Source organism: Medicago sativa, chromosome 3 (genome assembly GCF_051527215.1).
Source record: "Medicago sativa cultivar Bolivia chromosome 3, Bolivia_mono, whole genome shotgun sequence".
In the NCBI taxonomy this organism is placed as follows: Eukaryota; Viridiplantae; Streptophyta; class Magnoliopsida; order Fabales; family Fabaceae; genus Medicago; species Medicago sativa.
The window spans coordinates 43,509,991-43,582,079 of NC_140751.1; the positions used below are offsets into that span (position 1 = coordinate 43,509,991).

The following is a 72,089-nucleotide window of genomic DNA, read 5'->3' on the forward strand; positions in this document are numbered from 1 at the left end:
TATATATATATATATATATATGATTTGGTGATTCCTTTGATGATGATGATTGCTTGCTTATAACTTTGAAATGAAGAATTAGGTGAGTAATCCTTTCATTAATTGATGTTGATAAATGATGAGCTTATGTCGATGTCCTGATTAAAGATTGAATATGCTTGCTATGCTATGTTAGTATTGTGATAGCTTGATGTGTATTGAATGGGGAATAATAATCATGTGATGGTAGTATTCTAAGAATGTTGAGTATGTGTATTTGTTATGCATGAAATCCTTGAATGCTTATGTTTGTTTATTCTTGATTATGACTGATGTGAAGCTAACCCCCAGTGGTCTGTGGTGGACCGCCTACCTGTTTGTATGAATGGGTAGACGACGTGTAGGTTTAGTTTTGTTGCTTGCTTGGTGAGTTGCTCGAGGATAGCGGGAGCTTCCTCTATTTATCTGTTTCGGTGTCTTAGATTAGATTCTGATCTAGGATGTCTGTTCTTATCTTTCTTTTGATTGTTATTGACGTGGTTGAGATTTTTACCCCATATCGGGATCTGGAGATTTTATGTATTGATGTATTTGGAGTTTATGACATGTATACTTTGGAGATGTATGCTATATATCCGCTGCGTAGTTGTTTGAATTTTTATGCATGTTATATTCTGGTGAACTTTTGGAGACGTGACGTCTATTTCTTGAATAAATGCTTTATGCGCGTGTTTTATCGCTTTAATGGAAATAGGGCGTTACATCAACCTTAGGCGGTTTGATCTCTACGGAATAATCGACAAAACTAGGTTTTGTCTCAACTGGATCATCATCCGCATTCTCAACCATAACTATAAATAAACAACATATAATTGCAAAAACATTTAATTAACATCTATCTAATATAAAGTTAAAAAAAAAGTCTAGAAGTCCTTGCTCAACTGGCAAATGCCGAAATTGCAAGGCCGGACGTAATGACCCAGGTTTGAACCCGGGACCTCACAGTTGTGTGTGAGTTTAATTTCAGGGGTTTACCACTTCATCTAAGACAAAAAAAAAGTTAAAAAAAAATTTAGGCAGTAGCTCCTCCAAAATTTTCAAAGTGTGAAAATTTCAAGGCTACAACGGTAGTTAACTACTGTTGTGCCAACTGTAGTTAACTACAACTTGATTCTAATCCTAACGGTAGTTAACTACCGCTACACAACATATTAGTAGAAAAACAAATTTGCAGAATAAACAATCGATGTAAACGATTTAAAAAAGGCATTACCTATTTCTTGACGTCAAATGTATATAGAAACCTTCTAGCAATCCTTCTCCAATGATTCGAAACCAAGATTTGGGGGGGGGGGGGGGGGGGGGGGGGGGGGATTGGGAGTTTTTTGAGGTATGGTGATAGACAGTGGCGGATCTTGACTTATTTTCTTGGGGGTGCCAAAATGTTATAGAACACTCCACTTTTAATAAACGTTTATATATTAAAATGTTTCAAGTAGAAGCTGACAATAATAAGTGTTCTGGTGGTTTGATTTTCTGATAAGGAGCGTGGATGGTGTGGTTTCGAGTCTCCGTGGAAACTTTTTTGGATAAAATATTAAAAAAAAACATAAACATAAAAAAATGATAAAAATAATTCAGAAATGGTCGAATACACGACCTTTAGAATATAGAGGCACCCCCTATCCACTACATCAACCGGAAATTCCTTGTAACATTGTGGATAATACTATATATATAGAATACATGGGGGATGTCATGGGTCCCCAAGTAGATCTGCCACTGGTGATAGAAGGTGATAGATGAATAAGAGATAAGGGTGTGGGTCTGTTTGAACTACATCTAGAAAATTATCGTAACGATAACTACCGCCGATTTTCTACTCTTTAGCACAAGATTCTATTCAAACTGTTTTTCTATTCAAAGATCTGTCGCCCAATGAGCCGGTGAGATATACGTGCTGGAATTTTCCATGGCAATTTTTCTTGACTCGATGAATTTCAAAATTTAATAATGAAAAATTCCGTAGATTAATTTAATCATCAATTGGCTATATGACAATTAAAATATGAAACATGTGTTTTTTCCTATTACAAAAATATGAAACATGTGAAGTTCGTTTTTTTTAGTTTGAAATACCTCTATATTTTTTATTTTATTTTTGGCCGGAGAAATACCTCAACTATATTGAAAGAAACTAAGACCCAAAGTGAGCCAAATCAGATACCAGAATAAAACCCAAGGTGCTAATCTATCCACACCTCCTCTGGGCTGTGCAAAGCATATGTTGAAAAAAAACGAGCCCTATAATTTCCATTTCTATGAGTGTGAATATGGCTAATGTGATTACTCTAGATGCCTCTTTGATTGTTCTAAAACAAGTCGAGTCATGTTCCAATCCTAAAAACTATGATCGTCATAATCCCTGTGATAGATTTGTGCGACCAGGAATTACGAATTACGATCTAATAAATTCAAGGGACTTTTGAACAATGCGAGAGGGCAATCATTTTTGGCTATAGACCTAAATTTAGGACTCATATCCAAACACGCTTGTATTTCTATTTGAGTAATGATATTTTGACATCCATTTGATGACAACTTTGTTGACAACCTTGTTTTTCTCACTTCTTATTGGTCAAAAACAATGGAGAGAGAAAAAAGAAGAAAGAGAATAACAATATCATGTGAGTAAGAGAGAGAAAGTTGTCCAAAAGAGAAAGTTGTCCAAAAGTTGTTAAAAAATGGATGTCAAAATATCATTTCTCTTTCTATTTTACCTTGTTTACTTCAATTTTCGACTTCGAAAATATTTTAAAAAAAATTAGTTTTAAATTAGTTTTTGTTACAATCAGTCCTTTAATGCAATTAAACGCCAATAAGTATATAAGTCGTAGTTACCAACAACGTTTCATTTTCAGCACAAAACATCAGCTTCTCTACAAATAGAAAAAATTACAAAACATGAGCAAACAAAAAATTGAGGGGAAATACAACAATCTGGTACACCGTACACAAACACATAAAATCAATCGAAAATGCATATCATATTATTGGTTAAAAGTTTATTAAATATAAAAATCTTAAAACCAGAATTGTTAATTTTCATTCTCGAAGTATAAACCAAGGATGCATTCATAAACAGAAAAGAAACGAAATTGCACTTATTTTATTACGTGTATATTGAAAACCATGAAAGACCAAAGTTACATAATATTATTCCGTTATGGAACAATCTCCTTAGGCTCAATAAATGATACTAGTGGTGTAGGTGGTGGGGGTGAATGAACATCTTCAACTTCATCACAATATCCTTCCAATACATGAGTCTCTTCATTGGTAAATCCAAGAGAGGAAACAACGTTAGGCCAACAATCATTTGTAATAACCTTAATTGCTTGGCAACAACCATTTCCTAAAAAAGTCTCCCCATTTAGAAAAAATGTTATAATTTCACCACTACATGCTTGGAGCTTAAAAAGTGACTCCCAACAATTGGAAGGCTCGCCACTCACTTTTAATCTTTCCTCAAGGCTCATCAAGTTGGAAGGGTTAGAGAGTTTCCTAGACTCCACTATAGATGTTGATAACACCAATGCAGTGATCACTAGAGCAACAAGAACTAAAACTTTGTGATTGGAAGCCATTGGTATCAGAAGAAAAAGTTTGTATCTCTCTGTCTATGTTATGTTTGGATTGTGTTGGTTGGAAACTTACATAGGGGTCTATTTATAGTAGCTAGTTAGGGAGAGTAACGGTAGGTTGAGGGGGATATCAAGGGAAAAAGTAAATGTGACCGGTTATATTAGAAAAGTATAGGAAAGGTTGAAGAGGTACATCTTGTTCGTGTATATCATGGAGATAAACACTAATAATTGGGTTGAATTTAAATGAAATTGATTTTTATAGATTCTCTTTGTCTCCTTTAGAGAACGATGAACATTTGTTTTATAACAATCAATTCTCTTTTTTATTTACGGTCAATTCTCTATTTTTTTTTTTCTTTTTGCAAAATTAACAATCAAGTTATAAATATCCATTTCTTAAGGAAAAACTATTCATTTGTGTTCACCAAAAATAGCAAAAAAATTATATGTTCTGGACCGCTCAAAAGGTCAATCCTATGGAAACACGTGGACTAAGCGTTCATCGCCGTCCAAGGCCTTAAGGCTCGATGCCTGAATGAACACACCAACATCAGTGCACTGCACCATACTCGAGTGTCCCCAACTCAGGGTCCGTTTGGTTTGAGAATTAGGAGGGGAGGGGAGGGATTTTAACGGAGGGGAGGAATGATATTTTAATTAAAAATGCGTTTGGTTCGCAAGGGAAGGAGAGGGATTTTAATATTATTTTACTGTTTTACCCTTAAACTTAATTAAATAAGGATAATAAAGTAACAAAACAATAACAAAGTAATTTATAGCAACCAGATGTAGACGATGAAATAGTAATAGGGTTGTTACAAGAAAAAGTTGTTAATAATATGGAATAAAAGTTGTTTCGAGGATAATATAACCTAATAATAATAATAACAACAACAGCAACAACAACGATAATATTAATAATAGTAAAAGTTGTTTCAAGAATAATATAACCTAATAATAATAAATGTTATAAAGATAATTTTGAGAAGACGTGAGAACGAAGAGCGAGAGCACGAGAGAGAGAGAGAGAGAGAGAGAGAGAGAGAGAGAGAGAGAGAGAGAGAGAGAGAGAGAGAGAGAGAGAGAGAGAGAGCATGAAAGAGAGACAACACTGTTCATCGGCGGAGAGACAATCTTTGGGGGGGAGGGGGGGGGGGGGGGGGGGGATCCATGCAGGGTGCCTGAAATTGGAGAGAAAGGGGACAATTGGACTGAGGTGAGAGTGCGAAAGAGGAAAGCTCAAGGACAGGGTGATCGATGACAAGATGAACATCTGGGTTTCTCGCGGCAAAGAGGTTCAGAGGACAGATAGATCCAGCAATCTAGGGTTAGGGATTTCTCACGAAAGAGGTCTGGGGTTTTTACTCGGTTAGGGGATCATTCACGACATGGCTCAACCGGTGTCAGAGGGACCAACCAGGTGCAGTTGCGACATGGCTTTGAGAACCGAGCTGCACCTCAAACTGAAACGACGAACAGAAGTGCACAATAGCATGTCGCACACGCTCCAGCACCAGTGGCGAAGACTCAGCTTGTGGTTGCTTTACCAGTCAGAGAGGTGAATGCATGTTTAGAATTGCGAATGTTTGTAACCGTTTAGTTCATAGATGCTCCAGACATGATTCAATATTTTTATTTAAAAGAAAGCTTTGAGGTTTGTGGAATATTAGATAATATGTTTTTATCAAAAAAATGCAATATGAATGGACAAATTTATGGTTTTGTTAGATATGTTAATGTTAAAGACGAGAGAAAATTGTTGAAAGCTCTGAATAATGTGGTTTTAGGACAGTTTTGAGTGTGGGTGAAGGTTGCTCGCTTTAACCATAATGATAATGGTGTTGAGGGTTTGTGTGCGAAGGAGGGGGGAATGGAGAGGGTGGGACGGTGAGGGGGGTGGGGAAGAAGGACGCGGGAAAATTGATGGGTAAGGGAGAAAAAATTAAGCGAGATAATAAAAAAAGGTGAGGGAGAAAAGATGATATTGATGGGGAAGACAGTGGATGGAGGAGAAGGGTGCAACGTGGTGATGGAGCATGCGAGGCTTGCGATGGGGACAGAGAAAGGAGGTGGTGATGAAGGTGTTACGATTATCTCAAATTTAGTGGTGAGGGAGCTGAAGGAGGGGTTGGTGAATCCTGTTAGCGACAACAAGGTTAAGTCGTTTGTAGCAATGTCTCATAGAAAAAGTGAAAAAATTGTTATTGAAAGTGTGGAGTGTTGCCAAAGATCGTGAAGAGATTTAATTCGATTTGGGTGATTATTGATCGGTTAACGAAGTCGACACATTTTGTTCCTATCAAGACCAGTATGTCTGTGATGAGGTTGGTGGAGATCTTCATTGAGAAGATTGTTAGATTGTATGGTATTCCATCCAGTACTGTGTCAGACTGGGATCCGAGGTTTACTTCTAAGTTTTTGGAGAGTTTGCAAGCAGCTTTGGGAACTAAGTTGATATCGATTTCTGCTTATCATCCTAAGACGTATGGGTAGACAGAGAGGATTATTCAGAGTTGGGAAGATTTGCTAAGAGCATGTGTTTTAGAACATGGTGTCAGTTGGGTCGAATGTTTACCGTTGATTGAGTTTACTTACAACAACAATTTTCATTCTAGTATCGATATGACACCGTTTGAGGCTTCGTATGGACAGAAATGTAGGACGCCGTTGTGTTGTTATGAGTCGGGAGAAAGTGCTTTGTTAGGACCAGAAGTTGTGCAAGAGACGACATAGAAGGTTAAGATGATTCAGGAGAAGATGAGGGTGTCTCAGAGTAAGCAGAAGAGTTATTACGATAAGAGGAGGAATGACATTGAATTTAAGGTTGGTGATCATGTGTTTTTTAGAGTGAACCCTGTAACCGATGTTGGACGTGCTTTGAAGTGTCGAAAGTTAACACCGCGTTTTGTTGGACCATTTGAAATTGTTGAGAAGGTTGGAGTTGTAGCATATCGGATTGTGTTACTGCCGTCGTTGTCGAATCTTCATGATGTGTTCCATGTGTTCCAGTTGAGGAAGTATGTTTTTGATGCCTCACATAATTCAAGTGGATGAATTGGAGGTAAGGGGTAATTTCACTATTGAAGCTTGGCCAGTTAGGATCAAAGATTTGGAAGTGAAGCGCTTGAGAGGGAAAAAGATCATTTTGGTGAAGGTGATTTTGGTTAGACCAAATGGTGAGGGTGCTACCTTCCAGAGCAGGATGAGGGTTTCGTATCCGGAGGGGGAGAGTTGTAATAGCCCGTTTTTCACTAGAGTTATTTTAATTATTTATTGTATGTGTTTTTATATGCTCGTATGTGATTATTTGTATCTGCGTGTATTTTATTTGCGATTAGTGGGTTTTGGCCTAAGAAGGGTATTTTAATCATTTTAGACTCAGGGGTATTTTGGTCATTTGGTGAGCAAGGGTAAAATAGTCATTTTTTTAAGAGGGTTATTTATGGTATTTTGAGTGGGAGTAAACATTTTTACTAAGTTACTAGTGAGTTAGGATAATTATTTAAAGACGGTAGTTATTCGTTATTTGACGGTTTAAGTGATTAGTAACCTTAGTGAATTTGTTGGTAAGAATATTGAGCCCATTAAGACAATTAGAAACCTAGCCCAATTATGTGGTGACTATATAACACATGTGAGAAAATTAGGTCTTTACATTCATTCACTCATTTCACAAAATATTTTGAGAGAGAGATAGAGAGAGAAGTGAATCAAGAGGATAGAAGAGAAGGCTAGAGAGAGAGCTTGGGGTTTGAAGAGCTAGGAGCTAAAGTGAAGCTTAAGATAGAGGAATCAAGAGCTAGAGGTAAGTGGGATGGTTTCCTTTTCAGAATTAAGCTATAATCTCTTATTTTCAATTATGGATTTAAGTGATTTTATGTTAATTCTGACTTGTGAATTTTGATGATGAATTTCATGCTCTTAATTCATGTGAATTTATGGGTATGATAAACTTCATGAAATTGATGTGTTATGTGCCTAAAACTCATGGTTGTTGTTGTTGATAAGTTGTTTTGATGATTTTTACTTAAATTGGTAAAAATGGAGTTGTTGTTGTTGATTGTTGATGAAATTATGAGATTATGTTTTGAATAATGTTATGTTGTGTTGTTGATGATAATTCATGCCTTGGGTTTTGCTATATGTGTGTTGTGATTAAGTTGTTGTTGTTTTAAAGAGTTTTGAAGAAAAAGGGTCATAAATGGTGAATTGTGATTCTTGATGAATTGAGGTGAATTGTTGGTGTTGTTGTTAAGATATGTTGATTGAACTTCTGAAATTCTAGCGTACTTGTTTTAAATGTTCTGTCAGATGTTTTAACGTTTGCATTGTTTCGTTTAATGTTCCAACATCGAGATAAAAACAGAAGTAAAAACAAGAAAAATAAACGACAAGAAAGTAAAGAACACAGTGAGTTTGTTGACCCAGTTCAGCACAACACGTTTACATCTGGGGGATACCAAGCCAGGAAGGAAATCCACTAGTGTAGTCCTTATTCAATAGCTCTCAGCAAACTCCTCGTTTACACTATATGACCTAGGACCTACCCGTCTAGACTTCAACCTAGGAACTCCTAGATCTGAGATTCCATCTCACTATCCTAATGGTCAGTCACTGCCCCAGTGACCTATCAGACCTCAACCAAAACAAAAGTAGAAGTTACCTTCCAACAAAATCAACTAGAACCTTGTTTCACAACTTCGGTCTAGTGCACAAGAGTATCAACCTCACACACTCAGTCCTAAACAAGTATCACAGACGACACAAGAAAGGTACACAATAAGAGATTCTAGACTTGCATCACAAACAATACAAGAACAGAATACATGAAGACTCAAACCCTAAAAATCTAAACTTTTTTAGTATGATGGCTTGAATGAATAATTAGGTCTTGAAGTCTTCCTTTTATACTGAAGTAGCTTGGGCTAAATAAATCATTGGGCTTCAGTAACTTGCAGATCGGTTCAGCTAACCTGCAAAACAAGAATCAACAACAAATCTGGAAAGTCGTAAAATGTCAGAACATTTATAGGAGCGTTCCAAATAATAACAAATATTTCCTAAAATAAAATATCTACTTTAGAAATATTCCACAGCTGATTCCTAGATGATATGCGCGTTGCTTGATCAATAAGTAAAGGAAATATTGTTTCCTTAAACAATAAAGGGCGCGCATACATTTAGGCAAGAACCCAGGCACACTGAACCGTGCCAGGATGTTGGAACATTGTATCCAACATCTTATAGAGTTGCCTAACCACATGCTGGAACATTGGTTCCAACTTACAGAACAAGGATTTTTGTTTTAGCAATAATGCAGCCAACACAAATACCCAACAATCTCCCCCTTTGACAAATTTTTGGCTAAAACAAATTAAGGTCAATACTTATAAAAAAGAGGGATACAAAAGACCATTTCTCCAAAAGCATGAAACCACACCTATGAAGAAACAGTTAGCACACAGAATCCAAAGAGATACCATAGATACACTTCCTCAAGTCATCACGAACACATATTCAAGAAGAAGAAGTAGCAGGTAGTATCACTCTAGAGATAGCAAGAGTGTGCATACATTGAATACCTCACGAATCTTCAATCACAGCTTCAGCTGGCAAAGGTATTACACTGGATCAGAGACATGCAACAGCGGATCAGGTAAGTAGCATAGTCTCAAGAGCATAGGAAAAATAAATTCCTGAGCTACAACTAAGGAACAAGAGTTCTTGTACAAAGGATGTTTCAACATCCTTCACCACCAGAGTAGAGGAAAAATAAATTCCTATGCTACATTCAGGGAAAATAGATTCCGACATAGAGATAGAGAGAAGCAAGTTCTCTCAAGAGCAGAGGAGAACTAAGTTCCAATGCTACAGATATAGGATGTTCCAACATCCTTTAGAACGTCAGACAGGAGTACCTGCCACATATAGAGGCAAGGGAAAAAATAAATTTCCCATACCTACAGAGTACTGTCACCAACCAACCATAGAAGCTGATAGAAATCTGGCAAGTGTACCAAAAACTATCGAAGTAGTAATAAATATCGATCCACAAGGACTGTGTTAATTTCAATTCTAGCGAGCGCGTTATACGTTAGGATGTGTAAAGTTTGTATTAATTTCCCTAAGCAGAAAAGTTTGGTTTTATCAGACTTAATTAAAGTAGAGACAAAGTGCGAGAGAAAATTATATTGAGATGAATGATTAAGTCGGTGAATCCGCTATTGTGTTATATGAATAGTCTACCTCTCTTTACTCTCCATTACTACTCAATCTTAACGATAAATTAACTAAGTGGTTTTGATCAATCTCTTGACTCAAAACCCTTTCCTAAGTTATAACCATATTAATCTCTTAACTAGATTGAATAACCGTGGAAGCGATGTCGGAACGTTAATTCATGTATCATAATTCTCAATTTATCTCTAGGTTCCTAGTGTTGAGTTAAACAAAATTACTAGATCAGGATTAAAAGCTAGGGCTAGTAGTCATTCAATTCCTAAGATCAATTCATATGATTGCAAGAAGCTAGGGCTAGTAGTCATACAAAACAATAACATGAAAAGCAATAAACACAAATAATATTGAATAAAGACTGAATAACATTGATTATAGAGAGAGTTCAACTACAAATTCATATATTACAATAGTTTCATCATGGCTCAATCAAACTAAGAGTTTAGCTACTCATAACTAAACAATCATAAGCATAAACAAGAGAAAACATACATAAATCTAACCAACAGAGAGTTGGTATGAGATTCAGGGCTTGTTCTTCGGTCTCCTGCAGTCTTCTATGCTCAAAATCGCAATAATAATCGGTACCCTAATCCTTGCTTGCAGTTGGTTATAAATAGAAAGAATTTTAGGGTTTCTGAAAAGCCCATCATCGTGCCACGTTATGGGCTAGTCGTGGCACAATGGTCTCATTAATCCTACATGGCAGCAGACAAAATCTACCATCGTGGCACGTTGCATATTGCTTCGTGCCACGAAATTTCTAGAAGTGAATCTTTGTCCCACGCTTCATTAATCGTACCACGAAGGTCATAAATGTGGCATGATGCTTAGTACTTAGGCAATTTTCCTTGTTTTCTCAAAGTTTCTTCTCTTGAGCTCTTGTTCATGTTTTGGTTTGATTTCACCATGAATTTCATGCAGTTGACTCTCTAAATGCTACAATAAAGGCATAAATGCGACTAAAAACTAATGTTGATGCACCGTCATCACAACCCCAAACTTAAACCATTCCTTGTCCTCAAGGAATCCAATTTGCAATTGAAAAAAATCGCAGTAAGATAACAAATTACCAACCACTGATATGCTTAAAAAGTTCACTCCTTTCAGGTGTAATGATGTACCAGATGCCTAACTCTTACCTCCAAATCCACAACTCCACGCATATGTTTGAATAGGGTCACACAATCATCATGTAGGTCTGCTGTATTACCATAAGCTTGAAAAATTTCTAAACTGTCAATCAAAGTCAGAGTCAAGTACACACTTTTAAGGTCTTTTAGGGTTATAACGGGGCTTAGGTGAAAGGTGGATATATTTTGGGAAGTAGTGTTATAGAACAATGAAGTTAAGCTCATACTACTTGGGTATCTTTGGTAACATCACAGAAAACCAATCTCATTCCTTTCAAATTTAACACAGAAGAGTACTAGAGAACTTATTCTTTCGAGACATATGAACAATGTTGGTCTCATACACAAGATTCTTTTCTTTTCATTTTTTTTCTGCACATTTTCAAGTGCTTTTGCTTTGTTTTTCAAGAGATAAAATATAAAATTTAACAATTTCTCTTCTCTTGATTCTCTAGTACCCCCACCCCAAACTTAGTAAGTTGATAATTCCAGAAGGAACGCCAAACTTGAACATTTCACACAACCTAGATAGCTTAACTTCAAACAATTAATTGGGACATTCAATCCTAAGGCTTTCTAGGTTTGTAACATGGCTCGTCATCGAACAAAAGAACTATACCTAATGGCTCAATTTGGCTTTACAAAGGATAAATAATGAATAAATCAGGGTAGGCTCAAAAAGGCTCAAGGTACCAAGCACTTTGCCTTAGTATGTACAAAACAAGACCAATCAACAAATAGAGAAATATCGCAAGTTCTAGAAACAGCAGTTGCATGAAACACTCATATATGTAAAATTGGAAAAATAAAATTTTTGCTATGGACCTTACAAGTTGAGATATCTGGTAGTTGTAGCTACCTACTTCCTTTGCCGCACACTTCCCTTTGAATCAATTAGGCATCATCCTCCTTTGAACTCTTTGGCATATCATTGGTATAGCACTGTTATGAGACTGATAAATTTCCACAAACAAACAGATTCATTAATAATAAACCAAGGAAAGTATTACAAACGGGGGATTGAAACAAACCGACATAGCACCAAAATGTTCAAACGGAATAATAAAAAGTGCATCAAAATAAAGAAACAGAAGATAGAAAGCAGAAAATAAAAATTTAGACTCCAAGTCTGTCACTGCTCATCCTCATCAGTAGCCTCGGGGTCTTGTTACAAGCCAGCATAGAATTCATTTGCTCTCTGTTCACTAGCTGCCTTCCCCCGCACAAAATCAGCTCTAACACGACCCTCTCTCTCACCAGCATGTCATCGCTGATCCATAAAGTAGTCCTCCATGTTGGCTTTAGTGCCAAACCTGTCAAAAGCATTGCTCTGCAGCAACCTCTGACGGTGCTGATCAGCAGCAAGAGAAAGCTCCGCTCCAAAATAGGGACCGTCCACGTACAGCTGTGATGATGTGTCTTGGGCCCAGTTGGTCATACCACATATGTAATCGAGCATCATCGGGTATAGTGGTGGGTGTTGAGGCGCATCTTCTTGCATGGGTTGCGCCTGAGATGGTCCTCCACGGGCTTGCTGAACCGGTGGTCCTTCACGACCCTTCTTCCTCTCAAACTTCACTATGGCTGTGTCATCAATGTCCCCTTTTGATTTGAACATGATATCTCCAAGCTCCTTTGGGACACCTTCTTTCTTGCACAAAGCATTAATCAGACAACTATGCCCTAAATGCATTGATGTACCACACTCTGCCATTAGTTGAATACTCATGTTGATCAGCCGCCAACATTGATCCCATAGCCAAAGATAATGGCCTCCAAAATATACAGCCTCTCCATAGGCAACTCAGATGTTGCGGAAACACTCTCCAATGTAGAATGAATGAATGAAGCCCAAGCTTTGTATTGTGGCTTAAGATCCACCACATCCATCCTAGTAGGAAGCCCAGTGGCTCTAGACCTCACATAATCAGTACCTTCTTCTCCAATTTCTTGCAGTATTTGCTGAAGATCATCATCAGATGGAAAATTATTCGTGTTTTTCTGCCTCCTAAATTCAACATGGCATTGTCTTGGAGGTTTCAACCTAGAAATGCATTGATGACTCTAGGGATATAATCTACTTGCTTCCCTCGCACAAAAGCAACATTACTCTCACTTCCAAAAGCATTAGTAAAAAACTCGAGAGCGATGGTACGATTGCTCTCTTTGGCCACCATGTTGTTCAACTTCTGCCACCCAAGAGTTCTCATTGTTGTTTCAAGTTGCGGGTATCTCTGAAGATTGATGAAATCGAACTTACGTTCGCCAGAAAAATTGAACCCCTTGATCTTTTCAAACCTCTCGGCATGCTCGTCATCCTCAAACTTCTCATAGGTAGGTTGTTGTGGTGGTTGGGTTGATTGAGTGTTGCGGGTTAATCTTGAAAGTTTGTGGGATGATGAGGCCATTTGTTGAGTTAGGGTAAATGAGTTGGATTAAGGGAGATGAAGATTTATGGGTTAAGGTTTGTGAAGTAAGGGTTTGGTTGAATTTGTGGAGAAAGGTCGATGAGTTCGATGTATTGATGGGTTAAGATGTTTGTGAGGATGATGGAGATGAGTACTTGGTGGTTAGGGACGAATTTGAAAGGTTGAAGATGAGTAGGACGAAAATTTGGCAGAGTTTTGTTAAGGGAAAATGAGAAATGGGAAAAATTTTGTGAGCCAGGTATATATAAGGAAGAATGATCGTGCCACGTTGGGTGTAGGTCGTGCGACGATGGTGTTTGTAACGGTCAAATGATTTCAAAACTTCCCACTCACATGCCACGATGAAATCAAACGTGGCACGATCATCATTCTGGGTTTCCATCGCGCCACGATCAAAAACCTTCGTGCCACGATTATGATTCTTCCAGCAAACGTGCCACGATTTGAGAGCTTTCGTGCCACGATGTTTCCAGTGGCGAATCTCATTTTTCTTGCTCTCAAATTGTGCCACGATGAAGAATTTCGTGCCACAATGGTCATGACTTAGAAAAATTTTAGTTTTTCAACTTTCTAAAAAAATAAAAATAATCTTTTTGCTGTTTTTTGTTTTGTGAAAATGCAATAAATAAATATACACAATACCTGAGCGGATCTAAATCTGATGGGTTGCCTCCCATCCAGCGCTTCTTTACTGTCACTAGCTTGACTTATGACGACCCCTAAGGATCATTCAACACCACCCCTGCTCTATTCTTTGGGAGTTCACCTCCAAGGTAAGGTTTCAACCTTTGAGCATTAATCTTGAAAGTCTCTTGTTCACAAGGCTTACTTAGCTCCACAGCTCCATAGGGAGAGACGCTTACAATCACGAATGGCTCGGACCACTTGGATTTTAACTTCCCGGGAAATAACTTCAACCTGGAATTAAACAGCAAAACAAGTTGTCCAATATAAAACTCTCTCCTCATTAACCCCGTGTCATGATACCTCTTAGTTCTCTCTTTGTAAATTACGGCATTCTCATACACACGCAACCTCATCTCCTCTAGCTCATTAAGCTTTAACAACCTTTTCTTTCCAGGTAAAGTTTGATCAAAATTTAGGGCTTTGATAGCCCAATAAGCTTTATGTTCCAATTCAACTGGGAGATGACAAGCCTTCCCATAAACCAACTAATAAGGGGACATCCCAAGGTACGTCTTAAACACAGTCCTATATGCCCAAAGAGCGTCATCTAACTTCCTAGACCAATCTTTCCTAGAAGACGCTACAGTTTTCTCCAAAATTTGTTTCAATTGACAGTTTGAAACCTCCGCTTGCCCACTAGTTTGAGGGTGGTAGGGAGTTGCAACTTTATGTTTGATGTTAAACTTTTTAAGCACAGTTTCAAGAAGATTGTTGCAAAAGTGCTTCCCCCATCACTGATCAAAACTCTAGGGGTTCCAAACCTAGTGAAAATATTTTTCTTCAAGAAATTAACCACAGTTTTAGCATCGTTAGCAACACATGGTATCGTTTCAACCCAATTGGTAACATAGTCAACACACACAAGAATATGGAGATAAGAGTTAGAGGAGGGAAATAGTCCCATAAAATCTATGCCCCAACAATCAAAAGGTTTAACTTCAATGATTCCAGTTAGAGGCATTTCATTCCTCTTAGAGATACTACCTGTTCTTTGGCATTTATCACACCGCTTTACGAACTCTTGGCAATCCTTGAAGAGAATAGGCCACCAGAAACCAGTTTACAAGATTTTTGCAGCTGTTCTTTCTCCACTATGGTGGCCTCCATAAGCTGAGCTATGGCAGTGCCACATGATACTATTGGCTTCTGTACCTGCAACACAACGTCTAATCAAACCATCAACACTTACCTTAAATAAATAAGGATCATCCCACAAATAGTGTTTTGCATCCTTGAAAAACTTTTTCCTTTGATGCTGCTCCATATCATCCGAAATTATGTTACCAGCCTTAAAATTCGCCATGTCGGCAAACCAAGGCCTTTCTCCAATAGCCATCAGCTTTTCATTCAGGAATTCGGCCGTGATGGCCTTCTCTTTCCTTGTCACCTCCTTATTTTCCAGCCTTGAGAGGTGATCAGCTACTACATTCTCCACTCCTTTCTTGTCGAGAATCTCAAGATCAAATTCTTGCAACAAAAGGATCCACCTCAACAGTCGAGGTTTCGAATCCCCTTTCGTCAAGAGATATTTAAGAGCTGCATGATCTGTAAAAACAATGACTTTGAAGCCTATTAGATAAGAACGAAATTTCTCCAATGCAAAGATTACTGCAAGCAATTCCTTTTCAGTAGTCGAATAGTTAACTTGATTTTCATTTAAAACTTTGCTTGCATAGTAAATTGCATGGAAAAATTTGTTCTTTCGTTGGCCTAGGACTGCACCAACAGCATAATCACTTGCGTCACACATAAGTTCAAAAGGTAGATCCCAATCGGGTGCAATGATTATTGGTGCAGTCACCAACTTGGTTTTAATCTAAGAAAAAACATTTAAACATGCAGAATCAAAATCAAATTCATTTTCTTTGATCAAGAGGTTACAAAGGGGATTGGAAATTTTTGAAAAATCTTTTATAAAACGCCGATAGAAACCAGCATGCCCCAAGAAACTCCTAACTCCCTTAACATTAATAGGTGGAGGAAGTTTCTCTATAACCTCTATCTTGGCTTGATCCACCTCTATGCCTTTAGCACTTATTTTATGCCCCAAAACTATACCTTCGGTAACCATAAAATGACATTTTTCCCAATTCAAAACAAGGTTAGTTTCGGTGCATCTTTTAAGTACAACATTTAAGTGAAACAAGCATTGATCAAAAGACTTACCAAACACAGAAAAGTCGTCCATAAATAACTCAATGTTCTTATCTATCATTTCAGAGAAGATGGAGAGCATACACCTTTGAAAGGTTGCCGGCGAATTACACAGCCCAAAGGGCATTCTCCTATAAGCAAATATACCAAAAGGACAAGTGAAGGCAGTCTTTTCTTGATCTTCTGGAGCCATCGCAATCTAATTATATCCCGAATACCCTTCCAAGAAACAGTAAAAGGCTTGGCCAGCCAATCTCTCTAACATTTGATCCATGAATGGTAGTGGAAAGTGGTCTTTCCTTGTTGCGGAATTCAATCTCCGGTAATCTATGCACATTCTCCAACCGATGACGGTGCGTGCGGGTATCAATTCATTCTTTTCATTAGCCACTACCGTCATTCCTCCCTTTTTAGGCACCACATGAATAGGACTTACCCGAGAGCTATCAGAAATAGGGTAAATCATACCTGCATCCAGCAACTTTAACACTTCCTTCTTAACCACTTCCTTCATTGTCGGATTTAGTCTCCTTTGAGGTTGAACCACAGGTTTGTATTCAGCCTCCATATGTATTTTATGCATGCAATAGGCTGGACTAATACCCTTTAGATCAGAAATGCTCCATCCCAATGCTCCTTGATTGCTTCTCAACACCCTCATTAGTTTCTCTTCCTCTAGAGGTGTCAATGTATTACTGATGATTGCTGGTTTGGAAAAATCCTCGCTAAGAAAAACATACTTTAAGTGGGAATGAAGTTCTTTTAACTCGGGATTTTTTTCTTTTTCATTATTCAAAGTTTCCGATCCCCCATATTTTTCGCCAAGGATGTCTTCAAGTGGTGGCGGTTGCATTTGTTGTTTGCTTGCCTCAAGTTGCTTGACACAATCTTTCACCTCAACATCTTCAATATCTTCATCATTCTCTATAGAATTAACAATTGTTTTCTCATTGGTTGTGTTGGTTGAGGTTCACGAGAATCATCTTCAACTATTTCATCAATAACATCAATCCGGTAACACTTAGGATTTTCAGCTCGATGTTTCATGGCTTCAAAAATATTAAACACAACTTGCGCATTGTGGAATCTCAACATAAGTTGGCCCATTTCAACATCAATCAAAGCATGATATGTAGCAAGGAAGGTCTTCCTAAAGTGAGTGGCATGTCTTCATCTTCAGCCATATCTAGAATAGATATTGACCTATCAGCTAGAGTGAGGGTCATTCTTGTTGGCTTTGGCTCACCACATCCAAGCTTCTTCATCATTGAAATGGGCATCAAGTTTATACTTGCCCCTAAATCACACAAAGCTCTACCAATGTCTACCGGCCCAATGGAACAAGGAATAGTGAAAGCACCTGGATCTTTTAGTTTGGGTGGAAGTTTCTTTTGAAGAATGGCACTACAATTTTCTGAAGTGTAATGTTTTCATCATCTTTTGGCTTTCTTATTCCAGTCAACAAGTCTTTCATGAACATAGCATACATAGGCATTTGATCAAGAGCTTCACCGACAGGAATGTTCACCTGAAGTTGTGAGAAAAGTTGCATGAACTTTTTGAATTGACTTTCCTCCTTCTTCTTCTTCTTCTTCTTGGCTAAATGAGGGTAGGGAAGCTTCACATATGATGGAACAACTTGTTGCTGATCTCCATCCTTCAACATTTGGCTCTTAGACTTCCTCAAAATTGAGTTTTCATCTATTAATTTCTCACTTTTTTCTCCCTCTATTTCTTTCTTCCTTTCATCTTCAACTACTCCTTGTTCAATTTCTTTTTCAACTACACCCTCATTATTCTTTTCAACTTCACCATCCTCCCCCATTACTTCATCAACTTTCTTTGGAGCTTTTGGAACTAAAGGTGTGAGAACCTTTTTGCTCCTCAATTCAATAGCATTGCAGGATTCATTCTTAGGGTTGTCTTGTGTGTTACCTGAGAATCCCCCTTTATTTTGTTCAGCCAATTGCCCCAGCTGAGTTTCAAGCATCTTTCTGGAGGCTTCATTGTTCTTTTTTCAGCCTCTTGACTCGTCTTCATCCCTTCAAAGTTTCCTTGAGTCATCTTTATGAAGTTGATCATAGTTTCCTCAAGAGTTGAAGGCTTCCTTGGTTGTTGCTGTGGAGGATTAAGCATTTGAGAGTTCAAAGCATTGTTATTTAAGTAGCTTAAGTTGGGATGCTTGTTGATGCCTCGAATAATGCATATGAAATCGAAGAGTTGAATGACGATAATCGAATCATGCACATAAATGGAAAGTGTTTAAAAAAGTATAAACCATTATTACAAGAAGTTAAAATAACTTTAGACTAATTCGAAAATAGAATAAAAAGATGGCATTAAGTAATTAAAAGCCTTTAACGGGAAAAGTACAAGATATCAAATTGTAAACAAGAAATGCAAGTTTCATCATGCAGCATTCGACAAGCATTACAAAAATGGCATTGCCCTAGAATCATACTAAAAGCCAAAATGGTCAAAACTAAGTCGTATCCGTCCGACGCACGGTAAAGGGGCTTCAAATCCTTATAGCAAGAAGTCAAGGTCAAAGAAACGAAAGTGCTCGAGGAACCAAGCGAATTCGATGTCGAGACGGCAAAAGAGACATATATTGACCATATCGTCATCATTGTCTGCGCCTGGAGATGGAAAGTGAGGATTGTGGGTCCTATTACTTTGCGCACAAACCCCATTGGCAAGACAGGTAAAATGGTGAACCAAACCAGGGGGCATGTGACGCAGCTCTAACGGCAGTTGGTCCTAACCAAAGAGACCGTCAGCACTAATAACGTACCTACAACGAGCAAGTTGTTGTCGAACGAAAAGACCCCTAAAGACTGATAAAGCACGGTTTCTGTCAAAACCCTCAGCGGCCAACACCCTCAACATGAGTGAGAAGTATACATCTTCATCCGACCTTGCAAGAAGGGCATTCCTCAGCACGAGTTGAATCATTCGCAAGTTAGGACGGGCTTGTTGGAGCAGTCGGGCAACCCTGACAACACAGTAATGTGCATGACCCTCTAGAGTGAGTTGTTGCATAAGCCGTCGTTGTCCGACGTTGGGCGAAGGAAGGAAAAGAAGGTGCAAGCAGTCATCAGAGATGGCCCTAAGTACTTCAACATCTTCAGATAGTCGTCGGTGGAGTTTCGCAAACGCCCTGAAAGATATTAAATCTCTAACGCTCGAGGCAGCAATCTTTTTTGCGATAAGAATTTGGAGCTCTGGAGGAAACACTTCCATGATGCAAAGTTAATAATCTTTGCCTTGCAAGAGAAGGGAAGACACGAAGGAAGAAGATCCATTGGAAATCGGTCTTTTATAATGGCAAACGCAGTTAATGGAATTAACTTCTCATCTTCCGCTTCTCACAACTGCCACGTGGAGGAAAGAAAGTAAAGAGGTCTTGAAATCGGAGAAAACCAATGGTCTTGAGAGGCATAGAACCTCGAGAATATTGTGGAGGAAGGCAAAACAATGATGAGAATAGGAAGTGGCAAAAGAAGTGAATATGCAGAGTTCAACCAATAGCGAGTGTCATCTTAGGGTTGAAGACAATTTCTAGGTGGCTTCCAAATGAGGAAACATGGAAGAAAAGAAAAGGTGCATCCCTTTAAAACTTCAAACTTCCATTGGACGTGGTGAACGGTATAATAAAAGCAAAATGAAATGGCGATTCCAAGATTCGAGACGTGGCCCACTAAGTGAAGTTTGGTGACATCAATAAAAAAGGTTGTTTTTGGCTACCTTTAAAAATCTCATACTGATAATATGGTCAGTTTCGACCAGAGAAATACGCTTAATGAAGTTCAAAAAATGTACTCTTTCTTCTTTTGTCTGAAGATATCAACGAAAAAGACATGGGCAATTTGTTATCCTGTATTTTTAACAGTTTATAATAAATTTGGTCAATGAAGTTTGACCCAGATTTCGAAGAGAATGAAGCAAGCTCAAGTCCCAAGTTCGACAGTCGAAGTGAAGACCAAAGGATATGTTGATCGAAAGATGGTTCGGCAGAAAAAAGAAGATGTCGAAGAACGGTTGGCATCGAAGAGAGGAGCTAAATTGCGGTTTCTCGTCGAAGAGGCGTTATTTGGAATTCAAATACGCCCGTAGCAGTTATTAGCGGTTACGTCCTAAACGTGTCCGTAGGCAGTTACTTAGTATAAGTAGAATTTTCCTCTATGGAAAACGGGTCACAATTCAAACATACTGAAAGCTTACACACTCAAACTATCTGCACACACACAAGGAGAAACGAGTAAACAAGCCATAACGTATGAATATGTGTACCAACCTTTTTTTACATTCATTTACTTTAATGCAATTTCTAGTTTAACTCTTTAGTCTAGACTTTTTTCTTTATCCTTTAATCCTTTTTTAAAGCTTTTGCATCAAGCCATTGAAGAGAATCTCGATGGGTCTCACCCTGTTTCTGGATTTCGACGGTTATATTCATAGTTCACTAGAATAGTCACCAAACGAAATTGAGCAATCAAACACAAACGGTCTTGAGATTTGCTGGCTGATCTCGCTCGCCCTTGTCTTAAAACCAGTTCAGTAGTTTACCAAAATCCACGGTAAACATATAGCGACAAAGAACTTTTGTTAAAGAAGGTAATGTAAAATTAGTATCCATTAGTTACTTAAGGGTACCTCCACAAATATATTTATCTAATGAAAACTTATAATCCCAAATCATCATAAAGTCAAATTAGGTATTCTTACTTCCATATCTAATATGTTGTATTTGTTATTACCTCAATTGAAACTCGTTGTGGGTAAATAAACTGTAAATAAAGTCATTTCAAGAGTCTTGAACTTATGATCAAACTATTTTAGATCAAGTCATGTCAAACAAGAGATACAAATAATCATTATACTCCTTAACTAAGTATTTATCATCACAACCTATCTGTATGGTCTTTATACTTTTCAAAATTATTCCTTTTACTCCTTTGTTGAACTCTTTGAACAAATTCAAAAATTTCTAACTCGTGTCAAATACACATTCACATTTACTAATTCAATTAAGAAATTAAATGAAGTAAGAGAAATTTAGTATATCTAGCAAATATGTTCAGTGATCAAATAGTCACACGAATTTGTAAAAAGTTTTCCAAAACCACATTTATGCTCTAGATTCTTTTTAAGAAAGACTAATCAACACCTCCTTGTATATTCATTAAGCTACCACCATATATAGACCATCACTCTTCACAACTACCTCAGTCATCATTTAATTCATTAAGAAATGTATCATCATTGACATCATCAGATATTCCCTATGCATCATCTGACTCTATGTTAGATGAATCATACTTAGAACATTCACCATGTAAGAAAACATCATTTCCAAATAGAGTCCCCCTCCCTCCATTAATTTTATATGGTGGACCCTACCATCAATCAATATCTCTTTGATATAGTTAATTAGAGCCAATCAACAAATATAAACAAGAATACGAGCGTAGTCACATCTAGATTTATTACCTGTAACCAAGTCAGCCTCCAGAAACATACTGTTAAGGAGAAAATCAATTTAAAGAAATTATTATTCCACTTTTGCAGAGGAACCCTGTAATTCAGATTGTAACCTGGGGGGATTGGGTTTCTAGGAATATTGGTCAATTTTTGAGAGTTTAGCGTTGTTGATAATTTTTCCGGTAAATAATGATGAAGGCATGAATGCGGAAAAATAAAAGAGTAAGGGAAGAAGAAATAACACAAGAGAGTTATAGTGGTTCCCCTCTAAACCTTAGGGTACTCCACTCCCTACACACCCCGCGAAGGATTTCACTATGTAAAGAATCTTTGTTACAAAGCAACCTTAATCCCAAAGGCCCCCTAACAATATTTCTCTACACACCAAGATAGCACCCCACTATCTTTTACAACAAGAATCTTCACCAAACCTATGATGAAATTCTCACAAAGAAACAAGATAACACACCACTATCTTTTACAACAATTCCCACCAACAATGGCGAGAAACTTTACAACAAAGTAATTGAAGAATATCAAATGTGTATGGCTGTATACTTTTATCAATATCACTCTTAAACAAATGGACTTAGTGCTCAGAAAACTTTTTAATAAATGTTAAAAGTGTAGGCAAAGTTTTCCAAACAATTTGAATGAAAGTTTGAAAGCCAAGTGATATTGAAAATGTCAATTGAGATAATGAAAGTTGTTGTGTGTAAATTTCTTTGATTCCCAATTGAATTTATAGAGGCTAAAGTGATGTTCATGAAGCAATACTACTTTCTAAAAATATAGTTTTTTTTTTTGAAGAGTTTCTAAAAATATAGTTGTTGCCAATTCTTTTAAACAAAAAATAAGGGCCGTTGTAAAATCAAAAGGTGGCCATTGGAAAAATGTTGTCCGTTGGAAAATTCAAAGCCAATTTAGAAATGAGTTAACTCTTATAATAAGAATGACAACGGTGTAAGAATTAATTGTAATGGATATATATAAAAATAAACAATTAATCCAACGAAAATAAAACTTTGAGAAACCATGATTTAATTTTATACAAATTCCGTAATGAATTATGGCTTTATAAAAACATGCAATTTGCATAATCAATTTTCTCCAGTAAAAATTATTTTCATGCAAAATCATATTCAAATAAAATCAGTGTGAGTGTAATTTATTTTCATAAAAGTTTTAGACATTGCTTCATATGGCGACTTAGAAAAATGTTTGTAATTATTTTTTGAGAATTCTAAGTTGTTCCATAAGTTAAGAATGATAAATCAAAAGACACGCAACATACTTACAAAGAGTATAACCAAGAAGCTTATGCGCTAATCTTCATTCTTAATCTTCATCTTATGTCTCCATAGTTTTTCTTCTTTTGTGATGTGAGTTTGTTATCATCAAAACCCATCTAAGTCTAAAAAGGAAATCTTCTTCGCACACTGTTATATACCACCACTTTTTGTGACTACTCACAAAAATCATGAAAAAACTTACTAAAAATCTCAATCGCATCGTTTAATACATTCATTACTTTATATTTCCCAACACAATGAAGAAACACCTTACCTCCTCCCATCGGAGCAACATGAAAATTAGCCTAACACGCATCCACTATATGGGTATGTAACATTGGTATAGATTTGACATCAAACATCATGCCCATCACACCTTTACTCCCACATGTACACTCTATCACCCTCCTTCAACATTATTTTTCTTTCATTCTCCCTCCTCTCCCTGACCATACTCACAATATTTTCTCCCTCATTCCTATATCAATTCCCAGCAGTCTTGCACTTACATACCTCCCGCTCCTTTGTCACTACTGCATTCCAATAAAAATGATCAAACAGAGCTGCACACGCCCAACCTTAAAACTGACCAAACCAAATGTTATTCAATGCTTGCGTCAATTTCTATTCATCTCAAACATTGAGAAATCTAACAAACATTAACATTTGACCACACACATTCCGCCCTTGAGACAAGTATATGTAACACCCTAAACCCCACATAATATTTTCTAATAAAAATACAATGATTAATTAAACATGCAAGGGTGTCACGCATCTTCTTCAATTCAAAAATACTTCATTTAAATTAAAAATGTAGCAGCAGAATAAATTTTTCAAAACATCAAAGTAACTTTCACATTATTTGCATCAACTTCAAAACTAAATTCAAAAGAATTCTAAAACCTAATCTAAAATATAACAAATCCCCAATCCCTAGTGTCACAGATCAGAGCTTCGACTCGATAAAGACTCCCAAAAAACGATAAGTAAACGAGTAGGCTCCAAAGCCATCCTCAAAGACTCACTGCTACTAAACTTCTTCCTGCTAATCTACACCACAAGGGTGCAGGCGCCCAATCCGCCGCTAGAGGGTGAGAATATATCCAACACAAGAGATGCATAATCACATGTATAGATCCAGATAAAAGAACACAACATTTACATTTAGACATGTATGCATCATAGTCAGACAATATTCATATTTAAATATAAATTTCATTTAATAAACATCAAATAGGCATCAACCAACATCTTATAATAACATATAAGCATCGAGAACATTTAAGAATATCAAGTAACCACTTAGCAAAATACAAATCATTTACACATAATCATGTAAAAGCACATCATTAAATATCACATCTTAAAATAGTTACACTTTATCAAATAACACGTCTATTAATTCCACATCTTCAAATAACACATCAATTACACATCGTCAAATGACACATCATCAAATAATTCACAAATTACACTTCTTCAAATATATAATCAAATTCACCACATCTTCAAATATGTTTGACAATGAATGCAATGTTCCTAACTCGACTCTGTATGCATGTGGTACCGGTTTTGGATATCAAAGTTATGTTACTGATTTATCCCCCATCTTTAAATCACGTCTTTAAATCGGACTTACCATGAATGCATGAACACTAATTAATGACTCGACAATGCAGATCTTTAAATGACTCGACAAATACACATCTTTAATGAACATCATCATCAAATATCACATCTTTATATGTCACATCTTTAAATCCACACATCCTTAAATAACACATCTTTATATAACACATCTTTAAATCACACATCCTTAAATAACACATCTTTATATAACACATCTTTAAATCACACATCTTCAAATAACACATTTTTTATATAACACATCTTTAAATCACACATATTTAAATAGCACATCTTCAATATATATCATTTCCAACCAAATTCAAAAGATAAAATAAAATAGGATAACTTATAAAATACAAATAAGAAATTACGATTTTTGGATTTATTAACAAACATTGAATCCTGGAATATTTTAATTAAAAATCTCTTTGGTTTTATAGTGGAAAGTTATATAGGCCGTAGAAGGCCACTAAACAAAATCAAATTTGTTAATCACATTAGCCATTGAAAGATACTGATTGGCAAATCATATTTTGCCAATTCACCAATTATTTAATAATAAATAGTCATAGATAATTATTTCACGTGATCCAAAAATCAAAAGATGTGCATATAATTGAAATTGGAACCAATTACTAGTTGATACGACATGCATCACAGTACAATATTCATATACATCTCTTGTATAAAGAGTTAGAATTGAATTATATTTAAAATTAATGAACCATGTACTTTCGATTTCATAAACTCAATTAATTTTTTCTCGAAACCGTTCCAGGAGTAATAAATCAATTGAAACACAAAATTAATAATATGAATATAGCATGTGCAAATAATGTATTCAAAGACAAGGGTATCCAAAAATCACAACAGCAAATTAGAGCATTAATTTAACAAAAATTTACTAAAAGATCATGAAAACAAGGAAGAAAAACACAGCCCTTCACTGTCCACATGAGTACACAACCCTTATGATGAATAGAGACTCCCCCCTTACCTTAGTTTGTAGAATTTGATGATTTTCTACGCTGAAATCTCTCTCTACGTTCTTCTTGCCATGCTTTCTTGCCTCTTCTCTCCACAACCCTAGTTTTCTCTTTTGTCGCTTTGTTTCTCTCTTTCTCGGTAACCCTTCTTTATTTCTCTTCTATATTTATAAGCTCTAATTGAGTTTGTTACCAATGTTTTTAGATTATTATATGTCCTCTAGGTTTGTTACTAATCTTTTCAAATTACTATCTGCACCTCTCAAATTTGTTATTATCCTTTCTATAACTACACTGTCTTGCTATTCATACTCACATCTGCTTAAATAATTAAAGCATTACTCAGCTCACTAACTACATTTCTTTTCTATCCAATTTTACTAATCCACCTCCGTTCGCGCTCTACTTTTTTATTCTCTAAAAACAAAATCTATATTTTCTTCCTAGATATTATTTTCTCTCACTCTTTAATCGACTAACCCCATCTACTTTCCCCTTACCTATTATCTCAATAAATACGAATAATTAAATTAATAATATCAAATAAATCAATACTATTAATAAATTAAAATGAATATCATCTAATAATAATACTAATAAACTAATATTAAAAATTGGGGTGTGTTACATTATACATATGAGAACATCCTGCATACCTCGAAGCTTTTCCACGATTCAACGTAAGGATTTTACTTTGATATATCTGTAAAGTAAAATGAAGTTGTGTCTGATTCTCTGTCTAACTTCACCATTCCTATATCATTAGAGTGATCACAAAAGTTCTAAACAATTGCCCTTTTATCAATGTTTTCAAACGCGTGCTCCTTGTTTTGAACCCTAGTTGGTCCGCTGTTCTCAATTCTACAAGACCTATGCAGATTAGATGTTTGTCCAATCTTAACCGCAATATGTCCTTGATCGTACTCAATCATCGCCGAATTCCTTGTTCTCCCTTTGCAAGTATCGAGAACTTTGTTGAAAAAAAATGTGTTTAACATTGCCACCTTAAGTTTTGATGATTCCAAGGTATTAAAAGTTCAATTGGATATGTTAATATTTGTTCAAGTGTGCAGGACCATAGACTAAAATTTATAAGTCTTAAATCAAAGTATTGGTTCTGAAATAACAATTGAGAGCAAAAGAATTTACAAGAGAAGTTTTGTTGCAAGTCAGAGTCTGAAGACAATCATAAGCTGATTGCCAGAGTCTGAAGTCACCTAGAGTCTGAAGTTCATCAGAGTCTGACGTGAAGAACTTGGAGTTAGCTAGATGGATTCATTGAACACATAAGTGTACACAAGGAATAGAAGACTGGAATAACAACTATTTCAGAGGACTTAGAAGCCATTAGATGCTCATCCACTGAAGGAGCTCAGGGAAAGGACAATAGTACAATTGTACAACCACTACTCCACTATTGTATGTGCATAGTACTGCTACAACTGTATCTCTGCTGGTTAATTCTCCATACAAGGAATAGATTTCCAATTATTCCTTCCTATGAAATTAACCATATCAGGCAACCAATAATTGGTGATTTATCAAGCTTCTACAACAACTTATTGATGTGTTGGCACCTCCACAACGTCTCTTTCATACCTCTATATAAAGGAATTAAAACTTGAAGAATAATAAAGACTCTACAACATTTTAACTATGCCAAAACTATGTTGAAATTGTTGTGCATCAAACACTTTTAATTTCTTAATAACTTTCATATCTTAGAAATTCTAGAGTCTTAAGAGTCTGATTTGATTTGTATTGTGAACACCATTAATTGTATATCAAGTGTTCAAACCAAACTTATTTCTGTGTAATTTTTTTGTTTAGAAGTCGCTTGCTTTTGTGCTTGAGCATAGGAAATATCTTGCTTGTGTGCTTGAGTATTTGAAGTCTTTTGCTTGTGAGCTTGAGCATTTGTAATCAGATTGGATTATAGTGAAATCTCCTTGGAAGTGCAAGGGAGATTGGACTACTTCCAGATTATGGAAGGAACCAGGATAAATGCTTTGTGTCTTTCTCTTCTCTCTCTATATCTTTACTTTATCCACTGCATTAGACTTTGAACATTGCTCTAGATTATGAACTCTATCAGACTCTGGACTTTGGACTTAGTTTAAAAAGAAGAAAACGCTAACACAATTCAACCCCCCTTCTTGTGTTTTTCTCACCTTCAAAGTTTGGAATTTATAAACTCTATCTCATTGCCGCCTATGTATCCTACATCTTTGTCGTGTATGTACCCTTCATGCCTAAAAGAACCAATACCCTTGTCATGTCCTCGCATCTCTAGTCAGATGGCTTTGTGACGTTGCGAACTCACCACCGCCCACCTGCCCCTAATCCCCTAGTATGTTCACCTTGAGTGGACCCCTTCGTTGCCCAATTAGAATTACCATCAACAGCAGAGATGACTGGTGCAGTTTCCGTAGTTTGAATCTAGAATGCTCGCCTCCCCCCCCCCTCTCTCTCTCTCTCTCTCTCTCTCTCTCTCTCTCTATATATATATATATATATATATATATATATATATATATATATATATATATAATTGTAGGCTTCATCTGTTTTTTTATGATGTTTTAGTTTATCCTTTGATGATTTATCTTATTATTTTGGCTAAAATATGCTTTTAGTCCCTGCAAATATGACGAGTTTGGGTTTTGGTCCGTGGTAATTTTTTTTTTAAATCCATCCTTGCAAACTTTTTTGATTTTTAAAATAGTCTTTGGACCCACTTTACTGATGATTTGGCACATTTTTTTCTACATGGCGTTCGCTGACTGTGTAATCAAGCACACATGTCAAACATCTGTCATTTAACATATTTTAAGTTGATCCCTTACGTTTTAAAGGTTTCAAGTTTGCCGACATCTTAATTTTGATATGCTGCTACGTTTGATAGAGATGAGATGGTTTGGCACCGAAAGGCTCCTTAATTTATAGGCAGGCCTGTTACCATTTATTGATGACTTTTTATTTTGTTTTAGGCTTAATTGCATTTTAGGTTTCAAGTTGGTCCCTTAAGTTTTAAAAGTTTTAAGTTGGTCCCTTACGTTTTAAAAGTTTCAAGTTGGTCCAAAACGTTACTCACGTTGGAATAAGTTAGTCTCTTCCACGACATAATATTGTGTTTAATAAAACAAAAAAAGTTATGAAATGGTTTAAAACTGATTTTCTAAATATGTTAAATTTCATCCCTCATGTTGTCAACCCGAATCTTTAAACGGCCAAGTGACGAAAGAGACTAACTTATTCTAATGTGAGTAACATTTTGAACCAACTTGAAACTTTTAAAATGTAAGAGATCAAATTAAAACTTTTAAAACATAAGGACCAACTTGAAACCTAAAATGCAATTAAGCCTAAAACAATAAAAAGGCATCGATAAATGGTAACAGGCCTGCCTATAAATTAAGGAGCCTTTCGGTGCGAAACCATCTCATCTCTATCAAACGTAGCAGCATATCAAAATTAAGATGTCGGCAAAGAAAAATGTTGCTCTTTTTGTCCCTTTAATGGTTTTAAGCATGCTGATGACAACATTATATGCAAGCCAAATCAATGACATAACATGCTCTGAGGCTATTTCATCATTGTTACCATGTCTACCTTTTTTGGAGGGCTCTCTCCCAGCAACACCATCTACCGACTGTTGTGCCGGAGCAACTAATTTGTTCCACAAGGTTGACACCACTAAGATTCAGAGAAAAAATATCTGTCACTGTCTCAAAAACACTTCAACAAAATTTGGAGTTAATTCAAAGAGATCCAAACAACTCCCACAACTTTGTCACATTAATATCTCCTTTTCTGTTGATACTAAAATTGATTGCAACTCGTAAGTTTGTCTTGTTCTATTCTTACGAATTCCACATATGCAGTAATATTTTGTTTTTCTATATTGTTTATTCTAAACACTATTTTAATTATATGCAGGATGTCATGATTCTACCATAGGGTCAGATCCTGAAGAAATTTTGCAGAACTATATTATGGCACTATAAGGAATGTGAAATTTTGCAGAACTATATTATGGCACTACAATGAAGATTGTACCATAGAATCATATATCTTTATTATCCATATATGTTTTCCAAATTTCTAGTGTTTAATGTTATTCAGGTGAGTGGAAATGTTGTTTCCGGAAACAAATTGTACAAAAAAGTACTAAATAAAGTGTGATAGCAGTTTACAACTTCTAGTTCACTAGTAAAAATTGTTGAAACTGCTCATAAGATGTGCAATTTTGATCCATTTACACGTGAGTTTTAAATACTTATTGTCATTTTTTCTATAATAAAAATTGCACTATAGCAACATTTGTAACAAAATTAATGTCAAAATATAACATGTTTAGATATGCACATAATTGTCATAAAAATACACATAATTAACTTCTTTTTTAAAAATTAACTAAATTTTCAATTAAGGTAGACGTAATTGACAATGAATTGATTCTTATTGCTGTGTGGGGCTTCTAAAAGTTGTCACAAAATAGTTGTTTAAATATTAGGGGAAATTACATTGACCTCCCTCGAGATATAGTGAAATGGCACACACACCCCCTCTAGTTTTCAATTCACATTTACCTCCCTTGTTACTAACACTGTTAAACATCAGTTAGATGGAGAGAGGAAAGAAAAAGAAGCATATTCTTGTCGAAAATTTATACCTAGAATCTGAAATAGTCTTGGCTTTCTTCCATGATTCCCGAGCATTGAAATTTGGAACAACTCTGAAATTTTGGAGGCCGCTGTTCCTTTCTCATGATATATGTTTTTTTTTTCTTTTGGAAATACTCGAGATATATGTTATGTGTTTGAAACAATAACCAATTTGGTGCAGAATATACCAGTAATTCATGATTAAATTTGATAATAGAAATTGATTACTAAATTTGTAATAAAATGCACTTTTGTGTGTTTTTAATTCAGAGCTCTCGCACTGATACCGGTAGTTTTGAGATTATCTTGATATTTATCATCAAACCCATATTTTTAATTAGCTCAAAATTTGGGGAAACTTAGCACTCTTGCAGAGGAAAGGTGTCAATGGTGTGGCGGAACCCCGTTTAAAAGAGAATCTCTGGTTATTATTTTTTAAGAAAAAGAGATTCTCTAATTCTGTCAAGAGACAGGCGTTAAGCAAAGGGGTGGAATGTGTCACTAATCAAACAATTAAGGGTAGTTAGTGTTCAATTGAAAACTAGAGGGGGTGATTATTCTATTTCATTAAACCTCAGGGGAGGTAAGTGTAATTTACCCTAAATATTATTTCAATTGAGTAATGATATTTGAATAACCATTTGATTGACAATTTTTGTGACAACTTTGGTGTAAATTTCATTTGTAATAAAACAAATGGTTGTTGTTGAAATATGTTTTTGTTGAGATGCTAAATTTGATAAATTTAGTGTTCATTAAATTATTATTATTATTATTATTACGGTTAAATATGTTTTTCGTTTTAATTCGTCTAAATTTTTCCTTCAATTTTTAGTTCCAATAAAATTTTAAATCCCTACTTTTGGTCCTTATTTTTAAGCAAATTTTTTTATTTTTTAATGAAATTGTTCAGAAATGTAAATAATATCGTAACATTCATTAAAAAAATTAGAACTTTTTAACAAAACATAAATTAAATATGAATTTTTTACCGCCAAAAATATAAACATTCATATTTAATTCATGTCTTGGTAAAAAATTCTAATTTTTTTTTGGAAGATCCTTATGATATTATAGATTTTTCTGCAAAATTTTATTCAAAAATATGAATTCTATATATAAGTTTACTTTAAAGAGAGGACCAAAAGTTAAGATGAAATTTTTTTAGAGGACTAAAAGTTGAAGAAATTTTTCAAAGAGACTAAAACAAAAAGTTGACATTTTTATAAGGACAAAAAACATATTTAACCTTTATTTTTAATCGCTTTTTAGATAAGAACAATATTGTCACCAAAAATTATATCGATAGATATGTACACCGAATGTTAGCAATAGTTTAAGAAGAATGCTAACCATTGTCCTTGGGTTATTGATTAAACTATTAAAATAAGTAAGTTTGCATCGAAAAGTAGTGTTATTATTACTATAAAAAATAAAGACTTGTATTTTTAAGACAAAATTTTTTTATCGATAAAATCCTTAACTATGGTTTTTATAGCACTTGTTAGCAAGAATCATAGTTTAATTAATAAATTGAATTTGTTCAGGAAAAAAGTTTACTACCTCCGTTTCTTTATAATTGTCACTTTTGCATAAAAAATTTGTTTCTAATTAACTGTCGTTTTCAAAGTTCAATGTATCATTAAATGTGGCTTTACCTATATTACCCTTATATATTTATTGCAGAGAGAGAAATATATGAAATGAAGTATTAAATGATTAAGGTTATTATAGGAAAAAGATAAATTGTTGTATCAAAAGTAAAAAAAGTATTTGTTGTCTTGGTTTGTGTAAAAAGTCAAAATGTGACAATTAAAAAGGAACAGAAGGGTAATAAATTGAATGGTTCATAATATCACATCTGTCTAGTTTGGAAAAATCGAGAAGGACACGTGGGACCTTTACTGATTTCCAGCGTGAATTTCTTTTTGGGCCAATTTCTTTCCAGTTTTTAATGTAAGATATTTGTCCCAATTTATGGCGTGATTGTCTAGTGTCATATCCATGATTGAAGGTTCAACGACCAGAAATTGACTGATATGGATTATTAACCCTTAATTTCCGTTGCCTAATCCTAAAGCATGAATACTGGTTGTCTAAAGTCTCCAATGGACATTATAAAAAAAAGGCAAATGTTAACATGTGCCCAAGGGCATATGTTAACAGGTTTCTATTCTTATAAGGGTCTTGCTAACAAGTGCTCCTTTTTTTGGTTACAATGCTAACAAGTGCTCTAAGGACATTGTTTAAGCAACCCAAAAAAAGAAACTATGTCTTGAAAATACAAGTCAAACACTTTTTAAAGTCATAACCGTACAATTTTCAATGCAAAAATTGCTACTTTTAGATGCTTAAACAATGCCCTTCTGACACTTGTTAGCATTTTCCTTCTTATAAATATATCAATTTTTGATTTTAGTCTTTCTAAAATTTTCTTTCAATTTTTATTTCGTATAAAATTTTCAGTCTCTATTTTTAAGTAAATTTTTATATTTTTTAATTAAATTATGAAGAAATATGTAGAATATTATAAAAATCACTTAAAAAAAATTAGAATTTTTAACAAAACATAAATTAAATATGAATTTTATATTATTTCAGGTTAAAAATTCATATTTAATTTATGTTTAGTTAAAAAAAATCTAATTTATTTTTTCGTAAAGATTCTTATAATATCATAAATTTTTCTTCAAAATTTTATTCAAAAATATGAATTTTACATATGATTTTACTTTAAAGAAGAGACCAAATATGAAGATGAAAAACTTTTGAAGGACTAAAAGTTGAAGAAAAGTTTTAAAGGGATTAAAACTAAAAGTTGACATATTTATAAGGACTCAGAACATATTTAACCCAAAAAAAGCACACAGGAAAAAAGAGTTCAGTACTAAAAGATAAATATTTTTGTTATAAAACTAAGGAAACAGGAACAAGAGTAGAGAGAAGTAGAGAATGAGAGAGAAGATCGATGATTCTATTATTCTTTTGTCATGTACACCCTCCGGTCATAAATATAAGCAAAAATTCATGTTTTAGATTCATTCAATAAATGATGTATGTGGTCTTTATTGTAGACAACATACATCATTTATTGAATGAATTTCAAATATGAATTTTTGCTTATATTTGTGACCGGAGGGTGTATAACTAGGTTACATGTGAGCTCTATTAATAAAGAAATACAATGACTTGATAAACAAGCACGAAACCGCTCTTCTCTCGAACAGTTTTGTTCATTCTCACCTCAAACTTCCTAAAATAACCCCAACTTGAGTTAACTTACGTTCGGTAGCACCAACGGGAGTTAAGCCACGTAGACCCCCAACGTGAGTGGGTTGGCTTTACGTAAAGTAACAAAACATCAATTCTTGACAGAGATGCTATTTTTTTTAAGCCCCTAAACGTGCATTTTGTAAAATATGTTATGTTCATTTATTCATTCACAATACCCTATTCATTCATTTGCTAAATTTTTAAAAAGCATGATCCAAAGTAAATCATAACTTAAAAAAAACACAAGCACGCAAAACTTATTTAGTTTTAATTTCATCTCCGTTCAAATCGGGCAATAAATAAAGTGTTGTTTACAATACATTACATTCTCCCTATGGTTGATGTATCATCATCATGTTGAGTTTGCCAAAAATGTTGGCATTGAAGTTTGATGACAGGTCATCTTACTTTATTCTTAGCATGTTTTTCAACCATTTTCAGTAGGTTTTACTAGCATAACAGAGGAGTATTAGAGCAATTGCCTATGATTTCAGGACATTTGCAATGCTTTCTAAATTTGAGTCTGTAATTCTATTCTTCCCGAAACATAGCAATTTTAGGATATTTTTGATGTAATTCACGAAGAAATCATGCATATCGGCAAAACAAGACATCCGAAGATTTGTGAAGTCCTTGGGAAGATGAAGAATGAAAATCAAGATGCCTCATGATACTTTACAAAGGGAGGAATTATGATCTCAAGTTTCAAACATCTTACATAGAAGAAAACACCTAAAAAGGCAAAAAAAAAAAAAAAGGCATTTTCAGCACCCAATCAGCACTCACATGCGCCCAGCGCACAGGAGGGGGCAACGGGTGCCAAGAGTACACAACTAGAGCACCTGGCGCATGAAAAGAGGTGCCTGGTGTCTGACCTAGTGTAACACCCTATTTCTATTAAGCGGTAAAAAGCGCGAATATATCAGAAATATTCTAGAAATAGATGTTACGTCTCCGAATAAACCACAAATCATACATGCATAAAGATCATGTTACACAACATAGCAGCGGAACAAAATGATAAATTCATAAAAATCTCTGGATCTCCAAACATAATATAAATGTATTCTCCAAATCTCAAATAACAGAATATCTCCACAACTCCAAAATACAAAGTCAAATAAACAACATGCAAAGACTACCCTAGATCAGAGACCTAATCTAGACACTTGCATGAAAAAGAGGAACTCCACTCGTCGACATCAACAAGCAACAACTAAGCATCCTGCACTCCATCTACCCGTCCATACAGAAAGGTAGGTGGTAAACCACTGAGGGTTAGCATTACATCATCATAATCCACGAAAAACATTTATTATGAACATTGGAAATGAAAGGATATATTCAAGAATAACAATTCATACATATTATTCATAAGTAATCTCAACATATAGATACTATCATTCCAAGTTCATCTCCACAAGTGTATCATACACATATATCCAACTTACTTTGTCAATCAACAATTAACAATCAATAATCCAATCCACAATTACAGTTAGCAAAACAATCATCACACACATTGCAAATGCAATTCAATCCACCAACAGTTTATGCAATGATTCTAGACTCATCTAGATGCATGTGGTACCAAATCACCTGAAGGTCGTCACCTTCGATGCAACAAAAACATCGTACTCACCTCAATTGGATATAAAATCCGCCACCATCAGTCTTGGATATAAAATCCACCACCATCAGTCATGAATGCATGAACATATGACTCAACTACAAATGCATATGTTCACACAAACAATAATCACCTCACCATCACCAATACATGTATATATGCAATCATAAACAATTCTTCACCAATTAACACATACACAATCACCAACAACATCAAATACCACACAACATAAAGTTGTCACATAATTGCACCACCAATCATCTTCACATAACATATAACAATTCCCCATAAAGGATTCACAATCAATTGATTCTCAAAAGTCCTCTTTAGTCAAGTTCGTCTCTCCAAGTCATAACTTAAAATTAATTGAACAATTAATTCAAAACCAAGTAAACAAGATCAATAGCCTATGCCTTGTATTCTCACAGTCCACATGTGTGTGCAGTAGAGGTTACGTAAGCATTTCATCGGCCAAATACGACGAATTCATAAAAATCACAAAGTTCGTCTCCATTATCATTTTCAAAGAATTTCCCAATTTCTAAGTAAAAATAAGTAGGTTCACTATATCACCGCTTAACCACCTCTGTTGCACTCTTAAAAATCACGTTTTCAAAGATTAGAAACATTCCACAAGGATTGGGTCGACTTGGAACTAGTTATGCGGGATTTTTCAATAAAACGTTTCAAGAGTAATTTCCCCATAACTTGCAAACCAAAAATCGTATTCAAGTCAAACCAACGCCCTTAGAAAGATAAAAATATTCTCTACAATTTTCATGTTTGTACCAAAAACCATTTCAAAACAACAACGAGTGAAAAGACACGAAAACGCAAAAACAGGGAACACTGTCCTGTGACAACTCGCCACTGCGAGTAGGTCTACACGCCACTGCGAGTAGGTCTACACGCCACTGCGAGTTAGCAGTTACGAGTTATGACAGTTCAGTCTCGGGAAAAAGAGCCATTTTCACCCCCAAAACCCCAATTTTGACTTCCCAATGCCCAAATTTGATCCCAAAGTTTGTCTAAACATTTCTAAACATGAAAAGACACTCAATTCCATATAAAATTTGCCCCAAAACATTCTCTTAACAAAAATCATCATTTGACCCATTTTTCATCAAATATTCAAAAACAACACAAGTTCATATCAAACTCTCCAATTATGATTACCCAATGTTTTAATCATCAACAACAACAGCAGCTAAACATCATGAATTCACCAACAATTCATCACAACAACATCTCATATCACCATTTTTGGACAAAAATGCAAAGTATACATATAACCATCACTTAAGCATGTAATTTCATCTCTAACAACTCAATTAACATTCAAATTACATACTCAAACATTGCATCAAAACATGAACACGAATTTGAAAGCAATTAGGTTCAATTCAACAATTTCACAAAAATGGGTAAAGAGAAAAAGATGTGAATTATGGTTGAAATCTAACCCTCTTACCTCTAACACCAAGATTCTCTAACCCAAGCTTCAATTTTGCTCCTAGATGTTGAATCCCCTCTTTGCCTCCTAACCCTTGTTGTTGTTGTTGTTGTTGTCTCTAGTCTCTATCTCTTCTCTTCTCAAATGAAATGAAATGAATAATGTTTGTAAAACCTAGTGTTACCAACAACTAGAGTTTATATACTAGCTCTACTCAATTGGACTTATCTCTTAAACCTTAATGGGCCTAACCCATTTCTATTCTAACACCCAAAATGTCACTACTCACTTAATGGTAATTTATAACACTAACGGTCACTTAATGATAATTAAAATAATTACTACCCCCTCTCTAGTAACTTGGTAAAATAATACTCTTACTAAGCACTAAAATAATCCTCATCCAAAATTACAAAATTACCCCTGCTCTCAAAATGACCAAAATGCCCCTAAGTCCAAAATGACTAAAATACCCTTCTACACCGAATCCTACAATTCCCAACCAAAAATACACACAGAGGCACATAATCACATAAGAGCACATATATCACACATAAACAAATAATAAAAATAAAACTAGCGAAAATCGGGCTGTTACAACTCTCCCCCACTAAAAAGAATTTTCGCCCTCGAAAATTACCTGAAGGAAACAACTCTGGATACGCAACCCTCATCCTACTCTCCGATTCCCAAGTGGCACTCTCACCGGTCGGTCCAACGCAAATCACTCTAACCAAAACCACCTCCTTGCCACGCAAACGCTTCACTTCACGATCCTCAATCCTAACTGGCCAAGTCTCAACGGTCAAATTATCCCTTACTTCCAAATCATCCACTTGAATCACATGAGACGCATCATACACATACTTCCTCAACTAAGACACATGAAACACATCATGAAGATTCGACAAAGATGGCGGTAACGCAATCCTATACGCTACAACCCCTACCTTCTCAACAATCTCAAAAGGTCCAACAAAATGAGGAGTCAACTTCCGACACTTCAAAGTACGTCCAACACCAGTTATAGGATTCACTCTCAAAAACACATGATCGCCAACCTGAAACTCAAGGTCTTTCCTCCTCTTATCATGATAACTCTTCTGCCTACTCTGAGACGCTCTCATCTTCTCCCCTGAATCATCTTAACCTTCTTGGTCGTCTCTTGCACAACTTCCGGTCCTAACAAAGCACTTTCTCCTGACTCATACATACACAAAGGAGTTCTACACCTCCGACCATACAAAGCTTCAAACGGTGCCATTCCGATACTAGAATGAAAATTGTTGTTGTAGGTAAACTCAATCAACGGCAAACATTCGATCCAACTGACACCTTGCTCCAACACACAAGCTCTCAACAAATCTTCCAAACTCTGAATAGTTCTCTCCGTCTGTCCATCAGTCTGGGGATGATACGCAGAACTCAACCTCAACTTAGTTCCCAAAGCATCTTGCAAACTCTCCCAAAACTTAGAAGTAAACCTCGGATCCCGGTCCGACACAATACTAGAAGGAACACCATGCAATCTAACATTCTGCTCAATGTAGATCTCAGCCAACTTCGCCACAAACATACCGGTCTTAAAAGGAACAAAATGTGCCAACTTCGTCAAACGATCAACGATCACCCAAATAGAATCAAAACCCTTAGCTGTCTTCGGCAACGCTCCATCAAAGTCCATTGATATATTATCCCACTTCCACTCTGGCACAAACAACGGTTGCATCAAACCTGACGGCTTCTGATGTTCAATCTTAGACTTCTGACACACCAAACAAGCATACACAAACTCTGCAACATCCTTCTTCATTCCAGGCCACCAAAACAACCTCTTCAAATCCTGATACATCTTAGTCGCTCCTGGATGAATACTTAAACTACTCCTGTGACCCTCTTCCAAAATCTGTCTCTTAAGCTCAAGAACATTTGGCACACAAACACGATCGCGAAACATCAAAACACCGTGCTCATCCAACCTGAAATCTCACCCTTACCTTGGTTAACCAATACTACTCGATCAACAAGTTCCAAATCTTCCTTCTGACCATTCTTGATCTCCTCCAGAATATTACTTGTCAGCTTCAACATTCCCAACCTCACACCATCCGGTGTCAACTCACTAACCAAACTCAAATCCCGAAACTGCTCAATCAACTCCAACTCTTTCACCATCAAAACAGACATATGCAACGACTTCCTACTTAAAGCATCAGCAACAACATTGGCCTTTCCAGGATGATAGCTCAACTGGAAATCAAAATCCTTAAGATACTCCAACCATCTCCTCTGCCTCATATTCAACTCCTTCTGGTCAAACAAGTACTTCAAACTCTTGTGATCACTGAACACTTCAAACTTAGAACCATATAGATAATGCCTCCAAATCTTCAGCACATACACAACGGCCGCTAATTCCAAATCATGAGTAGGATAGTTCTTCTCATGCACTTTCAACTGCCTTGAAGCATAAGCCACAACCTGACGATTCTGCATAAGCACACCACCAAGACCCATCTTAGAAGCATCACAATACACGACAAACGATTCCTTCGGATTCGGCAAAATCAACACTGGAGCTGACGTCAACCTTTTCTTCAACTCTTGGAAACTCTTCTCGCACTTAGCATCCCAAACGTAAGCTTGTCCTTTCCGAGTCAACTGCGTCAATGGCAACGCCAACTTAGAGAATCCCTCAATGAACCTCCGATAATAACCTGCCAATCCAAGAAAGCTCCTCACTTCAAAAACAGACTTAGGTGATTCCCATTGCAACACTGCATCAACCTTCGACGGATCCACGACAATACCACCTTTAGAAATCACATGACCAAGGAAACTCACTTCCCGCAACCAAAACTCACACTTGGACAACTTAGCAAACAACTTCTTCTCCTTCAAGACTCCCAACACAATCCTCAAATGCTCGGCATGCTCTTCTTCAGACTTCGAATACACCAAAATATCATTTATAAACACCACCACAAAACGATCCAAAAAAGGATGAAATATTCTATTCATATACTCCATGAAAACACCTGGCGCATTAGATACTCCAAATGGCATCACAGAATACTCATAGTGTCCATACCTCGTTCTGAACGCAGTTTTGGATATATCTTCCGCCTTTACTCTAATCTGATGATATCCTGATCTCAAATCAATCTTACTGAACACTTCTGCAGTAACCAACTGATCCATCAAATCATCAATCCTCGGAAGCGGATACCGATTCTTGATTGTTACCTTGTTCAACTGCCGATAATCCACACACAACCTCATGCTTCCATCTTTCTTCTTAACCAACAACACAGGAGCCCCCCACGGCGAAACACTTGGCCTGATAAACTGTTTCTAGAGCAACTCTTCCAACTGCTTCTTCAACTCACCCAACTCTAATGCAGACATCCGATACGGCACAATCGAAATAGGACTCGTTCCAGGTACCAAATCAATTGCAAACTCAACTTCTCTCTCCGGCGGTAACTTGGTAATGTCGTCCGGAAAAACTTCTGGAAACTCTTGCACTACCGGCAAATCACCAACACCTTTCTCACTACTTTCCTTCAAGGAAGCAAACATCATGAACACACTAGCTTCACCGTCCAAAGACTTCTTCACTTGCTCCGCGGTCAAGAACCTCCCACCTTCCTCAACTACCGGCTTAGAAAACGTTACACTCTTCGTCAAACAATTAATGTTAACACCAAAAGTCAACATCCAATCCATACCAAAAATAACGTCCATATGCTTCAACGGAAGACACACAAGATCCAACTCAAAATCAACATTGCCAAAACTAACAGGACACTTAGCACACACTAAAGAAGTAGTCACTGAACCACTAGCTGGGGTATCGATAACCATCCCACGAGACAACGAAGTCACAACCAAACCCAAACGCTCAGCACAACTAACCGCGATAAAACAATGAGTAGCACCAGTATCAATAATTGCAATCAAAGGAGTACTATTGATAAAACACATACCTCGGATGAGATTATCTGGATGCTCCACCTCTTCCGCATTCAATGCAAACACCTTTCCCGCAGCCTTCTTCGGTTTGGTACACCTAGTACTGATATGCCCCTTCTCACCAAAATTGTAGCAAGTGATCTCCTTCTTGCACTCAACAGCCTTGTGACCTGCTTCTCAACACTTGTAGCACTTCTCACTACCCCTGCAATCATTAGCAAAATGACCCAATGTGCCACACTTGTAGCACCTCACCTCAGCAACATTCACCTTAGAGCCTCCACCAGATTCCTTCTTCTTGCCTTTGTCTTTGTTGTACGGTTTCCCAAATCCATGACTCTTTCCTTTCTTCTCATTCTGAGCCTTGTAGTGATTAACCTTAGCTCTTCCAGCATCATCAAACATGCGACACTTATGCACCAAAGTATCAAAGTCTCGGATCTCCTGAACACACATATACTGGTAGATGTCAGGCCTCAAGCCGCTCTCGAACTTCACACACTTGGAAACCATAGCATCCTCCGCATTGATGTACGGACAAAACGTCGAAAGCTCCTCAAACTTCGCCGCATATTCAGCCATTGAACGGTTCTCTTGCTTCAAGTTCAAGAATTCTACTTCGTTCTTGGTCCTCAAATCCTCAGGAAAGTACTTCCTCAAAAACTCATTCTTGAACCTAGCCCAAGTCACAGCTCCACCAGCCTCAAGTCTTCCCTTAGCATTGGTCCACCAATACTCAGCCTCCTCAGCAAGCATGTGAGTAGCCAACCTGACCTTCTGGTCCTCACTAGCCACCATAGCACGAAAGATCCTTTCCATGTCTTGCACCCACTTCTGAGCTCCATCCGGGTCATACCTACCCTTGAATGTAGGCGGACTGTTTCGCAAGAAACGATCCAACCTCCGCTCCTCCGCCTCACCAGGATCACGATGACCAGCTGCCGCCTGCTCATTAACCAGAGCCAACACCTGAGCCACCGAAGTCAAAGCCTGAGCAATCGCTCCATCATCTCTACCACCAGCCATCTCACTTCTCTAACACCAACCAACAGATAAGAACAACAGCACAACAACACAAGAACAAGTACCGAAGGTAACTCATTACCATTCGCATACTAACAGGGTAAATCAACAAACACTAATCTATTAGTCTAGACAAGACTAACCACGGCTCTGATACCAACTTGTAACACCCTATTTCTATTAAGCGGTAAAACGCGCGAATATATCAGAAATATTCTAGAAATAGATGTTACGTCTCCGAATAAACCATAAATCATACATGCATAAAGATCATGTTACACAACATAGCAGCGGAACAAAATGATAAATTCATAAAAATCTCTGGATCTCCAAACATAATACAAATGTATTCTCCAAATCTCAAATAACAGAATATCTCCACAACTCCAAAATACAAAGTCAAATAAACAACATGCAAAGACTACCCTAGATCAGAGCCCTAATCTAGACACTTGCATGAAAAAGAGGAACTCCACTCCTCGGCATCAACAAGCAACAACTAAGCATCCTGCACTCCATCTACCCGTCCATACAGAAAGGTAGGTGGTAAACCACTGAGGGTTAGCATTACATCATCATAATCCACGAAAAACATTTATTATGAACATTGGAAATGAAAGGATATATTCAAGAATAACAATTCATACATATTATTCATAAGTAATCTCAACATATACATACTATCATTCCAAGTTCATCTCCACAAGTGTATCATACACATATATCCAACTCACTTTGTCAATCAACAATTAACAATCAATAATCCAATCCACAATTACAGTTAGCAAAACAATCATCACACACATTGCAAATGCAATTCAATCCACCAACAGTTTATGCAATGATTCTAGACTCATCTAGATGCATGTCGTACCAAATCACCTCAAGGTCGTCACCTTCGATGCAACAAAAACATCGTACTCACCTCAATTGGATATAAAATCCGCCACCATCAGTCTTGGATATAAAATCCACCACCATCAGCCATGAATGCATGAACATATGACTCAACTACAAATGCATATGTTCACACAAACAATAATCACCTCACCATCACCAATACATGTATATATGCAATCATCAACAATTCTTCACCAATTAACACATACACAATCACCAACAACATCAAATACCACACAACATAAAGTTGTCACATAATTGCACCACCAATCATCTTCACATAACATATAACAATTCCCCATAAAGGATTCACAATCAATTGATTCTCAAAAGTCTTCTTTAGTCAAGTTCGTCTCTTCAAGTCATAACTTAAAATTAATTGAACAATTAATTCAAAACCAAGTAAACAAGATCAATAGCCTATGCCTTGTATTCTCACAGTCCACATGTGTGTGCAGTAGAGGTTACGTAAGCATTTCATCGGCCAAATACGACGAATTCATAAAAATCACAAAGTTCGTCTCCATTATCATTTTTCAAAGAATTTCCCAATTTCTAAGTAAAAATAAGTGGGTTCACTATATCACCGCTTAACCACCTCTGTTGCACTCTTAAAAATCACGTTTTCAAAGATTAGAAACATTCCACAAGGATTGGGTCGACTTGGAACTAGTTATGCGGGATTTTTCAATAAAACGTTTCAAGAGTAATTTCCCCATAACTTGCAAACCAAAAATCGTATTCAAGTCAAACCAACGCCCTTAGAAAGATAAAAATATTCTCTACAATTTTCATGTTTGTACCAAAAACCATTTCAAAACAACAACGAGTGAAAAGACACGAAAACGCAAAAACAGGGAACACTGTCCTGTGACAACTCGCCACTGCGAGTAGGTCTACACGCCACTGCGAGTAGGTCTACACGCCACTGCGAGTTAGCAGTTACTCGCTGGTGCGAGTGAGCTTGCTCGCAGCTGCGAGTTATGACAGTTCAGTCTCGGGAAAAAGAGCCATTTTCACCCCCAAAACCCCAATTTTGACTTCCCAATGCCCAAATTTGATCCTAAAGTTTGTCTAAACATTTCTAAACATGAAAAGACACTCAATTCCATATAAAATTTGCCCCAAAACATTCTCTTAACAAAAATCATCATTTGACCCATTTTTCATCAAATATTCAAAAACAACACAAGTTCATATCAAACTCTCCAATTATGATTACCCAATGTTTTAATCATCAACAACAACAGCAGCTAAACATCATGAATTCACCAACAATTCATCACAACAACATCTCATATCACCATTTTTGGACAAAAATGCAAAGTATACATATAACCACCACTTAAGCATGTAATTTCATCTCTAACAACTCAATTAACATTCAAATTACATACTCAAACATTGCATCAAAACATGAACACGGATTTGAAAGCAATTAGGTTCAATTCAACAATTTCACAAAAATGGGTAAAGAGAAAAAGATGTGAATTATGGTTGAAATCTAACCCTCTTACCTCTAACACCAAGATTCTCTAACCCAAGCTTCAATTTTGCTCCTAGATGTTGAATCCCCTCTTTGCCTCCTAACCCTTGTTGTTGTTGTTGTTGTCTCTAGTCTCTATCTCTTCTCTTCTCAAATGAAATGAAATGAATAATGTTTGTAAAACCTAGTGTTACCAACAACTAGAGTTTATATACTAGCTCTACTCAATTGGGCTTATCTCTTAAACCTTAATGGGCCTAACCCATTTCTATTCTAACACCCAAAATGTCACTACTCACTTAATGGTAATTTATAACACTAACGGTCACTTAATGGTAATTAAAATAATTACTACCCCCTCTCTAGTAACTTGGTAAAATAATACTCTTACTAAGCACTAAAATAATCCTCATCCAAAATTACAAAATTACCCCTGCTCTCAAAATGACCAAAATGCCCCTAAGTCCAAAATGACTAAATTACCCTTCTACACCGAATCCTACAATTCCCAACCAAAAATACACACAGAGGCACATAATCACATAAGAGCACATATATCACACATAAACAAATAATAAAAATAAAACTAGCGAAAATCGGGCTGTTACACCTAGCACTCACATGCACCTGGCACATGGTACTAGACGCTTGGTGGCCCAAGGCGCTGTTTTGTGACTTTTTCGTGAAGAAAGCCTGCGTTTTTTTGCCCAAAATCAGGTGAAAACTTTTCCAATAAATACCACCTTCCTCATTCACTATTTTCTCTTTCATAACGAAGCGGTTTGTAACACCCCGTTTTCCCGACATAAAAATTTCACATATAAATCAGAGTCATTCAACATAAACAGAATTCTACACTTAAAAAAAAATTATAAATGGAATAAATACACAATTCATCCTTCATAAATTGGTCAATATAAATATTCAAAAACTTCGCACCGGATTTTAATTCAACAACATAATTAGTCTTGGCACGATTGCCTCATCAAAACATCTCGTAATAATCCAAAAACTAAATCATGGTCATGTAAAATCATAAGCAGTACGTAAGGAATAGAAAATAGCCACAAAAGTTTCCATCCAGTTACGTATCAGAGCACCTAAAGACATAGTGAGAGATAGCCACTCACGACAGCAATCAACAGCTACTTATTCTCGATCACCTGCAAGTTACTCATACGAAGAGCAACATTTCCAAGCAGAAGGGGTGAGATTCACAAACAATAATGTTAAGCATATAATTTAACAATTATATTTAACAACATAAACATCATCAACATATCATAACAATGGTCATGTAGCATCATTATCATCATCATAATCAACTTCATAATCAACATCAATATCAACTTCATAAATCAACTTAACAACTTGACTCGACAATGCAACTTAACTCGACTATGCAACTCTATCATTTTACTCATGCATGTGATACCATTCTAGGGCATAAGCCCTCGTCGCTTTTGAGCATAAATATACTCCTAGGGCATGAGCCCTCGTCGCTATTGAGTAAAAGCTCCTAGGGCATGAGCCCTCGTCTTTATTGAGCAAAAGCTCCTAAGGCATGAGCCCTCGTCTTTAAATGAGTATGCATGGACTCAACATCTTACAACTTAGACAACATGAACGTCTTATATGACTCCAATAATTTGGATCAACATCTCACATCTTAGACCGACACATGCAACTTTAATCAATAGTAAACAGCAACATGGCAGTACATCAATAATCTCAAGATATAACTATATCAAAATGTAATCATCGTCTCAAAACATCACTTATAATTCACATAATGCATATACAATTATATATATATCATCAGTAACAACATTAAATCATCTTATAACAACTCCACAGATCATCGTTAATATTATATTCAAACATCAACAATTCATCTTGCAATTTTGTAAAAACATAATAAATTATACATAACATATTCCCATGTCAAACCAAGGGTACTAGAAAGATATCACAATTATCAACAGTTTTCATGTTTATACCAAAGACCAATTTAAAACAGAGACGTGTGAAAAAGACGCAAAAACATGAAACAGAGAATGTTGTCACCGTACAATTTTGCTAAGACCTCATCGGAATATTTTCATCATAACTCAAAAACTAAAAGTCATTTTCACGTCAAACCAAAGCCACTGGAAAGCTAACAAAATTATCTAAAACTTTCATGCTTACACCGAAGGCCAATTCCGTACCGATCAATACCAGTTTTTGTTTCGAAATCGAAAAAGTTGAGCAGAAAGTCCATAAAAATTCACTGTGACCTACGTGCAGTAATTTGACGATAACTCAAGTTCTATAAATCGTTTTGACGTCACACCAACGGCATTAGAAAAGTAACATCCATACCTACAACTTTCGTGCTTACACCTAAGACCAATTCTGTACCTATCAATACCAGTTTTCGTTTCAAATTCGAAAAAGTTGTGCAGAAAGTCCATAAAAATTCACTGTGACCTACGTGCAATAATTTGACCATAACTCAAGTTCTATAAATCGTTTTGACGTCAGACCAACGGCTTTAGAAAACTAACATCCATACCTACAACTTTCGTGTTTACACCTAAGACCAATTCTGTACCGATCAATACCAGTTTCTATTTCAAAATTCGGGACAGAGATAAGAAAAAATCTGGAAAAGCAACTCATATTATTCAAACTTCACATTCATTCAAAATCATCACAATCAACAACAACAACTCAACATAATTCATACCCAATTCATAACATGACATTAACAACAACAATCTTCAACAACCACAAATCAAGAACAACATAACATAAATCATCAATTATCACTCAACCCTAATTCTCCAATTCTAAAAAACTAAACCTACAACATGTTAAATGAAATTTTCAGAATCATAGACTCAAGATTATTGAATGATAGTCCCACCCTTACCTTAGATTGATTGATTGCAAGGATTCTACAGACTTCTCTTCTCTGGTTCTTCTCTTCTCTAGGTTTCTCCTCTTTCTCTAGGTTTCTCCTCTTTCTCCTAAAAACAGTCTGCACGTAATCCTTATTTTCTAACTATGACACTCCTCTTTATATAAACCTTAACCTATTTATTTTCTCTTAATTCCAATTCTGCCCCAAAGCCTCATTATTCTAAATAATTATATTTCTCCACTAAATAATAAAATAGGGGCTACTAATAAATATAAACACATAATAATAAAAATATCACTTATCAAACATATTAATTAAATTATAAAAAGACTCTAAACTCAATCAAATAAATAAATAATAAAATAGGGCGTTACACGGTTCAAGAGGAAGGCGAGCAGTAGGAGCTTTCAGGAGGAGTTTCTCTCTCCTCATTCCATGTTTTTCTAGGGTATGGTCTATTTCTTTTGTAATTTGTTTTTAGTTACTGTGGGTAACTAAATCTTTTTAGGCTAGGGTTCTAAGATGAACCTCAATTTTATTTGTTGGATAATTATTTAATTTAAAGTTGTTTATTCAGTTATTTTCTGTTCGCTATTTAGTTTTACTATAGTGTGTAAGATTTGTCTCGTCTTGAGCGCAACCCTGATTTAGGCACTTAGGTAGTGATAGAGCCTAATATTGATATTTATATCTTGATATTTATATCCGTCTAACTAGGAAGTAATTAGTTAATAACTAGAGAACGAAAGCGAAAAGGAGTGGACCTTGATAGTAAGTACTTAGGAGGTGACATAACTAATATTGAGTAAAATTTGCAGAAATCATATGTAACTAGTTAATAATTAAGGAAACAAGTGACTTCACGATTTAAATCATCCCAATAATTCTGATAAACTTTTAGCAATTTACTAAAACTATCGAAGTAATAAAATAAAAGTTCGTTTCCACAGGGACCATGATAATATCAATAAAACAGTAGCGTTATTATGTAGGATGTGTAAAAGTTATTTGTTTGCCCTAGGTAGTAGATTTGGTTTGATTGCATAAAATTTTAAATAACAGAAAGTAAAGATTTGATTAGAAAATATGGAGAGAGATGAGATCAGGTATTTCGAATCCTCTGGTTCCCCTAATTGGTACACTGCACCTATTTCTTCCGAATAATTCTCTAGTTTCACGATGGTTAACAAAATAGCCCTAATCAATCCCTTGACTTAGGACCCTCTTCTCAGATTACAGCCCTTAATTCCTTAGGTAGTCTAATATTCTTTGAAGGTTTTAATGATTATAGTAGGATGAAATGAGGGTGAGTTGATGTTTGGTGTGTTGAATTCCTTAGTGGCTGACTTTTTGGTCAAGGTGTTGACTTTTATTGAAAGTGTTGACTTTTAATGACTATGCTAATGATGTTGAATTTGATGATGGTGTTTTATGTCGTTGTTTATGTTGATGAATTATAACATGATAAATATGTTGTTGGTTGTTGATGTGGATTAATGAACATGCTAAATGTTGATTGTTGGTGGTGAATTTACACATGTTAATTTTGAGGTGATTGGTGATGAATGCATGTATATATACATATATACATATATAGCCGTTAATTATAGTCGTTGAATTAAAAAAAAAATTATAGCCGTTGAATTGTCGTGAACTTATGCATGGTTGATTGAGTCATATGCTCATGCATCATAAGTCGAGTCGGATATGTACATCCACATAGCCGTTGATTGGATATTTTACATCCATATAGCCGTTGATCGAATACTTTGTATTCATATAGCCGTCGATTGGATAATGTACATCCACATAGCCTTTGATTGGAGATTTTACATCCATATGGCCGTTGATCGAATACTTTGTATTCATATAGCCGTTGATTGGATATTGTACATCCACATAGCCGTTGATTGGATATTTTACATCCATATAGTCGTTGATTTGATATGGTACATCCACATAGCCGTTGATTGGATATTTTACATCCATATAGTCGTTGATCGAATACTTTGTATTCATATAGCCCTTGATTGGATAGTGTACATCCACATAGCCGTTGATTGGATATTTTATATCCATATAGCCGTTGATTATAGTCGTTGACTATGATGTTTTTGTTGCATCATGAGGGGACGACCTTGGTGAAGATTGGTATCACATGCATATATGAGTCGTGTCTAGGCGCATTGCATGATTTGACATGAGTCCTAATTGCTTATGTGCTTGGTGAATCATGTGAATTAGTTGAATATGTGCATGGTGATTTATGTGCATGGGTGAACTTAGTGAATTATGTACTTGATAATTTTTGTCATACTTAGACACTTGGTGGTTTTAATTGGCGATGATTACTTTGGTGTCGATGACTTTCTTGCTTATACTTTCGAAATGATGAACTGTATTTGTTGAGTTAATTATGTTAAATGAGGAGTGAAGTGAGTAGTTATTATATTGTTTGATGTTGTTAAGTGATGAATTTTGATGACGATTTAAGGTATGAATATGCTTGATGTGTTATGATAAAAGTATGATAACATGATTGATGTTGAACTGGGGATAATATATATGTGATGGTAGTATTATAGGAATGTTGAGTATGTATATGTGTTATGCATGAATCCTTGAATGTTTATGCTTGATTATAATTTGATTGTGAATTGTGGACTAACCCCCCAGTGGTCGTTTGATTGACCGCCTCACTATATTTAAATATGGTGTAGATGGCGTGCAAGATTAGCTTATCTTTGCTTGGTGAGTTGCTGGAGGCGGCTAGCTTTGGAGCTACCTTGTCTACCATTTTTGGGGTCTTAGCATAGGGCTCTGATTTAGGATGTTGGTTTTTCTTTTATTTTGGTGTTGACAATGTTGTTGATATTTTTACTCATATGTTGAGATTGGAGATGTATTTGGCGATCTATTTATGATGCTGATGACATGGCTATTTAGATATGTATGCTAATTATCCGCTGCGACATTTTTGAGAAATTCGTATGCATGCTATGTGAGATTTTTTGAAGACTTGACGTCTATTTCTTGAATATTTATAATATTCGCGTGTTTTATCGCTTTAATAGAAGTAGGGCATTACATCATTCACAATAGATAGAGTTTCACTGCAACATGTTTCAATTAGGGTTACACAGAATCATCTCAAACCTAATCTTTAAGTGATTTAGCTACTCATAATCGAGTTTACAAATAGCATAATCAATATAGGAATTAAAACATACATGAACTGGTAAAAGGTTGAAGAAATCGCCCTCCTAGCAGTCTTCTGGTATCAAAATCGCTCTTTACTCTCTCTAAATCGTAACCTTTTATTTTCAGAATAAACTTCAGAATTTTAAATAGGCACACAAATTTGCCTAATGGTGTCACAATTTAAGTAAATCGTGTCACGTTTTTACCTTGTGTAACAAACTTTTCAAATTAAGGTTCCTGAAATCGTGTCACGAAATAGCCATCGAGACACATTTTGCTCAATGTCGTATGCATGTTTTCAAGGCTTCAAATTGTGACACGTTTTTCACCAACGGTGTCACGATTTCATCTTCTTCATTTTCTTCAGTTTTTGATCCTTTTCTTGCTGCGTAAGTTGCTTTGTGAACTCAAAATGTGATGAAATTACATAAAAAATTACATGATGACAAGGTGTCATCAAACTCCATTCTCCTTGCACCTTGGTAAGGTAGATGCTGATAGGGCTACCCGTTTGTAGAACTACCGAGAGGGAGAGTGTGTTATGTACTTCTAAGATTCATAGATGAGAAAACATTCAGGAACACTAGCCACCATACCTTTTGAAATCTAGGAACTCCAATTTATGTCTTTGTTTCAATTACCCCTGAGGGAGTAAGACCCCACACGTAAGGATCACCATGTGACTAGCCGGTGCAACTCAACAGGCGGAGGGAGAAACCAAAATCAACCGAGAGAGTAAGACCCTACACGTAAGGATCACCGTGCTACCGGCAGATGCAACTTGACAAACCTATTAGGTTATCATGTCCCAATGAACTCATCACTTAGACAGTCTACTTAGAATAACAAAACACGACTTGGATGTTAACTAATTCTAACAATGAATAAGGGGATTTAAAGAATCCTAACCGCCGCTAACATTCTGCAACCAAACAGGTAACTTTGTACTATTGCAAACAGATTAACTTCGCAAACTTTAAACCCTTAACTCTTTAATTATTATTTTGTTCTCAAATAAGTAACGTAAATTGTTTGAATGAAACAATAATCCGTGTGGATATGATACTCTACTTATCAATTTATTACTTGGTAAACGATTTAGTACATTTACCTAATCTGACCATCATGTTCTTGGTGCCGTTTCCGGGGATTTTTGACATTTTCGACTGAGCAATTTAAATTACTTATTCATATCTGTTTTTATTTTCTGCATTTTAATTTTCTGTTTTAAATATTCAAAAATACCAAAAAAAAAAGTCATATTTAAGTCATTTTATTTTTAGAGTCTAATTTTATCATATAGTTAATTTTTCTTAGTCGTTACTAACATAGTTTTATTTTTCTGTTTGCATTTAGTTTATTCTTATTCTTCCATTTTGTACTAACCCATTTTCTTTTCTTTTCTTTTCTCATTAGGAACTAACATTTTTATTTTTATTTTTTTTAGAGTTGTAGTTTTAGGTAATAATTAGTTTGCATGCATATTTTTTTAGAGTCCTAGTAAAAATAACAGTTGTTATAATAACTACAGTCATTAGATAAAGTCTAGTTAACATTAGGTCATTTAATATTAGGGGTCAGTCCATTTAATTTTGCATTTGGGATTAGAATTAACATATAATAATAATAATAATAATAATAATAATAATAATAATAATAACAATCGAGTCATAATAGTATTATTTAATTTATATCGAGTCTGCATCACATTAATAGTATTTAGATAATTATAGTCAATAGAGTCAAGTAACCGCATTCTCAAATTTTAAATTAAGCGCAACCTTATCTTTGTTAGGAAATTTTCTCGAACTTGTGATTATTGTGTGAATTAGGTAACCATGCAAGCAACCAAAGACGCACAAGTGATGGCAATAAAAGAGGAAACTGAAGAACAGGAATGGGAACACTTAATATCCCTATTCAATTTAAAGCAAGCATTCATCACATATCAATTAAGCACCCAAAAAGGATACCCAAGGGTGAACAAAACCTTCCCCCAAGAACCCAAAACACAAAACAACAAAAATGATGTCTTGTGCTGGGCGCCAAGTATCCCTCCTGGGGCTCTGGCTCTCTATAACTGGGCTCTTAGAGCCTCAGTTGCAACGTCAGCGCTGCAAAAGCCCCTTAAACTCATGTTTTGAACTCGGTTTTGCATCATAATCATCCCAAAATCACTTATTTTGATCCCCTAATATACCTAAAGTGATTATAAAACATAAAACTCAAAAACTCAATTTAACATAATCAATTAAACACTTATAACACTTTTAGATCATCAACTTATACATCGATTTTCATGGTTTCCACTCATTTCATCATAAAACTCAAAAACACCAATTCAACATAATCAAATATGGATTTTAACATAACAACAACATGGATTCTCAAATAATCATATACCCATAATCACAACAACATACAAGAACGCAAATTCAACATTATTTCACCATAAAACATATATATTGCAATAATCACACAAAACCTTTTTCTCTACCCAATTGCTCATAAAATCCCAATGGTGAATAAAACTCTTGATTCTTTGAGCTTTCCTCTTGTTTCTCTCTAGATCTTCTTCTCTTCACCTCTTGCCTCTTTTTTGTACCCTTGCCTCTTTTCTCTAATGTTAGAAATGATTTTCTAACCCTAATTCACAAAGACTACCACTTATAAATAGCCACTTGTTTTGGGCTTAGATCTCACAACTCTTAATGGGTTTAGTCTCTATTTTCTCCACAAAGAAAACACTACACAATTACTTCACTTAAACCCCATTTGTTACTCATACACCACTATTCTCTTAATTCCTCAAAAACTCTTGTTTTCTAGTAACTTCACAAAAATACTCTTCTCTCCTAAATTGTCAAAAATACTCTTTACTCCTCAATTCTAATAAAAATCAACTAACCCATCAACTCAACCACATCAAGTAAACAAATAAATACTAATATTACTAATATTCACATAATAATTACCGGTCAAAGATCTGGGCTTAATTACTTAGGCCCATTGACAAACCAAGCCCAAATCTTGCATTTGGCAATTTACTCGCAACACACCCCTTCCCCGCGAGGGGGGGGGGGGGGGGTGTCCGGAGCAACTAAGTCCTGTTCAAACAAACAGTAACGTCTCTTTTCCCACGTTTCCGCGAATATCTCACTGACGGTTACACTTCTTACGATTTCGTAACTGTCGGACACACGTGTGCCATTACAACGGCCCTGCATTCACCCACCTCTATAAATAGGAGGCTCCTCGCAGCCTCCAAGGTAGAATCTTTTTCACTCTCAAACCCCCATTCTGAACCTATACAGACTTGAGCGTCAGAGTGTATGCAGGTACACACCCCATTCTGTCCAACGCTCACCAGAACACAATCACCACCGTGAACCATCGCATTAAACCAAGCACCGGCAGCCACCTTCTGATAAGGTACAATCAATAATAATATTAATAAACTAATAATAAAAATCGGGATGTTACAATAAACTTCCAGCTTCAACTTTAATGTAAATGTATTGATATATTAATAAAATGAGAATTTGTATCATCTTTGTCCCTTTAATTTTATTTATATTTACATTTATTTTATGTTTTTGTCATTTATTGAAAAAAAAATAGGGAACATGAGAAATTGATTGAGTGGAAAAATTAATAATCATTTCAATGACTAAATAGAGCTTATAACATTAAAGTAGATATAACCAGAAGTAATAAGCATCAATCCGTTATTTCTATGTTAATGTTAAGGGTCATGCTAACTTTTGCTCTTAAGATACATGTTAATGTTTCTTCAAATGGTAAATATTTATTGAGAAAAACTAAATATCAAAAGTTTGAGAAATAAATGGGCACAATTTCCAATACACAATTTTCATCTTTGGTACCATAACATGTGCCTTTAGGACACATATTTGCATTTCTCTAATGAAATAAACACACTAATAAGCCCCCACTCACTCTGCCCTTATAGGTAGACTGTAACGCCCTACTTCTATTAAAGCGATAAAACACGCGAATAATACAATTATTCTAGAAATAGACGTTACGTCTTCAATAGATCTCAAAACACCATGCATATAAAAAAGTTCATCAAAAGTCGCAGCGGATATAAAACATACAACTCCAAGTATACATGTTATAAGTCAACATACACCACCAAATAAAATCTCTAAAACCCGACAAGTGGGTAAATTCTCAACAACAAAGATCAATCCAGAATAAAGTATAGACCGACACTCCTACATCAGAGCCTATACTAAGACAGATAAACAGAGGAAGCTCCTGCTATCCTCGGGCAACTCACCAAGAAAGCTAAAAGATCACTCCTGCACGCTGTCTACCCATTCATACAAACAAGTAGGCGATCAAAGACCACTGGGGTTTAGCTTCACATCAGTCATAATCAAACATAATTAATTGAAAATGCATCTATCAAATTTTACTTTAAATATTTCAAATTAAGAGATAGTTCACTTCAACATTTTTCATCAACACCAACAATATCACAATTATGCAAACCACTAATCATATCAAACACAAGCACCAAACGACTAGGACTCATGCTGAAGACCTCGTTGTTTAGTTTTATGTTTTTGATGATGTTCCTTAGCATAGTTTAGATAGTTTTATGTTTTTGATATAGTAGCATGTTAAAGCACCCTAGAGTCTATATAGTTTGATCTTGATGCTTTGTGTCGTTTGAAAAAGTGTCAAAATTCATTTTCAATCAGTTTGAATCGACTCATCATAATCTGAATCGATTCAATAAAGTCTCTGACTTCAATGGAATCGATTCACATATGTCTGAATCGATTCATCTATGCATCATCTCTTTTTTTGCTTGAATCGTCTCACAAAACTCTGTGACTTGCATTGAATCGATTCACACAAAGTTTGAATCGATTCAATCTTCATCTGGGCACACTTGATCCGACTCAAATATATCCTGAATCGTATCATCCTTTATACTTCTCTGGTCTGTCTTCTTGATGTCTGAATTGATTCAAACATTTAGTGAATCGATTCAACCTGTTAATTTTGTGCGAAAATTTAGTGTTATCGCCTCTCTCTATAAATAATCTTCTCCTCATAACTCCAAAAGTATTGAATCATTTGCATCTATTCTTTCTAGGTCTCAAAAACTCATTGCTCATACATTTTTCAAGATTAAACACTTTTTCTTAGAATCACTTTGTCTTTGAGTGTGTAGATTCTCTAGGGTGCTAGTAGGTATTGTAAGTTGGTTCTCTCAAGAAGATTGATTGGGCTTAATCATGGCTTCAAAGGAAGTGAATAATCTCATTCCACCTCCAAAGGACTTGGGGGTCTTTCTAACCGTTCTTGAAGTCGAAGGGGGTTCGTTTGCCGGACGTAGCATTGAAGACTCAAGTGAAGAGTTCGAAGGAGTCCACGGGTAATTCAAGGATCCGAAGATTCAAGGAGCACCAAATTCAAGGGGTACTTGAAGTTTGAGGGAGTAGAGTTTACATAGGAGTTGAAGAATTAGGGCTTTAATTTGAAGGAACTCTTGTAAACATTGTAATCAACATTTGTTACATCGTGGATGACCTTGGTGAAGGCGTACTTCATCAAGTAGAGTAGACGTAGCCCTAAGCGAGGACGAAAAAGGGTGAACTACTATAAACACCGGTGTTCTATCGCTTTCGCTAACCTTTTTACTTTTCAATATTTCTTGTGATTAATTGAATAATTGATAGATTAATTGCTAGTATTGATCTAAGTAGTTTTTCACTGAAAATTGATCTAATTCATTGAGTTAGGTTTCATACAATTTGCTTAGATCAATTGATTGCAAAGTCTATTCAATTTTTCAATTACACTTGCATTGTGTTTTTGAATTGATAGCATATTATTCTTGTTCATAGGTTTGGTTTGAAATTGTGTATTTTTTTGTACCTTGTTCAAGGATTGTTAATAATTGATTGTGCACAAAGATTTGTATCGTGAATCTCTCAATTCTAAGATAAAATCTTATTCCACATATATTTGGTATTTGTTGATTCATTGATTGTGATTGTTCAAGCAAATTTCAAATAGTCAATTTATTAAAATCATTTTTCACAAATCTCCGAAAAGTTTTTCAAATGCGCTATTCACCCCCCTCTAGCTTGGTAACCATCTAGCCATATAAACCAACAAGTGGTATCATAGAGCTTCGTCTCTTCTTACGGCTAACTACCGGAAGAGTTGATCCATATGGCTAGCAAGGAGCCCAAGAGGGTGTATAATAGAGCACCTATTTTTGACGGGGAAAATTATGACTATTGGAAAGAGTGAATGAGTGTTCACATCAAATCGGTGGATATGGACGTTTGGGAGGCCATGGTCAACGGGCGATTTCAACCGCAAGTTGTTGCCAACAGTGTAGCACAAGATAAGCTTAAAGTCGATTGGAGCGATGATGACAAAAAGAAGGTCCAATACGATTTGAAGGCACGAAATATCCTCATCTCCTCTCTTGGGGTTAATGAGTATCATTCCATATCTCATTGTAAGACCTCCAAAGAAATGTGTAATGCATTGGAAACCCTTCATGAGGGAACCGATGAAGTTAAACAATAAAAAATTAACACCTTTGTGCAACAATATGAGCTTTTTTGCATAAATGATGGTGAATCTATCTAATCCATACAAATGAGATTCACTCATATTGTAAACAAGTTGCAAAACCTTGGTAAAACAATTTCAAACCAAGATTGCACTAATAAAATTTTGAGATGTATGACAAGGGAATGGCAACCAAAAGTCACCGCTATCAAGGAGCGCTTACATAGCATGGGAAGACGATGAAGCGTCATCCATAAAAAGCGACTCGGAAAATGATGAAATTGCTCAACTATGTTTCATGGGACAAAGAAAGAAATCCATTGAGGTTAGTGATAAAAAATCCAAACTAAATCCATCCTATGATGAGTTGCAAAATGTTCTTGTAGAAATACATGGAGATGTCATGAATGCTTTTAAAACTATTGGAAACCAAAAGAGAACTATTCTCAAATTGGAAGCCGAAATTATACAAATGAGAAAAGATTTTGAAAACTTCAAAAATGAACATGCATCTCTAAAGCGAGAAATGTTTGCAACTCCTTCTAAAGAGTCACCTACTATTGATGTTCCTAAGTCATCAAATGAGGACATCAATTCTTGCTTGGCTTGTCCTAGACTACAATTGGAGATTGTCTCTCTAAAAGGCAAGATAGAACAAGTCACTAATGTCTCGATGAATTTGGCAAATCGATTTGCTAAACCTTCAAGTTTTAAAAAACCCTCTAAAAGGATATTGAAAAAGAACAATCGAAAATGCAAAATTCATGAGCACAAAGTTAGGTGCAACTATTGTAGAGAAATTAGGCATACCACACCAAATTGCCATGTTATGAAAAATCTAGTTCCAAAAGGCATTATGAATTGGGTACCCAATTTTTCTACTTACGTCACTAATCCCAAGGACCCAACGTGTGTTGGGGACCTAAATCTTACCTAAATATCTTGTAGGAATGCCTTGCAACCTCGCAAAGAAAGTGGTATTTGGATAGCGGTTGCTCAAGGCATATGACGGGAGACACCTTAATGTTTATTGATTTTACAAGGAAAGAGAAAGGGTTTGTCTCTTGTGGTGATAACAACCAAGGTAAGATCTTAGGTAAGGGTGTTGTGGGAAATCCCTCCACAACCACCATAAAAGATGTGATGTTAGTTGATGGGCTTAAACATAACCTCCTTAGCATAAGTCAGTTTTGTGACAATGGGTTCACAATCACCTTTAATACTCAATGTTGCATAATTGAACACAATGATGATAAGGATATTATGTTTAAGGGTTTATGTGTTAATAATGTATATATTCTTGATTTAGTGAATGTATCATCAAGTGGTGCTAAGTGTCTCATAGCCAAAAATGAGGATCCTTGGTTATGGCATACACGTCTTAGTCATGTCCACTTTGATTTGCTAAACAAAATTGTGTCCAAGGATCTATTTGTAGGATTACCTAAAATAAAATTTGAAAAAGACAGATTATATGATGCTTGTCAAAAGGGGAAGCAAGCTAAAGTGTCTTTTAAACCCAAAAAGGTCGTTTCTACTTCAAAACCTATAAAGCTTCTCCACCTTGACCTTTTTGGTCCTTCAAGGACAAGAAGTCTTGATGGTAACTATTACGGATTTGTCATCGTTGATGACTTCTCTAGATTTACTTGGACATTATTCTCCTCTGTTTCATGTTATTGCGTCTTTTTCACATGTTTATGTTTTGAATTGGCCTTTGGTGTAAACATGAAAGTTTTAGATAATTTTGTTAGCTTTCCAGTGGCTTTGGTTTGACGTGAAAATGATTTTTGGTTTCTGAGTTATGATGAAAATACTCCAAGGAGTTCTTTGTGAAATTTTATGAAAATTCCGCATAACTATTTCTAAGTCAACCAAAACTTATGGATTGTCTCCAAACTTCAAAGCTTGTGTATTATGAGTTCAATTATTGTGTTTAAGAGTATTTAACCTATGTTATGATGAATCTAACTTGATTTGACGTGAATATCTTTGATTGATGAATTATTATATGAATGTATATGTTGATGAATATGATGTTACATGATCTTGTTCATAATTGATGAATTATGAAATTATGATGCGAAGTCGCTGTTGTTGTCATTGCCGCTGTTGTCGCCAATGTCGTTAAAGTTGTAAGCTGTTGTCGATGTTGTTGAAGTTGTTGGTTGTTGTTGCATTTATTGCTGAGTCCATGCATAACCATTCATATAAGTTGGGGGCTTGATGCCCTGTTGAATGTATAATCATTCATATAAAGTTGGGGGCTTGATGCTCTGTTGAATGCTTGATCATTCATACCACGTTGAGAGACTATGCTCTACAAGTTGAGAGCCTATGCTCTATAAGTTGGGGACTTGATGCCCTGATTGGTACCACATGCATAGTGCATTGTCAAGTTGATGTTGTTGTCATTGCATTGTCGTTCATGTTGAGTTGTCGGTGTTGTCTTCGTATTGTCAAGTTGTCGAAATAATTAATGAGTTGTTATTGAGAAATTATGTGAAGCATTAACATTATTTAATTGTTGTTGTTTATGTTGTTAAATTCTGTAGATGGATTATATGCTTATTATTATTGAATGTGAATCTCACCCCTTCTGTTTGAATGTTGCCTCTATGTGGGTAACGTGTTGATAACCAGGATTAGCTGCTGATGTGAGTTGACTCTCTCACGCATCGTCTTAGGGTTGCTCTGATACGTAACGGGATGGGGATATGTGCGATGTTTTCCATTTGTTACATATTACTATGAATTATGTTGATGAACCATTTGTAAAAGAATTTTTAAGAAGTTGTTTATGTTGAGGCCGTAGTGTCATTTTGTTGAATAATGAAATGTTTTTCCGCTGTGATGTAATTTGAATTATTGATAAAAGATGTTTAAATAAATAGTGATTTTACTCTATTTATCTTTTCAAGAAGTGTGACATCCTGTTTAAGTTGAATACTCTGTTTTTATGTATTATGTCACATGTTGGGAAAACGGGGTGTTACAATTGGTATCAGAGCAGGTCGGTCCGTCCGGCCAAGTAGTTGAGTCGTTGATGTCGTGTGACGGTTGAATACTGTCGTTGTGTTTTCCTAATCAATGGTTGTCGAAATCCCGGCTAAGGGTTCGGTGACTACTTATCTAGTATGCTTGAAGTGTCCTTTGTCGATGTTTGGTAGAGATTTTGCAGTGGACTTAGTCTGTTTGCCGTTGAGTGGGATGGATGTGATACTAGGTATGAACTGGTTGGAGTTTGTTTAACCATGTTAATATGAATTGTTTTAGTAAGACGGTGCATTTTTTCTTCTGCTAAAGAAGAGAGTGGAACTGAGTTCTTGACTACTAAGCAGCTGAAACAGTTAGCGCGTGATGGAATTCCGATGTTTTCTTTGATGGCGTCTTTGTCTGTTAAGAATCAAGAGGAAATTGATAAGTTGCAAGTTGTATGCGAATTTCCAGAAGTTTTTCCTGATGTGCCGCCGAAGAGGGAAGTTGAATTTTTGATTGATCTTGTTCCGGGTACGAAGCCTGAGTCTGTGGCGCCTTACCGTATGTCGGCTTCTAAGTTGGCTGAGTTGAAGAAACAGTTAGAGGATTTGCTTGATAAGAAGTTTATAAGACCGAGTGTTTCGCCTTGGGGAGCGCCGGTGTTGCTGGTCAAGAAGAAAGATGGTAGCATAAGGTTGTGTATTGATTAGCAGCAGTTGAATAAAGTGACGATAAGGAATAGGTATCCACTTCCAAGAATCGATGATTCAATGGATCAGTTAGTGGGTGCACGTGTGTTTAGCAAGATTGATTTGAGATCGGGCTATCATCAGATTAAAGTGAGAGATGAGGATATGCAGAAGACGGCCTTTAGGACACGTTACGGACATTACGAATATTCAGTGATGCCTTTCGGTGTTACTAATGCACCGGGTGTATTTATGGAATACATGAATCGTATTTTTCATGCTTATTTAGATCGCTTTGTTGGTGTGTTCATTGATGATATTTTGATATACTATAAGTCTGAAGAAGAACATGCCGATCATTTGAAGATTGTTTTGCAAGTGCTGAAAGAGAAGAAGTTATATGCCAAGTTGTCAAAGTGTGAATTCTGGTTGAATGAGGTGAGTTTTCTTGGCCATATTATTTCTGGTAGCGGTATTGCTGTAGATCCGTCTAAAGTTAATGCAGTATCATAATGGGAGACTCCTAAGTCGGTTACCGAGGTTAGAAGCTTTTTGGGTTTGGCAGGTTATTACCGCAGGTTTATAGAAGGATTTTCAAAGTTAGCACTTCCGTTAACTCAGTTGACCTGTAAAGGTAGAACTTTTGTGTGGGATGCTCAGTGTGAGAACAACTGAAGCAGCGATTGACGACGGCTCCGGTTTTGATTTTACCAAAGTCTGACGAGCCATTTGTTGTGTACTGTGATGTGTCTAAGTTGGGTTTAGGTGGTGTGCTTATGCAAGATAATAAAGTAGTAGCTTATGCATCGAAGCAGTTGAGGATTCATGAATGAAACTATCCTACTCATGATCTTGAGTTAGCTGCAGTAGTCTTTGTGCTTAAGATTTGGAGACATTATTTGTATGGTTCTAGATTTGAAGTGTCCAGTGATCATAAAAGTCTGAAGTATTTGTTTGATCAGAAGGAATTGAATATGAGGCAGCGAAGGTGGCTTGAATTGTTGAAAGATTATGATTTTGGGTTGAATTATCATCCAGGTAAAGCTAATGTTGTTGCAGATTGTCGCGTCATTTTTCGGAGATCAAAGCTATTTGGTTAGCGTTTGACTAACTTTTGATTTCACGACTGAACATTTTTTCATTTAAAAGAAAGGGGAAAAGTTCAAATACCTTATTTTGAAAAGTTTAGGGTTGGGGGGTTGGTTATATTTAGGGAAGGTATTAGCACCCTAAATATTCGTAGTACTCTACGAGAACCTTTTAGTTTTATTTAACGTTTTGTGCTTTAAACTTGCTTACATTTAAAAGAAAAAATGAAAATAAATGGTGAGTGAAAAAAAAGGGTTGATTTTAATTTGATTTGAGAGGAACAAGTCCTTTGCCTACGTATCCACAAGTGGAATCAAAACCTCGTAGTTCGGCTAGAAATTGATTTTTTTGTTGGTTTTGTGTTTTTTATTAGTTTTTGAAAAAGATTTTAAAAGAAAAAGCCAAATGGCAAGTAAGCTTGTTTGTGTTTTTTAATTTAAAAGAAAAATAGACTTGAAATATGATTAAGTTGATTTAGAATTTGATTAAGAAAATAAAAAAGAAAAGATGACTTGGTTTTTGGAACCAAGGTTTATTGTGAAAAAGTTTTTGATGTTTGATTATTAGTTAAAACATGAAAATAAGCTAACGGAGCAAGAAAAAATAAGAGGAGTGATATTTTGACAACCAAAATCAAACAACTTTAATGACAACCTTTTTTTTCTCTCTTCTTATTGGACAATAACAATAGAGAGAGAAAAAGGAAGAGAGAGAATAAAAGTATAATGTGAGTATGAGAGAGAAAATTGTTTAAAAGTGGTTGTTCAAATATCATTTCTCAAAAAATAAATGCGCATGGACTTTTGTGGTGTCATTGGACCACCACGAAGTCCCTGATAATAATAAAGCAATAAAACACACACACACACACACACACACACACACACACCATTTTTTATTTATATGTTACATAGGATCTATTTACATGTTAAATCTTACAATAAAATAAATGACAAAATAAATAAACATGCACAAATAAGTAATAAGAATGCAGAATAATAAATCTACGCTAATACAAAATGCATGAGAAATGAAAAATAAAATAAAATGCTAGAGAAAATAAAAATAAAAAAAGAAACGCAGAGGGGCCACCGGTTCTCTTTACGGTGGAATCACTTTATGCCACAGCCTTGGAATTGGAATGGAATATAATGGCCTAAAACACAATAGCAGCTATGCACCACAATTACCAACAGTAGCCGACGTGTAAAAGGGCAGCACCTGAAATAGTAAATCAACGTGCAGCAATATATATGAATGAAAGTGCAGCGGCAACAATGAAATTGAACATGCAGCAAAGTGAAGTAGAGGAATTTAATCCAATAAGGAACTAATCACACACATGACACATGAATTAAATTAGGAAGCTAACGTGAATTCAATTGAAACTTGCAATATTAATATATAAGATATGGCACAAGAAAACAATATCACCTGGATTAATTAACACAGGCAAAACTAAATAGGGGGCTATAGCAGCATGAACGAAAAGGGAAAATGAAGTGAAACAAGATTTTGGAATTATATAATAATAATATAGCTGCAAGCAAAAGAAAATTGTATGAATTGGAATTGAAATAGAGGTGCCTGTGAAAATAAACAAGGAGTTAGAATTAAAAGGGACTAGCAATCTCTAAAGAGGATCACATGCGGCAACAAGGAAAGGAAGAATAGGCAGCTGCAATATTATTAAAGCCAGATCATGTGAAATAGTAATAATGGAATGAATTGAAAAGTAAACTGAAAACAACGCAACAAACAATGAAAAAGGGAACAGCAACGATTTAATACGGCAGCAAAGGAATGAAAGAAATTGGACTGAATTCTTTATTCCATTTTTGCATAAAAAAGGGGTTCTGAAATATATCCTAGAATACGGTAGCTAAAGGGTTCAAAAGAAATAGTAAAATCAAACTGAAATTGGAAAACTATGGTTCTAAAACTATCTGTAAATTACGGCTGCTAGAGTTCTAAAATTATGAAATTGTACGGTGGTGGCTAGGGTTGTTGTGCGATGCAGATTTTTGGAGTATGTGTGCGTGTGAAAATAAATTGTGTTGTTGGGTAAAATTATGTGTTGGGTGAAAATTGTGTGTTGGGTGAAAATTGTGTGTGCTTTTGTGTGTGTGCAGGTTGGCTTTTATAGAATTAGGTTTGATGTAGAAATGGAAATAACTTAGTGAAGAAGAGAACGCGTTTCTGAATTTGGCAACAAAGTGTCTTGCTCCTAAAGTTGTGGCACAGAGAAGAAAAAGATTTTTTTAAACCTTATTTTTTGGACTCATTATATTTTTGGACACTTTTGGACATTGGACAAATAAAAAAACGAATAAAAAATGACTTAAAATAAAAGAAAAAAATGACTAATAAAAACAAAAATTAAAAATGAAAATTAAAATTAAAGTTTAAAATTAAAAAAGAATAAAAGATAGAAATTAAAGAGTAAATAACAAATAATAAAAACTAAAGAAAACTAAAAAAAAAAAATAAAGGGATAAGAGGAAATTTTTGTTAATGGCTTTGATGGTAATTGAATGATACGCGTCTGACAATTTGGAAAGAAATATTTGACCCTAAGATTATTGCTAGAAACATGGCACGGTTGAGATGATACAAAAGGACCTTGGACAACAAATTTTTTGGGCTTATTAAAAAAAGGTTAAATAAATAATAAAAAAAACTAAAAAATGTAATTTAAACTAAAAATGGGAAAAGTATGAAAATAAAAATAAAATATATATAAAAAAAGATGGAAACTAAAAATAAAAATAAAAGACTAATAAATAATAAAAAAAGTGAGAAGTGGGCTCGAACTCGGAACAAAAATGAGGTATTTTAAATTACCTCTCTACCGAATTTTTCTCTGAAAAATCAGAGACTAATCAAGGTCAAACGGCGCATGAATGTGGGACCTTAGGTCAAAAATTGGGGTATGACAGATGCCCCTATTTAAGTTTCTTCGTCTGGAGAATTGAAGATGAAATCTTTGATTTGACGGACTGAAGAGACTTAAATATAAAAGTACACCAATTTTGGACCTAAGATACTGTGAAATGCTCATGATGCAAGTACGAATGCAGGACGACAAAAATGACTTGACTGGGACTGGAAAACAACAACGGGATACCCAAGTTTGTTAAAGAAAGGGGATCTCACGCCGCTGGGGAATGTAGTTTCATTGGGGAAAAGATTGTCTACTACCGTATTGGTTTCAGACGATAGTTTAATGAAGACAACACTCTTAGCGACATCTCTAGAACAGCTAACGCTGGGGATGACACTTTTGAAATTGAACAGATAAACTGGGGACGACACCATTGAAATTGAAATTGAACTAGAAATTGATTGGTGACGTCACTGGAACAGCTAACGCTGGGGATGACACCTCTGAAATTGAAATTGAAATTGCAATTGACTGGTGACATCACTGGGACAGCTAACGCTGGGGATGACACATCTGAAATTGAAATTGAAATTGAAATTGAAATTGACCGGTGACATCACTGGAACAGCTAACGCTGGGGATGACACCTCTGAAATTGAAAATGAAATTGAAATTGACCGGGGACATCACTGGAACAGCTAATGCTGGGGATGACACCTCTGAAATTGACCGGTGACATCACTGGAACAGCTAACGCTGGGGATGACACCTTTGAAATTGAAATTGAAATTGAAATTGAAATTGAAATTGACCGGTGACATCACTGGAACAGCTAACGCTGGGGATGACACCTTGAAATTGAAATTGACCGGTGACATCACTGGAACAGCTAATGCTGGGGATGACACCTCTGAAATTGAAATTGACCGGTGACATCACTGGAACAGCTAACGCTGGGGATGACACCTCTGAAATTGAAATTGACTGGTGACATCATTGGAACAGCTAACGCTGGGGATGTCACCTCTGAAATTGAAATTGACCGGTGACATCACTAGAACAGCTAACGCTGGGGATGACACCTCTGAAATTGAAATTGAAATTGAAATTGACCGGTGACATCACTGGAACAGCTAACGCTTGGGATGACACCTCTGAAATTGAAATTGACCGGTGACATCACTAGAACAGCTAACGCTGGGGATGACACCTCTGAAATTGAAATTGACCGATGACATCACTCGAACAGCTAACGCTGGGGATGACACCTCTGAAATTGAAATTGACCGATGACATCACTGGAATAGCTAACGCTGGGGATGATACCTCTGAAATTGAAATAAAAGATAGCTTGCCAACCGTTTATTTACAGTTTTTGCCGCTTGGCACAACGATAAGTGAGGAACTGACTAAAAAGCGAGAATGAACTTCTGAATGATCAATGCGACTATGTATGAATGATGTTGTGTATGATGTGTATGAGTGAAAGTAATAATGCATGAATGTATGAATGTATGAATGGATGAATGAATATAATGAGTGTATAGTCTGGATTGTGACAGATGAACTTGATGAGACGAGACAAGACAGGTAAGATGGGAGTCGGGCTGACATCGAACTACAAACGCTCGACAAACTTCCTTGGAGATGATGTTATTTGTGAACAAGTTGAACCGTTGATTGGAGTAAAAAAAACCTGGCACAAGGTAGCAACTGATGCCTCCTGGGGAGAAAAACCTATCGTTTAACCAAAAGTCTGGAAGAAGTCGCCATTTGTAAACCGGCGCAGAGTGTACTTCCATCGGCATGCTTCAGCAGTCATTTTTTTTTGTTTTTTTCGCTTTTTTTTTTGAAAATCCCTAACTTTTTCCTGGACCGCCCTTTCGGATTTTCAGTCCACCAGGACGCTCTCTATTGCCTAAGCCGCCTTTTCAGGTTTTCAGCTTAGCGAGCTCTTTTTGTATTTCTTTTTTTGTATTTTTGGACTGTGACAGCATCTTGCTCAAGGCAGAAGTCCTCTCCATAATGCTTAGCCATGTTTCTCTTCTGGAGTGTAACCGTTGTCAAGGCGCATGCCGATGTATGCTTCAACTACTCACAAGTTCAAAGAGAGTGTGCTTGTTGTTCACACTTTTCAAAAGATGTAAAAGTTTTGTATTTTGAAAATTTTTGCTTCAAGTATATATTGCCATCAAAAATAGAAGAAATTTTGCAAATAGAATAAATGAGAGTTCCAAGTAAATGGCACAGGCTCAAATTTGATGAATTGAGTGGTGGCCTACCAATGGCGTGGCTCCACAGATTTTTGAATAATTTGGAAAATGGTAAATATATGGGAAGGTACATTGAACACTGAAGGAAAATCGATTACAACAGAAGGGAGTAGAAGCAGCAGAATAATTTCGATTTTCTTTCCTTGGATCATTACGAAATTCAAACATGAATCAGTGATTCGATTGTTACCTTGAAGTGTGAAATCTGAAAGCTGAAAACTGGAATCTCGATCACAGCCAAGCAAGCAGCAAGCAGCAAAGCCTCTAGCAAGTCCACACGAACAGTGCTCCTCCAAAACTCGGTGCTAGCCAAGGAATCAGAAGTGCAGAGAAGAGGGTTGCTTCAAAACGTGTAACCAAAGACTTCAGCACTAGGGTTCTATTTATAGAACTTCAAGTGTGCTCTGCAAGTTAGAAGTCACTATTGGGCTTCATTAAGCCCAACAACGCGTTTAGTAGTTTTGCTAACTAATTAGCGTCATTTACTAAACGCACCCCTTTATATAAGTCATACTTATATATTTCTCTTTTGACTGTTCTTTGTGTGTGACCCTATAGGTTCTAGTCACGTTGGCAATAATATTAAATCTAATATTTAATACTATAAACAATGAGCGGTATCTAGCAACACATCATTGCTACCCAAGTGACAAGAATGTCAAGTGATCTGACGAAACCTTTCCATGATAATACTCATGTGTATAATTACTCCTTTGTCTCGATATCTTCATTGATCCCAAGGCATAGATATTTTGTCACCCTTATATAGATCAATATTTATATTTCTTGATTCCAAAATATACTGAATAACGAATAAGTCCAATATCTTATATTGACTTAGTTCGGCATGGCCATGCAGTTTTACATTTATATTTCATCAAGAGGCCTAAAGATATATCTCCTATTTATGAGGAAGGACAAATCCCATCTAGGACACTCATGTCCCTCAGAATGATTCATCAAGTACCCATCAACCAACGTTATGGTTATCCTGTTACAGACAACGTTAGAATGGCAACAAAGCACTTGAGTCCACATCTAGGAATCATAGTGGTTTCAGGTCTAAGAGTGATATACATTATTATCATTGTGAGAATATCTTATGACAATATCATAACATACTATGTAGTATTCTCACGGTGGGTCAATCCAGTATAAACATTACTCCTAATACTTATACCTATGTATAGACTTAATATCTCATATCTATGACCCATGAGATGCGGTCATTAGTCTACATACATAATAGTCTCGATGCTTTATTATTATCCTTTATTCAGATTAAAGCTTTGACTACAGATGCATTTAAGAATAGCGTTCTTTATGATAATGTAATCTCATGATTAAGTCACACTTAATTATATTATTACACGAACTATCTACTCTAAGGACTTTATTAACATTACATAAATATAATAAAGAGTGCCATATATTATTCAATAATAAAAGTCATGATACATAAGATAAGTTTAACATAAATTATTGGCCTCTAGGGCTTACACCAACAAACACAATAACTGTTATACTCCCTAACAACTTTGAATTCCCCAGTTCCAAGTCTTCGATCTGCAGATGCTTCGAATTGGAGGTTCATTTGATAGCTGGATGCTCCAAGTGGATCGTACCTGACCAGATGCGACCTTGAATTGCCCCTGTTCTGAGTCTTGGTTTTGTAGATGCTTAAATTGGAGGTTCTTTGATAGCAGGTGTGCCCCAAGTGGATCGTGCCTGACCAGATGCAACCTTGAATTGCCCCTGTTCCGAGTCTTGGATTTGTAGATGCTTAAATTGGAGGTTCTTTGATAGCAGGTGTGCCCCAAGTGGATTGTGCTTGACTGATGCATTTACTTTGTCATGATCCATAACTTTTGCATAGATCATCCTTTTGGGTTTTCAATCTATCAGGATAATCATTTTTGTTCATGTCTCTTATTTTTGCCTGGACCGCCCTTTCGGGTTTTCAGTCCACCGAGACGCTCATTTTTGCCTAAGCCGCCTTTTCAGATTTGCGACTTATCGAGCTTTTATTTTTGATAGAGTATTTCTTGACTGCACCAGCATTCAAAGAACGTGTGTGTTTTTCACCATCCATAGTTGTAAGAGTCATTGCACGAGCCTTCATAGTTAGGCGTCCACTTGCTCCTGGAGTCTGGTTTGAAAGATAATACCTTTTTGGGCACGAAGTCTTCTTCTTGAAATTTACAGGGACTAACCTTCTTGTTGTAAGCTTGTTTCATCTTCTCTTGATGTAGTTGTACAAGGTCGTCATGCATTTAAGTTCAATTAAGCTTGGATCTCCGCAGAACTCCTATTGACGGGGCTTCGACCTCCATGGAAAGCATGTCCTTCATGAAGTATGTTACGGAAAGAGGGGGTTGCCCCTGTTGAAGTGCGTATTGAAGTACAATACTCATGAAGTGCAGATGGTAGCATCTCGTGCCAATCTTTGTAAACGAAAGTCATCTTCTGGACGATCTTTTTTGATATTTTGTTTGCAGCTTTGACGGCTAAGATGCCCCAGTATGCGAGAGATCTCTTTGGGAGTCTCTTCATTCTCTTCTTCAGTTTCAGACACAAGGAACTCAAAGTTGGAAGAGAGTACAAGGTTAAAGTGTTCAACGAGTTTATTAATGCATGATTTGATTATTGATTTTGACAAGTAAGTACAAGTTATGATTACGCAGATGTTTGAGAATGAAATTTATTTTTTTGGTTTTTTTGTATTACCATTTTTCCAGAAAAAGCATGAAATAAAAATAAAGTCGGGATAGAAACGACTTTTTATTAATGATGGAAAATACATGAAGCAAAAAGCCCTGCACAAATTCACTTTTGTCTCGGGCGGGACGAAATGATTTTTTTGAAAAGCAGCAAACAACCAACAAACACATTATTTGAACAGATAAGTAGTAGAAAGAACATCAAAAGTGACCCAATTGCGGCTATCCACTCCATGTGTCACAATATAGTCCGACAGTGGGTTAACTTGCACATCCGAATTCAACCTTCGAAAAGCAAGATATTGGCTTCAATCAGCTTCTGGACTTCAATCTTCAAAGAGAAACAGTGCTCGATGTCATGGCCGGGTGCTCCTTGATGGAAGGCACAAGAGAGGTCAGGTTGATACCAAACCGGCAAGTCGTTAGGCACCCGAGGAGGCGCTCTAGTTTGGACAAGGTTCTTCAAGAGCAAGATGGGAAGCAGCTCTGCATATGTCTTTGGGATTGGGTCAAACTGCATCTTTGGAGCCTGTTGTCGTGGCTGTTGTTGATGTTGGCGTTCAGACCCTTACTGGAACCGCGACTGATTCTGTGAAGCTACCAGTGAAACCACCCGGGTACTCAGTCTCTCTATTTTGGCCAGGAGTGTTGTTACCTCTTCACGAATGCTCGTGGATTTATTGTTCAAAGAGATACGTTCTTTCCTTTTGTTTGCACGAGTGTTGTAAGTGCGAGTTGACTTTGGATGAGAACAGTCGGACCACTTTTGAAACGGGTTGACCTTTTATGGAAAAGAAGAATTTGTGAGTCTCAGAATTGAGACTATGAAATGCAAGACGATGCAAGATATGCTTATGCAAAAATGGACAATATTTATTTTATCGAGGGACTTGTCAAAGTGATTGTAAACATCATTTGATAATTGAAAATATTACAAACAGTTTCCTTTTTAAAAGCGAAAGCAAAGTTAAGGGAAAAGTCCCTACAAAGCTAAAGTTTAGTTAAGACTTCTGAAGTTGTATTTCTTGGTGTTCCTTTTTACAAGGTCCATACCTCTGATGTTTATAAAAACTTATCAAAGTCCTTCGGTATTTAATGAGAAATTTTTTATGAATGTATGCATGATTATGCAACAAGAACGGTGAAAACATGGTGAGGTTTTAAGTCCCACAAAGTTGGAGTCAAGGGTAACAACGCCATTTGGCAAGGACTATGGTTTTTAAATGTACCTGTATTGCGGGTTCTACCAAGCTCTCAGAGTTATCAACCACTTCCGAACACTATCGGGTTACGGAAATACTTCCGATCCAACAATGTTCGTAAGAAAGTCTCGTCTGAGTGTAGTATCGCGTATCAACTAAACCAAGATTACTCATGATTAGCCACCGCACTACGTCCTAAAAGGCCAAGAGGGGTTTAAAGGTAACTAAAGGTCCTCAACTTCGACGGTCACTTGAAAATAACATGCCAAACACGAATACTCATGCCAACATAGTATATTTCCAAGATCCCTCAGTTGAGTGGGGTTATCATCCATATAAGTAACTTATCATAACTGGAACACTCAGGATTTGCCTTTTAACTGGGTCCGCATGGAAATCCAGGTTTGCCCTGCAGTGCTCGCTTGCATTTGAGACATATTATCATACATACACATGGTTAAAACATGACTTTCCTTATTGTACCTTGAGACATGTGCCTCTTTCTTACTTTACTTATCTTGTCGATTCTACGAATCTCTTATCTCTTTTCAGAGTCTTAAGAAATCTTTCGATCTTATTACCATTCTTATTGCTCCCAAATTCATGGATGACTCATATAACCCTTTTGGAGAACCTTGTTGTTTACTTCATCAAATCTTACTTTACATGGTATCCTACATACTCTCAAGTGTCGCATCTTGTTAAATAATGACGATACTCATTCTAACATATTACTTTAAGAAGTTTTCTAAACATGAGTATTCAGATTCTTGGAACGAATAGAGACATAATCTTTTAAAAGAATTTTGTGAAAAGTATCCCGTAAAAAAATTACTTTCGTTTCCAAGTCCCTCAATATCCATTTTAAATTTAGGAGTTTTTAAATCATAGTTCAAAATCTTCATCACAAGTATCGTGATCATTTAACAAGTTTGACATAAGAGGGTATGCACTTCATCGTGCATAACTCATGATTCGTATCTCTTTCCATAATGAAATTTTGGAACTTCAAAAGTAACTTCTTTCTTATTCTTCCTTGACTTACATACATATCTTGGAGACTTACATAATTACATAACAAAAATCATATTGGATCCTTGACCCTCATACCATTATCTCATTTTCTCGTTCTAAGAACAATAAACTTGAATCTTCAAAACATCATATCCGGTTACGATCACGTATGGTTACCTTCTCCTGCATAACACTTCTTCTTTTAATACCAGCTTCACACTTGATAATTCAATCGTTACTTATTCAATATTTCGAGAACTCCTCGCTTGTTCCATAATGCTTCTAACGAAGGCTCTTACTATCACATTCCATGTTCCATGATTACTGTTAACAACTCTATCTATTAACTTTTGTTGCGCCACTCTGATTCCCACCAGTTGGCCTTAACCAATACTTTAATCCATTGAGACGACTGAACTTCACATTCTTTTTCCCATATGAGCATCATCTTCTTGAGCCTTTCTCAAAACCTTTCATGTGGCAACCATTTCCA

General features: G+C 35.9%; 2 protein-coding genes across 2 annotated transcripts; one reads left to right on the forward strand and one right to left on the reverse strand.

The window, feature by feature from the left end:
* Positions 1 to 3,128: 3,128 nt before the first annotated feature.
* Positions 3,129 to 3,849, reverse strand: LOC146937572 (egg cell-secreted protein 1.3-like). Its single transcript, XM_085757785.1, has one exon. It carries the CDS (start codon positions 3,624 to 3,626, stop codon positions 3,204 to 3,206), a length of 423 nt encoding a protein of 140 aa, XP_085613911.1. The 5' UTR covers positions 3,627 to 3,849; the 3' UTR covers positions 3,129 to 3,203.
* A 25,250-nt stretch (positions 3,850 to 29,099) lies between these two features.
* Positions 29,100 to 29,858, forward strand: LOC146937573 (non-specific lipid-transfer protein A-like). The gene is made up of 2 exons (XM_085751826.1): positions 29,100 to 29,501; positions 29,600 to 29,858. Exons 1-2 carry the CDS (start codon positions 29,140 to 29,142, stop codon positions 29,607 to 29,609), a joined length of 372 nt encoding a protein of 123 aa, XP_085607952.1. The 5' UTR covers positions 29,100 to 29,139; the 3' UTR covers positions 29,610 to 29,858.
* Positions 29,859 to 72,089: the final 42,231 nt, after the last annotated feature.

Bases quoted from the DNA above. Each gene is read 5' to 3' on its own strand.
- LOC146937572 (XM_085757785.1), bottom strand. From the start codon at position 3,626: ATGGCTTCCAATCACAAAGTTTTAGTTCTTGTTGCTCTAGTGATCACT.
- LOC146937573 (XM_085751826.1), top strand. From the start codon at position 29,140: ATGTCGGCAAAGAAAAATGTTGCTCTTTTTGTCCCTTTAATGGTTTTA.